At 32.8% G+C, this 72,089-nt stretch overlaps 1 protein-coding gene and 1 long non-coding RNA gene across 3 annotated transcripts in view; one reads left to right on the plus strand and one right to left on the minus strand.

Moving 5' to 3' along the window:
- The first annotated feature begins 33,415 nt into the window (after positions 1–33,415).
- Positions 33,416–45,177, plus strand: LOC134723660 (uncharacterized). Of its 2 annotated transcripts, none has more exons than XM_063587220.1 (5): positions 33,416–33,622; positions 38,970–39,071; positions 42,173–42,460; positions 43,749–43,781; positions 44,973–45,177. In XM_063587220.1, the coding sequence occupies exons 2-5, from the start codon at positions 39,017–39,019 to the stop codon at positions 45,122–45,124; spliced, it is 528 nt and encodes a 175-aa protein (XP_063443290.1). In that variant the 5' UTR covers positions 33,416–33,622; positions 38,970–39,016; the 3' UTR covers positions 45,125–45,177. The 2 variants fall into 2 exon arrangements, with proteins under 2 accessions (XP_063443290.1, XP_063443291.1); XM_063587221.1 differs by lacking the exon at positions 33,416–33,622 and adding an exon at positions 37,427–37,473.
- Positions 45,178–64,684: 19,507 nt separating this feature from the next.
- Positions 64,685–72,089, minus strand: part of LOC134723661 (uncharacterized) — a 9,141-nt gene continuing 1,736 nt past the window's right edge. Inside the window, exons 2-3 of the long non-coding RNA XR_010108143.1 lie at positions 67,967–68,165; positions 64,685–64,980 (exon numbers count right to left, since the gene is read on the minus strand). This is a non-coding gene — a long non-coding RNA (uncharacterized LOC134723661). The remainder of the gene's footprint in view (positions 64,981–67,966; positions 68,166–72,089) is intronic.

Raw genomic sequence — 72,089 nt, forward strand, 5'->3', positions numbered from 1 at the left:
TCGGCATGAACATATGATAGATGCATGTCATTTTATCAAATTTTGCAATTGTATAATGAAAGTATGATCGATATAACATCATTGACGATAACAATACAAATCTAATCACGAAAAAATACCTCTAAGAAAGATTTACCAAACGTAACGCTAAAATTCCTTTTCATAAAACAATTAATTTTGCGATGGTCGTACATTGCGTGCAAATCGCAAACGTTATTAGCGTGTACTTAACCTATCGCAGCGTGAAAGATGGCCGTCTCATTACTAATACTCGGACACAATGATAGCAGGGCTTTGCGGAAGGAAAGAGTCTACATGATAGGACCAATATTACGGACAATCTAAATGACATTGAAGTTATTTCCAGATACCGTTTAGACATAGACAAATGTAGTATTTTTGACTTAGTAGATGTGCTTGCCCCTCATTTAGAAACTTCGCCATCCCCCCTTTGCATCAAGTTTTGACTACTTCAAGGTTCTATGCAAAAGGGGGAAGAGGCTTCCAGCCCGAGAAAGGAAACATTCCATATAAGCCGTTCTTCGGTTTATAGCAGAATAATATCCCCAGTTACAATTTCTTTGGTTACCACACTTATGCACAAAATCAAATTCTTTCTTGACCAGCCTTCTTTGGGAGAAATTAAGCATGATTTTTATGCTATGTCTGGAACCAAATGTTGTTGGAGCAGTTGACGGTACGTTGATTCCCATAATCAGAGCAAGAGAAGATGAGCAGATTTTTGTATGCAGAAAATAATTCCACAGCTTGAATGTGCAAGCCATTTGTGATGGCAAGATGAAGTAAGTATACAAGTCCTGTGTTTTTATAAAAAATCAATCCTTTAGCATATATCTTCTTTATTATATGGAGACATAAAGTAAAAAAAAGATTGTAAATTAACGTGTATCTTCCGTAAAACAACCATATGATATGACGGAAGATTGTGTCTTTCAGCAATAATATGCTGTCTTTCTTCAAGGCTGAGAGTACTATGTACTTAAATTGAGAATAATCTAGTATAGAAAAAATAATATATATCTGGACTCGAACCATAATTTCATATCAAGTAATGTTTAAAAAAATAGTTGGCAAACTATTTTATACAGAATGTAAATATTCTATGAAAATATAGATTATCGTATCATACGAATATGATTGCACCATTCCAAATTATTTCCCCCCGAACTATAACCCTTTATCAGGGGCGAGGCGAATCATATGAGGATGTGACAGGGATGTCTGTTAACTTAGCTTGTACCACTATGACTGTCTTAAGCGAGATGATCAGCCTACGATAGACACGGGTTTATTATTTTCTGAAGTCTAGTGGAAGTGTCCTGTATGTGTGGGAGAAGAATGATATTTCTTAACCATTTGATTATATTGGCTCTTGAAATTAATGTATCAACAACAATTATTTACCGAACAGTTCTTGTTTACATCGTATAAAATGTCTTACTAAATAATATATTATCTTTACTTCTTTTCCTTGTACCGCTTTCCGGTATTATTTTGATATGGTTCCATACATTTAGAAAATGTTTACTGACCAATGAGAACTTACATGTCATCTGTATCATCACCGAGAAGAAAGAAACAAGTTTTATACATCAAAATAAGAAGGTGTGGTATGATTGCAAATGAAACAACTTGTCTAATAGTTCACGCGAAATGCATTAGAGGCAAGCAATTACAGACTAACATATCCTATAACAATGTACCACCGGTGTATAGTCGGATATGACGAAAAAGTCATGTCAATAGGCAAAATGGTGGCGGAAAACAATAAAGGTGAGCATTGTAATCATTTGATTTTAACGTCACTAGATTTGCATATAAAAGTTTCTTCTCTATATAATTGCAATATTTTATATGACTAACACTATTTAAAAATATAGAAAGACGGCTCATAAACTTTACTTCAACGTATAAAGGTTTGCTCAAAATCGTGTTTGTTTTGAAAACCAAACAAGCCATATTTCTCAGTCTTACAAAATGTCCCCTTATTCTACATTCAACGTTTCCTTACACATTTTCTTAGATTGTGTCATCTCAGTTCAGAACGCGAAGCTTTCACACTTTGTACTTTATGCTTATCAGATTGCTCATGGATTAAGCTTTAAAATGGTACCCATTGTATTGGTAAAGCCGTTTAATAAATTAATTATATTTCTAACTTTCTGAGACTTACAAAATGTCCCCTACGTCTTTTATCGTATTTCAACGTAAATTTATCTTTTTTTAACGTCACCTTTCTTATGCGTCAATTCGACGTATTTAATTTGCGATGTGTTTTAAATTAAAGATATTTTTGCAACTGTAGGTTCCATCATGAATGCAAAAGGTAAAATTGACAAAATGAAAACGTATAGAGAAAGGAAAAAACATAAAAAAGTGAGAGAAATAAATTATACTACGAAATGAAACAAAATGAGAGAATAAAAGAATACAAAAATTCCATAGCTGCTGTAAAAAAGAGAAGACAAAGGGAAATTAAAAACAACTCACTTAAGCAAAAAGCTGAAGCTAAGAGATTAAAAAACTTGAATAATGTCAGAAGGTTTAGGGAAAAAAGAAAAGGTGAAGAAAATCTTGAAATTGTAGAAATTGAAGATGTTGCGAATTTTACAAATAGAATGCCAAAATACTTTTGATAAACCTTTTGACGGGGAAAAATCTAAGCAGTCACCTACAATGGCAAAATTAAGGCAAATGAACATTGTTAAATCCCCTGACGAAATTGAAAATGATGAAATAGCAAAACATGTCTTAGTTGATGTTAAAAAAGTCCTGACTCATACACAAGCTCAAAGATCAAAAGATTCCTTAGTGACCAAACACATAATTTTAGCAGCTGTAAGTGGTGAAAGCGTGACGGAAAACAGATGTAAGAAAAAAACTCGCTTCTAAACTTGAAGTACCGATAAGGCGATTGTCGGGGGGGGGGGGGGGGGGGGGGGGGGGGGGTTAGCGGATACGGACAAACGTTCTCCGTTCAGAGCAGTCCTGCTGGTCAATAACAAAACGAAAAGTGCGATCAGACGCAATATTCGATGAGGACAAGCGATTAGCTTACAATTGTTGGCTGTCGACGGAAATATCTAGACCAACAGGAAATAAAAAAGACGTTAAAAGAGAATGGTAAGAGCCCCTTGTATATGCGAGTCACATGATTCATATCTTAGAAAAAACACAAACTGAAGTGTATACTGCTTTCTTGGCCGAGTATCCTGATATAAAAATGTCCAAAAGGTTTTTCGAGAAATGCAAACATTTTTTTGTACGCCCTGTTAGAGAACAGGATCGCACAACATGCTGCTGTCGGTACCATATTGAGTTCAGAACTATTTTTTCAGAATGTATGAAACAAGGAAAACTGATTCTCGAATCTACACACGATCGCGCTATTGTAGAGACACGCTATCCCATTTTCAAAAGTCAAGCAGATATGTTTGCTGAAACTTTATGTCCTAAAGGTACAAATAAAGAGCATTATAAAACAGAATGTTTGAACAGAAAATGCCTAAACTGTGGTGTTGCAAATCTCCTTTTAATGCCAGAGGAAAATGACACAACTGATGAAGCTATTGAAGTGACATGGGAAAAGTTTGAATATGTTAATGTTTGCACAAAGGGGAATCTGGAAAGAAAAAAACTTGTGCCAGTAAAAAAAACCCAACAAAAATAGGAACACTTTTCAAATTTCTACTGGAGCCTTTCCCTCACACCAATTCCGAGCAGCATGGCAAAACCAGCAACTCAAGGCTATTATATCGAACCTTTCTGTCAACGATTGTATTTGTATACACGACTGTTCAGAAAACTTTAGGTAAGTTTTCAATATAGGTATATGACATTAATCCTTTCAATATATCTGTCGGTAATTGAATCAAGCAATTTTATTATATTAGACATACAAGTACATGTAATCACAAAACTGGCATACTTGGCCAATATGTAATGTTTCTCAAAGCTTGAGGGAACAGACACACTTCGCCAATTCAAAAATTAAAATCGAGAACACCCTTTGCATTTTTCACAGCCTCGTTGTCAAATCATAGATAAGATTACTATTTTAAATTGTCGGCTTAGTAAAAAATATACAAACAGAAAAGGAACGCGGGTGTGCAATTGTTGAAGATATCTCCCCAGATGACGATTTCGAGGTAGTTGATATGATCCGAAAAGGAAGTTTAGTTGCCTTATATACAGACGATGAAGGAGAAGACTTTTATCTAATGAAGGCAGGATCATGTCAAGAAAAACTGAAAAGTTCGGAAACTGACGATTGGCAGGGTCAGTACCCAGAAGGAACTACCGTTATTCGTGGATTGTATTACAGAAAAACAGGACCTTTATCGTACAGTTTAATTAAAGGTAAAAATGTAATTGTGAGTGTCAAATCTGTCTTATATGTAACAAATGATATTTTGACGGACTCCGTAATTGATTTGATCTTGGCCATTCACGAAGAAATATTTGGACTGGCAGAGCAAAGCAGTTTATAACAGACTATTCGAAATAAAATTGAACGAGTTATTTTGTCTTTGAATTGCTCTGATATTTTGTATATTTCTTAAACAGTAAACAAACAAACATTAAAAAAAGACAAACTAAAGAAACAATTAACGTAAACTGAAAGGGAAATAAACAAAACAAACATACAATCGAATTAAAAAACATCAAATTCAGTCTTTCAATGCCGTCGTTTTTCAACGTTACATTTTTCATTGTAGAAAACGTCGTAATTCGACGTTACGTTTGGTGACACCAGTATCGTGCGTAACGTCTAAACAAACAAAACGTATTAGTGTTTTAAGAAGCGGCATACGTTGGGCTTGCAAAAAGGCTGTTTAATGTGGCGAATATGGGCGACCAACTCTACCGAGTCAGGGGTATGATAGTTCGTTTTTAATGTTTTTTGTTATTTGATTGTGCCATGTGCATAAGGGACTTTCCAATTTGATCTTCCTCGGAGTTCAGTAATTTTTATCTATTGTTATTGATGTTATTCGAACACTGTATAACTCCTATTTAAAAAATAAAACCACAAAACTGATTAAAGGAAGTGACACTGTGTATGAAATTCTGAGAAAGTTTTTTTTCCAATAATAGTTCGGGAAAATGGTTGTTTGCTTTTTAAGCTAAATGTTATGCGAGCAGTGTCTTTCAGCAATTGATTTACCAATGACACTACAGAACAAGAAATTCAATACCAACAACATACCCCATCAGCAGATGGCAAATGGACCTTGAAAAAAACCCCTCTTACATACGGATTTTTGTCCATATGTAAATATTTAGATGTATGGCAGGTTTGCATTTGGTGGAAGCATCAACCCAGTGAGCGCCGAGACGCTGATTATCAAGCATAATTTTTATTGCAAAACATGAAACCCTGGTGGGTTAACATGCAGACCTACATGTAGTACATGGTATACACAAGTGACATGAAACATAATGCATGATAAATGTTTTAACAAGTAAAGTTGATATTAATAATATATAACTGACCAATGTGGACCCTATTTTCGCAATTCCATAGATTAGAGTTTAGAGTTAGAGTCAAGCTGGTTAAAATAAGGAGAATGGGTTTTAATTGCATTTAAGGGAATTTCTGACATTACTGTTCATTTGGCAATGAAGGAAAAAGTGTTTCTAATCATCTAAAATTTTACAACCTTTGCACAGTGCACGTGTGTGTGTTCTGTTTGATTTTTTTTAAACGTCCTATTTTAATTTCCAAATGATGATCACTTACACGTAATTTTGTTAACTGTTACAAAAAAAATGTAACGACTAGCACAAGAAATGAATATTAATATACAAAAAATAAAATCCTGTCAAAATATGGAACAGACTTGGATTTAGAATAGTACAAGCAACTTTTGTTTAGAACTACTGAAAAATAAAATGAACAGTTTGAACGAAAATAACAAATATATTCTTTAAAAAAAACTTTAGAGTCAATGCAGTAACGGCCCCGTTAAAAATAATGAATTTATGAAGAATCTGGTGCCATCTCGTACCTTCGATTAGACCTGCTGAGATATTTATTTACAATACAATGCCAGTCAGGTAATTTATTTTCAAACTACCACAGAACAAACCATTTATTTTTGTGGTTATCAAGGCCGAGTTATTTATTTTCAAAATCCTCCTCCCCCCAAAAAAAATATCAAATGATCTTCCCTTAGTGAATATAATTTTTTTTATAAATACTTAATATAACATATTTTGCAGCTTCTTCTATAAGCTAACCCTCCCCCTTTCCCCAAAGGGTGTCTTGGGTATAGAACTATTGTCACTTGGTATCTTGCGACCGGCAGTAAAACCCTTGCCGAAGTGGGGCGTCCCTTTGTCTGAGCGGAATGTATCCAGTTCGCAGTCACGTCTAGTAAGAATGGAAACGTTAAATCTGATGCCTTGTGTTAAGAGAGTGCAATGCTCTTTGAACGTTAAGATCCCTTGCAAGAATTCTTTGAGGGGTCCGTAGATGGCCTGTTGTAAGGCAAAATTTCTGTCCCTATCCCATATACCCTCATTTTCCAGTGGCAGTCCAAATTTCCCCGACCATCATCTCGAATGGCCTCTATTATTACAAGATTTACCTAGTTTTTTTTTTTATTAACTTGTTCACGTCCTAAACATGCATGAAATATTTGCCACTTGAAGTTAAGGATGTATTCTTCTGACATTTCAGTCTCGTTCAGTCTCGTTGAAATCTCGTTCTGGAATTATGTCTAAAACATGTGATACAAGTGGAAAATATGAATGAATTTAAAAAATGTTATAATCAAACTCAACTCTGTGAAAAAATTGGGTATTTTTATTGAGTAGTTTTTGAGTAATACATTTTTCAAATTTTATTACCAATCAAGTCAGTCTTTTTAGCCAAAATTTCGAGAAAATGGGTGAGGGATACAAAAAGTTATTTTACCAGAAACATGTGCATCCCACATCCCTTTTTTCTTTTCAAATTTCTTAGATATGTATGTTTTCAATCATTTATAACAAAGAAGTTGAAAAAATATGCAATTTGTACTTATAACGGAGAAAAATCACAAATTTACAAAATTGACAACATGGTAAATTTGACATAAAAAAGCATCAAAATATGATAAAACTTTCTTATATTAACACTTACCTATAGTTTTTGTAATTCAAATTCATTCAGATTGGTCCCCTTCATCTTTATTGAAAGTATGACAAAAAGTTTAATTGTGGAAATGTGATATTTTTCATGATTATAGCCCAAAAATAGGTAAAAACTGATGAAAAATTGGAAAATCATCAAAATTGGGTACTTTCAAAGGGCCGTAGCAAAAAAAGAAGTGCACCACCATATGATTTTTTCTTCACCAATTATTTTTTTACAGTCATATGAACCCAAAAAACAGGTTTAGAAAAAAAGTTTAATTCTAGAAATTTTTGGCTCCTCAGAGGTGTACATCCTTAAGCAACCAACTGTCAGTCTATATAAGCTTTTGTTTGCTTTAATATCTAATTAATTGTAGTAACAAATTAAAAAAAAATAGAACAATGCGTGTTTCTACTGAGTGCATATACACATGGAAAAAAAGCATTGCAAAACCATATTGAAATTGGAATTAAGTAAACACTCTTTATTTTTTTCCTGATATAATTGTTAAAATAGAACTAGTTAAACATCATTTAAAGATCACCTGAGTTTGATCAATACTTATCGACTCGATAATTTCTTATCTGCACATGCAACAACTGTATCCGTAGACAGCAAAACAGGTGTTTTTATCCTTATTGTTTTCAACACTATAGATAACCAAGTTTATAAATTTATGTGATAAACACCTTGTAATGGGTCCTCCACAAGACTTTTTACCGCAGCAAGATGGCAGATTATCAGCATGAGAGAAGCAGGAATGTCGCTGTGACAACTGCACGTAATTTCGGTCATCACTATTCCACTATTAATCGTTTTGATAATTAAATCAGGCAATAAACGATGTTAAAGACTATCCGAGATCAAAAAGACCCCCTATGCCATCTGCTAGGGAAAATCAAGCATAATAAATTTTGGTCAGAAAGAAACCCATTGCATACAATCCAATCCTAAAAAGAGAGTGGTGGGTGTACAGGAGCCTTTTTACACAAATTGTTCGAGTTTGACTCAACTCTACTGGTTATTTTGCGATAAGACCATTTCGGGGACCTTTGCTTACGAGAAGACACACAGTTATCTGTATCAATTATAATGCAGAGACCCCCCAAGGGTGGCTGGGGTATAGAAATGAGGTCACTTGGTCTTCTCCCGACCAGCAGTAAAACGCTTATCGAAGTGGGGCGTCCGTTTGGCTGTGCGGGATGTATCAAGTTCGCAGTCACGTCCGGTCAGAAGGGGGACGTTAAATCCGATGCCTCGTATTAATATAAGAGAGTGCCAACAACTCTTTTTTTTTGGGGGGGTCCATAGGTGGCCTGTTGCGAGGCAAAATTTCTGTCCCTATCCAAGATACCCTCATTTTCCAGGGGCAGTCCAAATTTTCCCGACCATCATCCCAGATGGCCTCTATTGTATCAAATTTACCTACCTTTTATATTTATTGTGAACTTGTTCTCGTCCTGAATATGCATGACACATTTGCCACTGGACGTTAAGCAACCAACAATAAATCAATATAATGCAGAGCACGCCAAAATTGGAAATAAGCATCGTGGAGGAAGATGCATTGCTCCAGTGGAGTTCTGTTTATCTTCCTTGGCCCTGTCATAGCCCGGATTTGAACCATAACGAGCATATATGGGACACTATTGGGCGTAATGTGCGCGAAAGGACACCCCAGTCCAAACAATTGAGGAAATAAACAATGCCCTTCATCAGAAATTGTTGCTCCTACCTTAGCAACAAATTTTTCTATTAATGGCAGGAATCATAAGACTTTAAGTGGTGGTTGACCGTTTGAATGGAGGCTGCGCAGAAAGTACTAATTCTTTGGCGTATAACGATCAACCATGATGTGAACAATCATCTTAAAATTAATTTTGAAATGTCTGACATTGTAAAGTTCGACTACAGTAAAAGTTGTAAAATACAGTTTTTCGTACAAATTTATTTGTACATATAACACTTCATTTTGTTTTTAAAATTGTGGTTAGATATATTATTTTTTTTTCAAACATGTTTTGTTCGTTAAAATGCCAATGTAATCATAAACTATGTTTCAATTTATTTTAAATATATCTTATCATATTCCATCCAAAATAAAAGGCCGATTTTTCAAGTTATAAAAAATCATGCATGGTGTTGCAATACTTTTTCCATGTGTATATATACACATATTTTTATGTAGGTCCATGTAGAAGTAGTAACGTTTAAAATGCAACAAAATTAGCAGATAGTTTGGAATGCTTTGTACTTTTGTGTACTCTGTTGGTGTAGCTTTTCTGACAATTTTGAAGGCCAGTTTTTTTCCAATTTCATCTTTTTTTTTTTTTTTAAATATTTTGTTATTATTCTATAGAAGCGTTCTATGCATCTTTGGCTCTGTGAGTGAAAAGAACATCAATGTAACTGCGGGGCAGGGTTCGAAATAAGCGCTATCCCGCTTGCCCGAGGCAAGTAAAATCTGCAGCGGGCATGTTGAAATATTGTGTTTCATTCTACCATCATGATGTCAATTAATATAATTATATATGCCATAGGTCTTAATCATTTATTGTTTATGAATATGTGCCAATAAAATATTTGTATTTGTACAACTATGTCAGACGTAATTTCTACGATGTACAGTGTGTATTATTGTATTACTATTTTCGTCGTTCGTCTTTATTTATTTCATATGTGCATGCCAGGAAAATCGTAAACATCGTAGTTTATCCCGAATAATTCTATTGGTCAATTCCTATGCGTAAGCCAATGAGCGCCGGCGTTTTAGAATGATCAGTCGCACCTGCTCGGGGATTTCCGCTACTAATCGTGAAAGGAAGTCGATACAACGATCCAATCAGAACGCGTTCTGCAAACTACTTTTATGTTGATTTAAAAATGAAAGTAGAAAAAAAAACCAATGACCTTAGTGTGAAACCCTAGGTAAAATGGAACATTTTTTAGTAAATTATGTCCCCCTTTAAAAAAAAACGTAAAGAAACCAACGTCAACAGGGTTGAGCAACAAAAAAAATATGAAGAGGGAAATAGAAAACGCAAATTTTTAACAAAATGGCTGGATCAGATACACCTTATTCCCTAGGAACAACAGCAGCAAACATTTAGAGGTCACCACAAGGTCTTCAACAGGCTGACTCTCTTTACCAAATTAAAGGTTTCATATTCATTCAATGTAGAAACAAGCTCTTATAGTATTGCTGTAAAATGTAAAATAAATTATATTTGCATTGTTTAGAATGAAGCATATTTTTTACAGGAAATTTGACAATTGGGTCAGTTTCTACATGTACATCTGAAATTTTTTTGTCACTTTTTTTGTAAAAGTACAGTTTGTTTAAAAAAGGGTGTATTGGAACTTGAAATCCTCTGCTAGGAGAGGTCTAGAATGCAGGATTTGGCACCATTTATCCCCGGAGCTTCTGGGAGCCTTAGTCGGCCCACAAGAACCCCCGTCCCATCGGACAAATTTCTACCACATTTTCAGGTGAGAAAAAAATGTAAGTCACCAAATCCGACAATTCAAGTTACAGAGAGAAACGGTATCTGTGTTTCTATAACAGTGTCGTGTAGAAATTGTACATTTAAATCGTCACAAATTGAAATGTTCAAAAGAATTGTAAACATATCGCTCCCGGTCCGAATCCTGGTGAGGTAAATGAAGCCCTTGTAATACCAGTGATGAAAACCAAATGTGGGCCAGGTGATGTTGTATTTCTGCTGTCATGTTTGAATATTAGGCCACCATCTCTTAGCCTTATTAATCGAAAAGTTAATAAAACATGCGATAAAATGGTGTCATTAAATGCAAACTCCATGATAGAAAACCAGAAGTATGTTAAAAAGGTCAATAATTTGCTTGGACACGACAACTTTATCGACGTGGAAACAGATACGTCTTGCAATAACAGACCAAAGCAGGTGGTGAATCAGCTACCCAGTCCTTTACACCATTAGTGGAGTTGAAGACTACAAAAAAATTAACAATTGCATTGGACGTAAAAAATAAACTATGTAAATAAAGGAAATGTTCTCATGATAATGATTATTGTAAAAAAAAATATGCTACCGAGGAGTCTATTTCTTCAAGTGAAGCTAAATCTGCAAAAATAAATCTTCAAAATGTAAATTCTGGGGGTATTCTAAAAATTAAGTCTGTCACCTGTGATGCTAGCGCTCAACTTGCAAAAACAATTCGCGAAACATCTGAAAACTTTGGTTACACAATACGGCACTATACATGTTTTATTCACAAGATGCGCACAATTCAAAAAAATGTAAAAAAATTAAAATTGAGTCGCACTCCTGCAAACACTAACAGTGACATATTTTTGCAACGTTTGGCTACTTGCGTTCGAGAAAGAGTGCGATAAGAAATAGTGCGCATCAAGAGCGTTCGAGAAAGAGTGCGATAAGAAATAGTGCGCATCAAGAAAAACTTTCCTATCGAGGACACTTTTTGCGATAAAGCGATGGCAGCAATCGAAAATATAGTTTCATGTTTTAGCAGTAGGCATACAAATTGTAAAAAAATTTAAATAGTCTGCATCGCACATTTGGCTTTGTACAATACAAATTTCTTGCCGTATGGGAGACATTTAGAATTATGCACAGAAGACGAGCTGAAATTAAAAAAATGCTATACAAAAGTCTCTGTCTTTGGAAACCATGCAGAAAATTTCTCGTTTTCTGAATACAAATAAATCAGAGAGCCTACATCACAGGGTTTTCACTTATGCACCAAAAAATACAGTATGGAGCAGAAATTTTTCGGCACTTTGTCACTCTGCAGTACATTCGACTTCTTTTGGCAGGGAAATCTGCTCTATTAATTGCAAAGCAAACGGGAATTAAATATACTTAATTAAATACATTTTTTCGGTACATGGTAAAACGGGTGACAGTGACCGTTATCACCTTGAAAAGAAACAGACTCCTTGGTACAAAAAAAAATCGTTTCATAAACAAAAAAGGAAAATTCATGCGCACACCTTTGGCAAATGAAATTAACATTTAATACACTATAACATAGAAAATGTATGTCTTACCACATGTAAGTATAAAATGCAATTCCTATAGATTCCATGACCAGTACATTCACCATTATTTTTACAATTTTTTCGTGAATCATTTATATATTTAGGCTCATATGATAAATGTTCAAATTTAAGACAAAGATGGGATACATGAAAAGTTTGACATATATCATGATTAACGTTCATGAAAAACGACAAACGGAGAACAGAGAAACGTTTCCTTTTCCCTCTAAAAGCAATTCTAAAAGTTCCATATCCATCAGCCGTTACATTTCCACCTGTCCATATATGACAGTTTGATTTTATTTCAAAATTTGTTAATTTTTTTTCTATTTTCAACCGTTCACGAACTGTTAACTTACATGAATATCTTTCTAACATACTGATTTAAAGAAGCTATATTAAGTACAGTTTATATTATATCTAAAAGAAATTGTGGAATATTATTGTCAATAAATTTAAATATATAGTTCACATGCTTTCTTTTCTTTGTACGGAATTGAACGGGATTGACCATTGCATTAAAAATTGTATTGCTTTCACCTTCACATCTGACAACGTCAAAAAACACCATGGCAAAGTCAAGCAACTATGAGACTTAAAAAGTCATTTGAAAAGGAAAATAATGGATTGTTAGACAAAATGTCAAGAAATTTAAAGGATTTCATATCACATACAATGTCTTTAACTAGATTAGCCAATATTCTTGGCCAAAATTAACCATTTTTCCTTTTATGATGTGTATATTAACTTATTTCACATTACCATAAGGTAGCAATAAACAGTTAGCAAATGAAGCTGAAATTTGGTCTTTAAGTTCAAGAACATGTGCATGCAATTTGAAATGGATATAGCCAATGCTACAAGAATACCCAAACATGTATACATATTTAGAATCCTATTTCTCAGCAGATTTCAAATCTGTTAACAAACACTTAAAACAAAATTGAACAAGTTCAGTATCCCTGGAAACATTTGGTGTTTGTTTTCTATTTTTTTCTTCAAAAACCCCGTACAGGCTTGAAAATATCCATTTTATAAAATTTCAAGGAATATCAGACATACATTGTATTAACACTGAATGATGGCCCTTTTAAAAAAAAAAAAAAATTGGGGGTCTTCCTGCTCCTTTTTCTGCAAATTACCTTTCAAAAGATCGAGGCCAATTTTCACCTTTGAAAAACAGTCAACAAATGCTGATATAGTTTTAGAGTCATTGGTGGACTGGATATGAATTTAGACCCGAAAACTACATTTCTACTGAGCAAACCTCTTTTCTGAAATCATACCTTTCAATTGAAACCACTCTCAAAGCATCAAATTTTATTTTTCTTCATTTTCAGATACTTATAACATGTCTTTCTCTTTTATCTTAAAAATTCAAAGGGGCCAAAATGCGAAACTAACTGACTTCTAACTGTGTATTGCTACCATAAATCCATGGACAATAAAACAAAATCGGGATAAGGAACTAAAACCGAGAGAAACGCATTAAATATAAGAGGAGAACAACGACACAACACTAAAATGTAACACACACAGAAACGGACCAAGCATCAGACAAAATCCCACGAGAATAACAAATATAACATCAAAACCAAATACATGAATTTTGGATAGACAAGTACCGTGACACGTCTTATCGACAAACGACACAACCTTAAAATGTAACACACACACAGAAACGAACTATACTATATCAATGGCCATATTCTTGACTTGGAGCATTTTTAAAGGAAAAATGGTGGGTTGAACCTGGTTTTGTGGCATGCCAATCCTACTTTTTTATGGCCATTTGAAATATAACATCAAAATGACAACACCACAAGACCACCATATAAATGAATGACAAAGAAACACACGAACAACAGCCAACAAGTTCAAAACTTCAATACGCCAGAAGTGCATTTGATTCCTTTACACGGATTTGGCCATACTTTTTGGACCTTTTCGATTATAGCTCTTCATCTTTTATATAAGCTTATAATAAGATAGAAAGGAGACGATTTTAATTTTGAATAATAGCATTTCCCCCCACCTTAGTAGCAACATACAAACTTCTGCATATGGGATATGCATTTCCCCATTTATTAACCCTCTTGCTGCTAAAGGGACATTTATGGCTTCTACACACAAATCTTGTTGATTGTGTAGAACGTCAAAGGTCCATTCTAATGCAATTTGGATGTAACATTTTTTTTCATTCGCTCAAATCCACAGTTGAGCAGGCGTAACTAAGGAGAGACCCGCCATTTTGAATTGTTGAATCAACAAATGTTCGATTACTACTATATAATCGAAAATAAAACAACACCTACCTCGAATTCGCCGTTTTAATGTAATTTTATCCGAATTTGAAGCGTACAGGAAACGTAATTACCTCCAGGTTGTAAGTTTTCATTTCTTGATTTTATCGATTGTGACTGTTTATTTAACGCATCATGTAAATGTAGTTTAGAGAGGGTTAGCGCTATAGAACCAGGTTTAATCCACCATTTTCTACATTTGAAAATGCCTGTACCAAGTCAGGAATATGACAGTTCTTGTCCATTCGTTTTTGATGCGTTTTGTTTTTTGATTTTGCCATGTGATTATGGACTTTCCAAATTGATTTTCCTCTGAGTTCAGTATTTTTGTGATTTAACTTTTTTCTATGACGTCACGTTTAGCCATGACGTCTTTGTGCCAAAATCATTCATGAAGTTTCGCGGATTTTTTTTTATTTGACAAATTTAGAATTTTATTTCAAGTTTTATCGTATTTTTTCTTTTTGTAATGCATAAGAATCGGAATAACAGTACTGTAGTTGAAGAGTTGCCACCGTCCATTTTGATTTGACGGTCGCAAATCTCCGTTTTACTGTCTCCGCTACGCGTCGCCAGTAAAACTGCATTTGCGACGGTCAAATCTACAATTGACGGTGGCAACTCTTCAACTACAGTACTGTTATTCCTTAATTGTAACGTCACAATACTCAGGGGCACCGACAACGTCAAAAGACGCCATCAAAAGGGCGATTTTGGCGGGAATGAAGCAAACTGAATAAAGTGCTTTAAAAGTATACTCAAAACGGATATCAAGAGATGATACAGGATCAGCTTGTTAGTACTATGATACCAACTTATTTAACGTGTTAACTAATTATTTAGTTCGTCGTTTTCATGTAAAATGTTGCATTCTTTCAAGTTTGTTTTACCTTTTTTTCGTACATCTATCAATCAGAATGGCAGAATATCTCATATAAATCAAAAATCTTATCACTGTTAAATAATCATAAAAAAGTAACTGTTATACATGATTACACTAAATATTAATATTCATTCAAAATACACTAATATACACGCTTTATTTAAAAGAACTAGATATTTTATTAAGGGCTCAATTACAACGAATGAAATCTCATTTGGATTTGTTTGTGTAAAAGTACAAACATGTTAACCGATATACTTGTATATATATATAGTCCCTTTTATAATATTGCCATACGATATTTCAATACATTTTAAACCCGTCTCATCATGAAAGCACTGACTTATTTTTTTTTTAATTTTCATTCGAAATCGGGATGTACAATTAGTAGCAGACAAAATGATTTCTATTCCTATCATAGATATTCTTTCCCAGTGGCAACCACTTTTTTCTGACATTCACCACATACCTTTTACTTTGTAGGACCCACTGAGCAATATATTTATTGTATATTGAAATTCAGACGTCCTTAATATTGCATGAAATACTTGCCACTGAACGTTGAGAAGAGAACAATTTATCAATTTACAGATTTTAAAGATATTTCGTGTATGTCATTTACAATGTGTACTTATCATAGTAAATGAAAATGAATTATTATCTTTTCGTTCACTTGTAGACAATAGAAATTCATTTTCGAGATTTTCTTCCCTCGTTTTTACTATAAAATTTTATTCGTATTCTCTAAAATTTTAAGCAATAATAGTAGTCAACAAAAGAATAATAAACATGCTTAACAAATAAGCAAAATGAATATCGATAATAAATTTTATATAAAAAATATATCCTCGCCTATCGAAACAAGTATTGTAATCATGATAATTTTAATCTGACACGTTTGATACTTTATAAACAAGAAGTAGTTTATAGAATCATAGAGCAGCTGCTCGGATATTTTATTTATTAATTTGTACACGCTTTGTTTTTATTTTCACTTTCATTGGGTGCCGTTGTTTTGCCGTTTATATAATGATTTGAGAGTTTTTTTGGTTTTTTTACAGTATTTACCAATTTCCTAATAAAAAACCAAGAATAAATATTTTAGTATTTTATAGGTGGTTAAGAATCGTTTATGTATTTCACTTGACAAAGATAAAAAAAAAAAAGTCGCCTTCAAAGCTGGTATAGCAGTTGGTATATTATTTTCAATTTATTTTAAGACAAGAAGGATAAAAAATATATATTCCAAGGTTGAAATTTAAAAAGTTGTATTTTTAAATAATGTTTTATTAAAACATCGTTTATGACAATCTTAGAGCAATAACTTCCGTAAAATTACTTATACATCGCTTTTCATAATTACGGCTACATTGACGGCGGGAAAGAGCAGTTTTACAGAGAGGCACAAGTTTTGCAACGTCAAGATGCTTTTGGCGCGACAAAGCAAGAAAAAAACTCGGCAGCAAGAGGGTTAAAGAGCTTGCAACTTCTACTCAAGACTTTGTAAAACGTTACCAGTGTCTGAACAGAAAGTTGATCAACCAAGGGTATGTCAAATAAACTCATCATAGGTACCAGGAGTAAATTTTGTTGATACGCCAGACACGCGTTTCGACTACAAAAGACTCATCAGTGACGCTCGAATCCAAAAAGTTAAAAAAGACAAATAAAGTACGAAGATTAAAAGCATTGAGGACCAAAATTCCTAAAAGTTTTGCCAAATCCAGCTAAGGTAATCTATACCTGAGTTAGAGAAACCTCAGTATTTCAAAATTTCTAAAATTTGTAAACACTAAAACCATGTCAATGATAATTCATGTCAGCACAAAAGTGTCGTTTTTTTTCTACAAAAGATCATCGGAAGGTACCAAGACCTTGTTGATAAATATTCCGTACAAAGGCACAATTAGTACAGGTTCTGCGTATTGAAATTGTTTATATACTTAACTACCAGTTTTATTGTTCTTTTATTTGTCTTTATTCTATTAATAATATTGCTTTTACTGTTTAGTCTGTTTAATGTGATATCCATTTGACGTAGCTCGGTACTTATACATCTCGTCAATGTGTTTTTATTATCTTTAATATTTGATAGTGTGTTTCGTATATGCGACTCTTTGTGTTTCCCTGTTACATGACTATGTACTATAAAAAAAAATCACGTCTGTGACATCTTTATGTCAAAGCATAAGGTCATTCGATATATGACGTCATGCCATATTCACGATGACAGTTCTTTTTTTTGTCTTTATAATTAAAAAAGATACGGCAATGAGAAGCTTACTAAATTATAACATGGATAAATGTATCCCTCCGTCAATATATATTAAAACAGGAATGTTCTGTGGTCCTTACCCCAATGTGTACTTTTCGAATCATATCAATCAGTTCCTTTTTATCCAAACATTTCCTATGATTGCTATTTTATCAATATTTGATCTTTTCCTCAATATTGACGTAGATGGACGACTTTACACAAAAATCTATGATAAACGGGACGATTTCAACTTCCCAATTATCAATTTCCCATTTCTCAGCAGTAACATACCCTCTTCCCCTTCGTATGGTGTTTACATATCACAATTGATCCGTTATTCACGTGCTTGTTCACACTATACGGACTTCATATACAGGAGTGTGCTCCTTCCGCAAAAACTGCTCCAACAAAGTTATGAGGAGGACAGATTAAAATTGACACTCCGTAAATTTTATGGACACCATCACGAATTGGTGGATCCATATGATGTCTCTTTAACCAAACTAGCTAAGGACATTTTTACCACATGGTAGATTGTGGTTTGTCATTATGTCGTCTAATCTTTTAATTACCAAACGTGACTTATTCCCGATTGTGACTGTTTTGCTGAATGTGAATTCGCATTACTATAAGACGTGTTTCTGTACTTGTTTATCCCAAATGCATGTATTTAGTTTACATGTTTAATATTATATTTGTAATTCTCATTAGATTTTGTCAAATGTGTTGACGTCTTCTTATTATATATTTAGGTGTGACGTATAGAAAAATTTATCACCTCCTCTTTATTAATTATATTAAATTTTGTACGTTCATTTACGTTTGAAGTTGGATTCATAACAAACTGGACATATATATATATATTACAGTTAATTGCTATTAATAAGTATTGTAATATGCATTTTGTTTAAATGAATTATCAGTATTTAGTTCTAAATCAATCCTAATTCTATCTCATTTTTGAATGATAGTTTTTCATATGTGACGTCATGCTCTTTCTAAATTTCATAAATTCAAATGTGGCATAACGTTTCTGCCTTTTCGCCATCGTATGTGACGTCATATATCTTTTTTTTAATTACGTTGACGCCTGAACTGATTCGGATGTGTGTCTATTTTGTGATAAACTTGGGTTTAGTTTTCTGTAAATAGTTAATATTTCAGTTTCATTATGTATATCGCTTTCATATTCATTTGTTAAAATTTACTGGTTGCAAAAGCATTATTATTAAAGTGTTCTATATTATAAGGATGTTCTTATCCCATACATAAAAACAATGCCGTGTTTGTCAAAACCTTTTCAACTTCAGTGCTGTACAACTTTGTACCTTTTTCACGTTCGATCTTTTATATCTAGGCGTTATGTATTCAGGTTTAGTTTTCTGTAATTTTTAATACTTCAGTTTCTTTATGTATATCTCTTTCATATTCATTTGATAAAATTACTGTTTGCAATAGCATGAATTGTTTTATATAATAAGAATGTTCTTATCCCGGGCATAAAAACAATGCCGTATTTGGCGAGACCTTTTCAACTTTTGATCTTCAGTGCTGTACAATTTTGTACTTTTTTCACTTTCGATCTTTTATATCTGGGCGTCACTGGTGAGTCTTGTGTGGACAAGGCGCGTTTTTGGCGTATTGAATTTTAAACCTGATGCTTTTTGTTATCTATTAATCATGTTTTTCTTTGTCTAATATGTTCTCCTATTTATTTGTATTGTAATCCTGTAATATTATGTTGTCATTTCAATTTTATATTTAACTTTGCCTTTAAGTGCGAGGTTTGGCATGCCATAAAACCAGGTTTAACCCACCACTTTTATTCCCCTTTAAAAGTGTCCTGTACCAAGTCAGGAAGATGGTCATTGTTATATTATTGTTCGTTTCTCTGTGTGTTGCATTTTAACGTTGAGTCGTGTGTGTTTTCTCTTATTTTTGAGATATTGAGATAAGACGTGGCACGGTACTTGTCTATCCCAAATTCATGTATTTGGTTTTCATGTTATATTTGTTATTCTCGTGGTGTTTTGTCTGATGATTGGTCAGTTTCTGTGTGTGTTGCGTTTCGGTATTGTGTCGTTGTTCTCCTCTTATATTTAATGCGTTTCGCTCGGTTTTGGTTTGTTACCCCGATTTTGTTTTTTGTCCATGGATTTATGAGTTTTGAACAGCGGTATACTACTGTTGCCTTTATTTACCCTCTTGCTGCCGATTTTTGTCTTGTTAGAACAGCTCTTTTCCACTTCCCATTTTTTCCGCGTCAATGAAGCAAGAATTATGAAAATCATTGAAAGAAAAAAAAGATTATACATTTATAGGACAAACACCAAATTTCATCCTAAAATTTTGGACATGTCAAATTGCACAATGTATTGATGTAACTAATCCATGATAGAGAAAAATAGATTAAAGCAGGAACAATATATATTAGTGTATATAAAATCAGTCGTAAAAGGCTTCACTAATCAGATGGATACCAAATATATACATGTAACAAAAAACACATTGACGTGACCTAGTACTTGTACATCCCAACAACAAAGAGACGCGAAGTACAGATCTATAAGTATTCGCCGTTATTGATAGCTTGTTGAAAACCATTAACAACTAATATAACAACAACCATGCATCTAAAGACGCAATTATTTATCAGTATACATCAAACATCCAATGGATTTTGTATATAGACGTCTTAAACAGCCAAAGAGAAACATGACCTGATGACTCAGGTACTGCGGTAACATTTGCTGCTGTCGTTACCTTGTATAGTGCACCAACTATTTCATTAATCTTTAGTGACTGCAGGTGATTTCTTACGGAGTTAAATCTGTCAAAAAATGTAAACCTAAAAATACGCTTCATTCAAATTTCGAAATTTCAATCCGAAATTTAAGATATTGATCTTAAAACCCTATAATATTGGAGCGTAGATATCATTCGTAGTCGTAAATTGCCTTAGACAAAGTACAGGGTTTAGATTTGAATGCTATTTTACTTTTTTTTTTCTTTTTTCAATCCAATTGTTTTGCTTCGTGTGCTATTGTTTAGTCTAAATCAGCATTCAAAATGATGAGTCAACATCTGTTCTACAAGGATAACCAGTACAATATGTATCTTTTTGTACCAATTTGGTTAGGTTACATATAACAAAGTCTTTCCAAATTAATTTTGCAAATAATTCAGCTCAAACAGATGCTAGTTGCCGTCTCAAACTTAAGTGGGATGTAACTTGTAAGGTTTTTTTGTTCCGTGTTTAAGGCCGCACTGTGACTTTGAAATGAAGAACAACACTAAACATTGCTAAAAGCGCTGTTCCTTTGCTTTTTGAATATGTTTTGTAGTATACGTACTGATTTTGTGTCATTGATGGGTCCTATTACCCTCAGATCTTCTGTTAATAGACGAAACACATTCCTAACTATTTAGATTATAAGCCTAGTAACTTTGAGGATATTAATACTTTTATATGAACATAAACATACCCATGGTGGTCCTTGATCCATAACCTGGTCCAGTTCTTCATGTGTAATGTTCATACTCGATTTCATTCTGGTTATATTAAAGTGTAGTTGTAATAGAAGCTCCCAACCTTTATCAATTTGAAATAGACAATTATAATTAATTCACTTTTTTTAATTTCACGAGTTTTATCATCATTTTTTCATACATACATGATTGTAAAGAAAATCTGATGATAGCTCGAAAATCTTGAATGTTATTGATAGTGTAGCTTATATTTGAAAACAAAACTATGATTCCTGTGGTGGCAATATGAAAAATTTTGTGCCAGACTTGTAACTGCGAAACATACAGCTAAACTCTGGACTACTAGCGGAAATTGCAAACGGTGTGGACACTGTTCTAAATATACTGAACCACCAAATATGTATGTGCACAGATCTTAAATCACAGACACTTTCAGTATATAACAGATTAACTGAATTAACTAGTTTCAATTTCGTGTACAAAACGGTTTCAAAATCGGACGAGAGCTTCTCATATCTTTGACTTGGCAATCATGAAGATCTCTGTGACATTTTAATACCAGAACATCGTTTGGAAGACCTTCCCATAGGGTTTTCCTTCCGAAAATACTGTAAACTGTAAATACTTTTCCATTCAATATATTTTAAAAGCGATTGACATTTCTAATTTTGTGTTTTCAAAACTTTATAATTGTACATAATGTTTGCATTTTGTCTTCTGTCAATCTCCTATAGGAGGAAATAAAGTATGATGATTTATCCAACTTTGCAAAACTGAATTGTATCACCACTGCCCTTTAATTAGGGGACTAACCCTTTTAAATGGCCTCCTCTTTTGTATGCAAATTTGGTTATTAAAGCATAGATGGCGATCTAGTTTCAGAATTTTAAATTATCTGCCCTTGTTTCATAAAGATATCTGGATTTCAGTCGTCATCTATAAACGATTTGTTTTACAGCAGTGTTTGAGGGTGTAGGTAAAGGAAGAATCTTTGGATACTTAATAGCTTGCTTGTTAGCTAAACGTGAAGTCGTTGATTATTAGGTCTGGCGTACACATTTATAATCCTGGTACCTTTGATAACTATATATTCTACACTCCTTTCGGAGAAGTCCTACAGACATGTCACCGGACATATTTATCCATTTTGTTTCATTATTAAGCATTTTATATTGATTGTGTTTTCAGTGTTATATGTTTTACATTCACATCATATTCATATTTTTTATATTCATGTTTCCTGCCGATTGACGACACTAGTTTTGAGCTGCGTATTTTGAAATAAACTATAGCTTTGTACGCTTTGTTTTGCTTTACGTACTGAATTAATACAATAGAAAGTTAAAGTGATTCGTTACTATTATTTAAATGATATACATTTTATATTCAAATGGCATGAGTTATGCATGAACTCAAAGCTCGGCAGTATTAACTTATATAACTTTACTATTCGAGTTAGTCACTGGTCATTATTACACTTAAAAGGGCAAATGACTAAAGTCACCGCTGCAGGTACTTGCAACTTTATTTTATTCTTTTAGCAATGTTTAAAATGTTTCAACTGAAGAAAAGTTACTTAATTATTTCAAATATATAGAATTTAGTGTGGCTTGAAAGCCGCATTTTGGTATGTACGTTAAGGTCAGAATAAAGCTCGGTTGCATGCAAATATTTCAGTCAAATATATTGTTCATATTTATTGGAACACAATTGTTAACTAAGTTTACAATTTGTATACTTGCAGATTATATAATAACGTATATTAAAATTGGACGAATCAGTTCATGCAGAAATGGCACACACGTATTACCACGACTAGTCTTTGGGATTATGGTGACTTATTGTTCACCCCAAGTCGACGTTATATTGGTGTCTCATTTTTCCTGCGACAGACATAGATTGAATTATTTGTCGGACTAGTCTAGTCTCAAAGGAGGATAGTTTACCAGACCTAATTATGACTTGACAGTTCAGCTAGCAAGGAAGCTAACCAATACTATAAACTTTAACTCAATGCATTATGCTGTAGTCACCTCATCTCTACAAGCTCTTCTCTCAGGGCTTTCTCATTGTTGAGATTATGTTTGAAAATAGTGAAAGCAGTTGTATATTTTTCTTCAGCCTTTGACTGTTTATTTCCTTCTCTTTAAGTTTGCATTCAAACTTTTTGGGAACATTTCCTTCTATTCTATTAATTCTTAAAAAGGTTTCCAATTTCCAGTGTTTTTTCAAGGACCACCATTCCACCAATCAGTTTTAGCTACATAATAAATAAAGTTGCAAGTCTTAGTGGCAATATGCAATAGTCAAACTTTTACAAAAATACAGAAAGAATAGAAAATAATTGACAATTTTGGTGTTAATATAAAAAGATTATAAAAGAATATAACGAGAAAACAATAGAAATAGAGAATAACGGAAAAACTATAAAAAAAAGAAGAGAAAATGGCTCACTTATGAGAGAAAATGATATTTGAGGAACCCCATTCAGACCCTCATAAAGGTATAAGGAAACTTTTGAGCCCTAGAGAAGACAGAGGTTACAGTATGTTTAAAATTACCTAAATTGTCTGTTTCTTGAACATAAGCCATCCTTTTTGCTTCATACACAGGAGCTAGTATTCAATGTACGGTAAACCCTTCTATAGCGTGCTCCTTTATGCTATTACAATACCACTTGTAATTGTCAATCCTTCAAATAAAATAGCATGAACTAGTTTTTGTGGTCTTGGACACAAAGATATCCTTACAATTTAATATACTCGTATGCAGATCAAGCAGTCATTTAATAGCTTTAAATCTGAATGCTTAACGAGCTGGTTTTTGTTCTACGATTTTATGATGTTGGTCATTTTTTTATTTTTTTTTCCTCATTTTTTTTCAAATAAGAGTTTAAAGATACATGGAACATAGCTATTTGGCATTTTACAATTCATTCTTCTTTAAGTTTCCGCACTCCATCACAATATTGATGATGATGTGCCGCGAAGTTTGTGTGATTTGCTCCTCTTTTTCTGTGGAATCCTATTGAGATTAATCATTAAAGATGCTTTTAACACACATTGTTTATATCAGACCTACTGCAGGTAGTATGAGGGAATTTCTAAAAATTATTTGCTGACAAAATGCCAAAATTTAGTTTTCTAAATTTTATAAAACTATAAATAAAGAGCTTATTTTTATTTTTTTAATTCAATACGTGCAGTTTGTGCTTTGCTCATTGTTGAAGTCTGTACATTGGCCTATTTTAAACTTTAAATAAAATGTAGTCTTCAAAGGTAATTGTCTTGATAAATTTGAGAAAAAATATATACTGAATGTTTATTTCTTCTTTGTTCAGATATTTGTCTTATTTACATCTTTAATGGAATAAATATTAACATTACTTATTGCATTAATGCATCAAATTTAGTTTTTCTTAAAGTTAACAGCCGTCAGCAAATCAAAATTACATTGGTCTCATACCACCTTGAATACAAATCTAAATAAACACAATGTATCTGTACAGTCATATGTAGATGCTTTCTACTCTGGATTTAATTTTTGAAATGTTAAAAAAATAACTATGCTTTAAATCTGGGAAGTCCTCTGGTACTACCCCAGGGTCTGCATAACTCTTATTTACAAAAAATGTTTTAGAGCAAGATTTTCTGACAAACCTGTATAAATTTGTGGCAAAACAGAATGTTGAATACAATGTGCATTTCTTGTCTTATCCACTTCTGCCTCCAAGTCGTTACGTAATACTTGTCTGCGGCATATTGATGTGTTTTTCACATACATTTTCATTTTTTCATTCAGATTTGTTGAACATAAATCTGTATTGTCTTAGAGTTGCACTCACCATCTCTTCCACATCTTCCTATTTCCCATTGTGATTTCCTGAACAAAAGCTGTAAGTAAAATATCAGTTGATCAAATATTACAGCAGAAGAGCATACACAGCCACTCTATACTTGTACATATCCGACATAGAAATTAACTTAATTGTACTTATCAGAATTGCAGTGGCAAAAATAATTACAAGTATAATGCCTACCCATGTTAAAATACAATAAAGTATGGCTTACATCAGTTATTTCTTAAACGTCCGGTTCTTAGTTACCGTTATAGGTTGGATTAACTCAATCAAATGGTTGAAATAATTGAAAGTCTGTCTTGCAGGATTCATCTGACCTTGAGTTTTTTTATTTCATTTCATGGTTAATTGATTAAACTTAATGTTTAATAGAAAATCAGTTGGATTTCAACATTATTTTCATGTAACATACTTTACATGGTACTTGGAGGCCCAATATGTACCACATACATCACATCAGGCACATCGATTCCATATGCCTCAGTTGCATACAGTAGTCTTATTCCTTTTTTCCAAATCATTAATGTATTGGTTGTTCCAAGCTTTTAGCTATGAAGGAGATATGGTTTCAAAACTTTCTCAAGAACAGATCTTAATCATTGTTTAACCAAGGTTTTTAAATTTCAAAATAATGACAAATGTTATTTGCTCGTTGAGTGCAACACAAATTTAGCGCAACATTAATCATGCAACTTAAAACATAGAATACAATCTTGTTTCCTTGACATTGAGAAATGGAACCAAGAAAATTCCAAAAATGTTAAAAAAAAAAAAAAAAAAGTTTTTAAAAAATACAAAGGATGACATAAATAGATGGCTTATTTTTACATAGAACTATTGTCCAGAAAAATAAATAGTAAAAAATCAAGCGGGTTAATAAATGAAATTGGAATTTTGGTATATTTATGTGTACCTGCTGTGACTGTGGTGAGTGATATTGAGAAACTACAGGAGAAAAACTCTCTGCCTCAGTATCTCAAGTAACATTTCCAATAGATGTCACAATTCTCTGGTAAAGCACCCCACACCATTTTAAGGGAACATATACTATTGTTTTTCTGCAGTTTCCCATTTTTGTTTTAAGTTCTTGGATTATGGAATAACTTATCTTGAATTTATTTCTCCTAGGTAATTTAACATTCTGGGAAACCTAACACTTACATAAATATATTCCTTTCATTATTTGCTCGTTGAGTGCAACACAAATTTAGCGCAACATTAATAATGCAACTTAAAACATAGAATACAATCTTGTTTCCTTGATTTTGAAAAATTGTATCTCTGTGATATGCATTATCTGATAAATAAAGCTGTCACTATAGACTGGTGTCCCGGTGTTTTCTCTCGGTTTGTTTTTAATTATGCGATCATTTTATGGTGTAATTCCTTTGGAACATCCTTTTGCAAATAAATGGTTGGATCTACTTCTACTGTAGAAGATTTTGGTGGACAAAGACTATTATCGAGATTATAAATATTTGTTGGTTGGTTGGATGCGGTTTACAAATAATAGATACTAATTATGGGCAAACATGCAGAATAAAATGATAAAAATACCGAAGTACAAGGAAAACTTAAATCGGAAAGTTCTTGTCCTTAGAAAAAAACCAGACCAAATATATCAAACGGATGGAAGTATTTTGGCTTGACTGGCATTTTCTGATGTATAAAATGGTGCCTTAAACCTGATTGTATATCTAGCTTGAGTACAGAATATGGCAAAATAAGCCAAACACAGAAAGAATAGAAAATAATGTGGCGTTAAATTATTTAAAATTTTGGTGTTTATATATAAAGATTAATAAAATTAACGGTACCAATTTTCTTGCACCAGATGCGCATTTCGACAATACATGTCTCTTCCGTGATGCTCGTAGCCAAAATATTTGAAATCCAAAGCTTATATAAAAGATGAAGAGCTATAATCCAAAAGGTTCAAAAAGTTTAGCCAAATCCGTGAAAGTAATTAGAGCTTTGCATGAGGGAGAAATAGAAAATAACGGGAAAACAATAGAAATAGAGAAAAACGGAAAAACTAAGAAAATAGAGAAAATGGCTCACAAATGAGAGAAAATAAATTTGAAGGACCCTATTCAGACCCTCATATATGTATAAGTAAACTTTTGAGCCCTAAAAAAGACAGAGGTTACAGTATGTTTAAAAGTGACCAAAATTGTCTGTTTCCTGAACATAAGCCATCCTTCTAGCTACAAACATAGGCGATGGTACTCCATGTACGGTAAACCCTCTCTAGCTTGTTCCTTTCGGATATTACAATACCACTTGTAATTGTTTATCCTTCAAATAAAACAGAATGAACTAGTTTTTGTGGTCTTGGACACAAATATATCCTGACAATGCAATATACTTGTATGCAGATCAAGCGGTCTTTTAATAGCATTGAATCTGAATGCTTTACGAGCTAGCTTTTGTTTTACGATTTTATGATGTTGGTCATTTCTTTTGTTTCTTTCTCTTTTATTTTCAAATAAGAGTTTAAAGATACATGGGACATAGCTATATGGCATTTTACAACTCTTCAGTTTCCGCACTCCATCACAATATTGGTGATTATGTGCCGCGATGATTGTGTGATTTGCTCATTGTTGAAGGCCGTCCGGTTACAATTGTTAATTTCTGTGTCATTTTGGTCTTTTGTGGAGTTTTCTCAATAACAATCGTACCATTTTTTTTTTTTATATTTATTTATATAAATCATATACTCAAATGTCACAAAATGAATTTCATCCACTACCTGTGTAGTACTTATTTTTTTTATTTTAGATAACAGGCCTATCCGAATGCTTAGATAATTGGAAATTGAAAAAAAATGCAATAAACATAGAAACCGATTTATACGCCAACAAGTTTATAACTGATTCATGAATAAATAAACAAAAAAAAAGTATATTTTTCAAAGGCACTTACTTCAAGAATTGCTTCAAAATAAATCCAAGCTTGGACAATGGAAAGTTCTCCATTTTTTCAAAATATACTAAGAATCGTTGACAGAATTTTGCGTGCGATATTGTATATACAATAGTTGCGGCAAGCAATGTTGCTATGAACTATACAGTAACGTCACAGTGGGGTGACATTGACGTTGCTCTCAACTTCCGAAGAAAGCCGTGCTTCATCGTATCAGTTGGAAAGCAAGTCCTTAGAAACGTCCGTTGTCATCAAGCTCTATCAGCAACAATCGCAAGGGGAATTAATTAGGTGGCGCTACAGTCGTCCGTAATGTCAAAAAGTCCGCCAAATCAATTGGTTAGAAGATTGATGATTAAAGTATATTTTTGAAAGTGTCATACTTTTATTATAATTGAATTATAAAATTTGAAGGTTTTTCGACCAATATAGTTTAGATACTACATACAAATATTATCATAAATAGATTGTCTTTGCTATTTCTTTATCCTTTTCGTTCAAAACAAAATCAGCCATCTTTTTTGTTCGCCGAAAACATCGACTTTCCATAATTTGACGTTTGTGTATCCAAATGTAGAAATTTCTACACAATTTTGAAGCCATCATTTTTTACTGTGATACATCAATTTTAGTGACCACCAGTCATGTCAATCTGTACCTGGTTTTGGCTGCGTTTTTACTTCATACAGTAAAGTAAAAGTTCTTATCATTATAGTCCTACCTGTTTCCAAAATGCTCTGAAATACTGATTTACTTATAGATCTGCCGAAAATTTTGATTAAAAATTGTCGTTTTTCACAATTCCATACTATACCTCCATTTTTAAAGTAATTAAAACCCTTTCTGATCCCCTACACAAATTGACGGTGACATTGATTTCTTTTTCTACATAACGTCATAAAACGGAAACAAAATATATGTCAGGGTCAAGTGCATAGCTGGAAAAGTGAAACACAAACAAAGTTCTTCTTTATCTTATCGCGTTTGCAACCTATAACTACGTGTTAGAAAATTTCTTTATACTGGAAATTCATAAGACATTAATGCTATCCTATGGATGGACAAAAGCACAAAAAATAGCAGTAGAATATGCATTACAAAGAAAATTTGTGGTGGAAAAAACATGAGAAAAGGATATAAAGGGTCGGGTAATTATGTTGTAGTTATTGACCAAGCAAGTCGGTATATGGGATTTAATTTGCACAGCTCGAGTGACCCTGTTTAACCCGAACGACGAAGGAGTTCGGGTTATTTGGTCATCTCGTGCTGTGCAAATTAAAAAATATACCGATTTGATTGGCCAATAACTGTTTTAACACATGACGTCAACAATTTTCCCGCATAAATCACATCCGCCCAACAAGACGTTGAAATGGATGGATTTCATCATGAATTATCGGAGGATGATATGATCTTATCACAAGTATTAGAAACATTGGAGGATGAAATGGAACTGAAAAATGTAAAAACAGAGAACTTTTTTGGAGAGTGTCCAAGTAATGTGATGGATGAGAATGCATCTGCAGATTTTATCAACACCTCAGCTGTTTCATTTGACCAAGGACTAGACTAACATCTATGGTTGCAAGTTCCTTCGGAAAACGGAAAGATCCAAAATGTCGAGGTACGTCTTTTTTTAGAATTATCTGCCACGCGCAGACCCATTATTGCATGATTTGAGGTGTGGACCCATAGACGGATCCAAGGGATGGAGTCCCGGTCCCTCTTTTATGGAAAAAAAATGGTTAATTATATAGGGAATCACTGAAGCATGACGCGCACCCCCTCCTTTTAGGTCAGTCATCCCTCCCCCTTTAATAAGAGTTCCCATTATTTTATGATTTGAGGTGTGGACACATAGACAGACACAAAGGATGGAGTCACGGGTCCCTCTTTTTGTGGAAAAAATGGTTAATAACATAGGGAATCACTGAAGCATGGCGCGCGCCCCCTCCTTTTAGGTCCTTCAGTCCTCCCCCTTTATTAAAAAGTTCTGGATCCGCTACTTAGACCCTTGATATAATCATTTGCGGAAACTTCCGACTAGTTTTATTGTTTAATTGTTCTCATCCGGAACATTCATGAAATATTTGCCACTGCCGGATTTTGCCTCTGCCTTGTGTTAAATTATGTGATATTATCTTATTTTAGAATGAAGAACCTAAAGATCTGGAACAAGGAGTCGAATCAAGGTTTGCAAAAATGACAGACAATGAAATTGATACACTTATTGAAGATGCTGAGAACAAAAACACAAAGAAAGCCACAAAATGGGCAGTTTATGTCTATGAAGACTGGAAGAATTCTAAAATTGATAGTGGTTTAATTATACCAAACTTGAAGGATATGTCTGTTCCAAGATATTAACAGCATTTTAGGAAAATTTGTAGTAGAAGTTCGAAAAAAGAATGGAGAGAAATATCCAGCGAAAACACTTTATCTTCTTGTAACCGGACTTCTTAGAGGAATGCGTTCACAAGGTGTTTCTAATCTTAACTTTTTGAACGAGTCTGATGACAGATTTCTGAAGTTTAGACAAATACTTGACGCTTATATGAATAAATTAAATCCTTCCTGAACAAGTTGATATTGAAAATACAGAAAATGCATTTAATGTTTCAAAACCAGAAGGAAAATATCAAGGACTGCCAAGTAACAGCTCTTTTCAAAACTGCGTGTTCAATTTTGTAACGAAGATGTGAATCTCACAGATTTGTTTTTCAATTTTTAACACTGAATTGTTAATTTAAGTTGTTTTTAAGCCGTACATAGAAATATATGAACAGCGGGTAATTTTCACTGTGTCAGGTTGTGACACTGATAACTTACATATCAAGACTACAATTAGGAAGATGTCGATGATAATTTATTTTAATTTTTTTTTAATGACAATTTTATTTTACTGATGGAAAAATAATTAGTAGTAAATCAAACTGTGTTCTTTATCTTATTTAGATTTGTATTTTGTTGATTGTAAAGCTACTACATTTGTTTTGTGTTTTCTATTCTGATGTTTTATCAAGTGACTAATTTTTATGTCCGAGTATAGACACATGTATCCACTTGATAATCCTTACACAATGGAGAAAAACAAATATCTGTAGTAGCAATGGAATCAATAAACGTAAAGTACTGTACAATAAACATCTGTCAAGGACGTGACCTGTGCAATAATTGAAGTAGTTAATGCACACCTGACCCGTGCATTATCCAGGTTATACCACAGTAAGATCAAAGGGATTTTGCCTCTGGCATGTGTTAAAGTTATATAAGTTACAAACCTTGCTTGTTTAATTATCTATTTACTAAGTAAGCTAAATTAACAAGAGCAAAATCTATCTTAGTTATTTAGATTGTGTTCTAACAAATTGAATAAAATGCAAAAGATTTTTCCCAACAACATTCATTTCATTACTAAGATTTATATCAAATTATTTAGGCAAAATATACAACACTTGGTTTATAAATTTGTAAAGCAGCTGAAGCCCCATTTTTCTCTCTCAAAAAGTTTACTTTCAACATTTAAAAGTGCTACTAGCTATGCTATTTTTATGATAAAAATGATTTTAAAAGTTAAAATTATGTCACTTTCACTTAAATTACAGTATTATTTTTGATAGAAATTTCTGTAAAAATTTTTGATAAACCTATCTTTTTTCTGTAATATTAGGATATTTATTAGGCACTACACTAAACTGTAATGTTTATCTAAAAGTAAAAGGCTTGCATGAGTTAAAAGGCTTTTTTTACTTTGAAGAAACTATTTTTTGACTCTTGGTCCCATTTTATAGAATATAATAATACTGATCAGTATAATTTATTATTTTCATGATAGAAATTTTCAGAAAGATTTTTCTAATTGTATAAAGTATGTTTAAATTGCATTACACATTATAAGAAATGTTTTAAAACAAAATTAATTGCTGACTCACAAATGATATAATAACGGGTTATCAATTTTGACAAGATTTGTCTCTTAGCAGCTCAAATTATTCCCAAAACTTAATAACTTTTATGGCGTTGAATTGATAACCTGAAAGTACAGTTCTTATGGCCTGTATATTTCTACAGTTTCACTCTGTATCACCGACGCCAGCAGGAATGTCTTGCCAAACATATCGTCTTCCTCTCCATTCGTTCGTAGCAGGTGATAGTAAGCACTTTATAGAACTATATCTATGTCTTTCCTGAATATAAACCTGGCAACTATTGGCCTTGTTCCATCAAATCCCTGTTTACCAAACCGATGGGCGGTTCCGAACTCTATATGCTGGGTGATTTTAGCTCATTGTGTAAAAAGTGTCGGAGTTTGTCTTTAACAAGCTCTTCCTTCTGTTATTGTAAACCACTGAGAATATAAGATTATGTTTCATTGAGCAGCACTTTAAGTCTATCAAATTTTCTTCCATTTTCTTTATTACGTTCGATTGATCGGTGAAAATTGTGGTGTTTGATTTCTTTAATTCAGTCATATTTTTCCCATTTTAGTTCTTTGATTTCTTGTTTATTTCCGGTACATTTGTCGATCTCCTTTCATCCATCGCGGTGCTTAAGCTCTCGCAACTGTTCTCAATCTGGTCGGTTTTTTTTTTATTAAATACTTTGACAGTGTGTTCAACCTCTCTTAACTTTAACGTTATTCGTTTTACCTCTTCGAACTTACTATCAATTTTCCCTATTCTTTCCTCCATTTAATTTTGTGTCTTTATAAAAAAAATTATGTTGTATCTTTATTAAATTTCTTTAAGAATGGTAGATTTTGAAATTGTAAGATCTTCCTTTGAACTATCGGAATTCATAATTTTGTTCTCAGTATAAAAAAAAAACAAAAAATAAGTTGCCCGTAGTAACGGGCCCATTTTGTAGGCCAATATTTTAATTAAAATCGTCTCGTTTGTTTTAGATTCTGGTCCGCTTATGTCAAATTTAAGCTAGAAGTCTATACAAAAAAGGTAGAGAAGTCCTTGCTAATGACATTAAATTTGGAGTTCTTGACTTTCTTTTGTTTAGTTCTGGATGATATTTATGTACTCAATCAGATAAGTTTGGATTGTAAATAGAAAGAAAATCGTCCATATATCTTATTGTGAAAATTTAATGAGCTACCTTCTTACATATCCCAGTTTTTTTTATAAGTGTCCGAAGGAAATTCGAGTCATAAAATAAGAAGAAGTCGACCAGGTGAGGCACACAGTTGTTTTCCCCCTGGGAATGCCACCAATCTCCTGAAAAGTCTACATCTTATATCAACCAATATTTTGTCCAAAACTTCTTTAGGAAATAAACGTTATTTAATATCAAAACATTGCACCAAATATTGAACGTAGAAAAAACCTTTCATATCAATCAAAAGTTAAAACAAAGGTATGTCTCATCCTAAATTAACATCCTGATTTTTTTCTTTTTTCTTTACTGATACACTAATATGGTAATGATTTAAAAATAGGTACACGAGTACGTAATTTATTTCCAAAATATTTTACCTGGTTCGACTGATACATTGTGTATCTGTAAACACTAAATTTATCAAACAGATTTACAAATGAAATTCCTATTGATTTGTTATAAATCAATGACCAAATACACTTATAGTAAGGAATTTGACAGTGTCCATTTGTTTGATGTGTTTTATCATTTGATTTTGCCCTTTCCGTTTTAAATTTTCCTCGGAGTTCAGTATTTTTGTGTTTTTTCTCATTACAAGCGTACGTTATCAAGGTAGGTGAATTAAATATTGATTTATGACGATACTTGTTTATACGTGTAGGATACATCTTTTAATAAGTTTATGAGTAAGAACAAATTAACCTTCAAAGAATCAAAACTAACATGACTATTAAGGAGAACTTCCGAAACGTGCAAAATGTTTTTTAATTGTTTGCGGCAGAAGCGTTTTTTCTGGATTTACCTCTACTAGGAACGCTCCATGGTCACTTTTGTCATAAAGGGCAACAAATTTATTAAAAAAAATATGGCTGCATTTAGTCAAATAATCAAATTCCACCCAAAGAGCAGGGAAAAAAAATCTCAATGTGTCGTCCGATTATAGACTATAGCATTCTTGATTTCATTAAATTAACTCATCGATGTTGCAATACGTGTACATGTATATACTGAAAGTTGTTTTAACTTAAGAGAACTGTTACACATTGATCTTACTTTTGGAGAACCAAATGCATAAAAAAGTGATGTTCCAATTCTAAATAATTGAAATGGCATATAAAATACGTATCGCATTCGAAAAAAATAAATATATCGAGAAAGAGATATTTAATTTCGTTTAAAAAGAGTACGTCGAGCAATTCTGACCTGGAACATCATGATGATTGTCGAGCGACTTTTTGATCTGACATCTCATTTAAATGAGCCTGAGCTAAAATATTCCATATTTCATCTTTAAAAAAAAAAAAAAAACACTGCTATTTTGTTTATAAAAAAGAATGTTGGCTGTTATAAATATGTTCAATACAGGCCTAGACTTCGATGACCGTCAGTAAAACATTGCCAAAAAAGGCGTTCATTTTGCAGTTTGGGATTTATAAGTACACAAACACGTCCTGTCGAAATAAAGAAGTTAAATCCGATGCCTCGTGCAGGGAGGGTGCAAGGCCAATCATTGCAACAACACTTTGATATGTTAGTAGGTGGCATGTTGTAAAGCGGTATTTCTGTCCTTAGATACACCATTATTTTTCAGTGGCAATATTAGTGTCCTCGGAATATTGCCACTATTACAGTGCATTTTATTTTTTGTTGTCCTGGACATGATTGGACTATTTGCCACAGGACGTTAATCAACATAAATCAATCCATCTTTTTTTTTTTAAACACAATGAAATGTAAGATCGGTAGGTCTGCTAAAACTAATAAACTTACACTCATAATCATTGAACATACATTCCGTAAGTGTGTTCAAACAGTGTATATAAAGTGCGAATCCAGCTAGTTCATTTTTACTGTTATATGCGGGTATGTCTATTGTAGAATAAAGAATCATGGGAAAACTGTATTTGTTTACGTTTTGAAAATATCAAGTTAAAGGATTTTAAGTTAAGTTTTAACATATTTTCATTGTGATATGTCTTTATAATATACAAACATAGCATTAAAGTTCAAATAAGTGTTATAAAAGCATCATAATATAGCATATCGATTATTGAAAGCGATCCATTTTAACTATAGATGCGATGAATTATTACTGTTAGTGCAGTCATTATTAATGTAGAATTTTCAAAGATGCGAGGAATTTTCATTGTAGAATTATGTGATAAATGCACTTGCAACAAATGAAAAAAACCTTAGTTGATGACTTTAGGATTTATGAAACATGTATTTTCAAATTGAAATACAAACTGCTCATTCATTCTTCATCAAATATATAGCTTTTCAAACTTGTAACAAAAGCGATTCTCAAAATGTCATATTGTATTCTTCAGATTACGTTTCTCCTTGATTTTAACTTATATAGGGAATCACTGGAAGGTGACAGCAGCGGGCCCTCTTAGGCAGTCAGTGGGCCCCTACTTATGAAAAATTGTAGATCCGCGAATGGATACTACCGCAGAGGTAAAACCATGCACATTTGGGTTATTGTACGCGAAATGCATGCTACAATTTATTTTTGTTGATTTTACACCCTTTGGAACTCTATGTGGGCTATTTCAGCAACTTGGCAAAAGAAATCCCCAAACTAGATACACGGTTAGATTCAGCATGTCAACGAATTCCAAATATCTATATTAAAGGACTTTTGTCTATAAATTTGGACCCCACAAAATTGAAAAAGGGACCAAAAATATAAAAAAAAAATGCAAGCATCGGATACATTTGTTCTTCAAGGCATGACTGCAACAATGGGATGAATATACAAAAATATCTTATTCTTGGGTCTCATTGGGGGGTTCTGATCCCGGATCCCGTTTACTGTTTTGTCAGATTCCCGTATTCAGCTTATTGTTTTGTCAGATTCCTGTATCCCGCTTATACTATGCAGTTCTAATTTTTATCCGTGTCCCGCTAGACTTCATTTCCCGTTTTTCACTACACAATCATTTGACTTTCACCTGTCACGCTTGCAAAAAATCCCTTTTTATCCCGTCTCGTTTCGTTTTTGAGCCATATATAGATGTCGTATGTGACAATGAGACAACTCTTCATCCGAGTCACAATTTATAAAAGTAGACCAGTATACGTCAAAATACGGTCTTCAACATGGAGTCTTGGCTCACACCGAACAGCAAGTTATAAAGGGCTCCAGTGTAAAACCTTTTAAACGGGAAAACAAAGGTGCAATCTATATCAAGATGTACGTAATTAGTGGTGAAATGTCATGGAAATGGATAAAAAATAAGGATAAAGATCCCTATACGCTTTATAAGAAACTAAATGGAATACATTTGAAATTAAAGTTATTTCTATTGAATTTATTAGAGTGTTTTAAAACCAAACTTTCCTCCGTAAGTTAAATTTGATCAAATCTTTCTCTTACTTTATCTATTGTTTGAGCAAGTCGGCTAAATTAAGGCTTTACAGCTAATTTCCTAATGCATGTAAAGCAAAACTTTGGTTGGCTTGCTTTGTTTGTATTATTATTTATACAAACTATGTAAATAAGATTGACATTTTAAAACAATATGAATAGGCATAGTTTAACCTGTATTTTTAATATTTGAATTAAATTGGGTGTTATCATAATGATTATCAAATATAAAAAAAGCAAGCAAATCAACTAAAGTCTTGCTCTACATGCTTAAAGAAATGAGCTGTAATAGATAAAATAAAATAAAATTATACAGTGAAAATGCACCGCATATACAATAATAATGATTCGCTCGACAGTGAAAATGAAAGAATAGTATCATTATTCGACAGTAAACATGACTAGCATTACGAAATCATCATAGTGGAATTTAGTTAAATATGAAGAAACTGAATGACAAAACATATTCTACGTTATACAACTTTAATAATTGTATTAAAATTAATAGTTTTTACTGCAACAACATCTAGCCTGTTAGTTATAAAGCACTTGCACGATCTGTTCGTGAAATGTCCTAAATATTCACCTATTTTGGTATATATTTAACAACTGGATGGCTTTAGGCGCGATAAAACCCCGCTCGCATCTCTTACTTTGTTTTATTAGTATTCTGTATTTCTGAACATATACATTTTAACTAATTTTCTTGATTTTCTTCAAAAATTAAAAAAAGTTCGTCTGTTTATTTATCATTCTACAGTAGACATTTATGGCATATACAGTAAAAATGATATTTTAGGATCCGCACTTTACATACACTGTTCAAACACTGTTCAAAAGTAAGTAAACAAGTAGTATTGATTTAAAAGCCAAAATCTCCTTTCTATTGTATTATTTATTCTATATAAAATTTAACATTCTTTAAAGTTTTATAAGAATCATCTATGGCGATTGTCGATACGATTCACTAATTTAATAGCTTATAATAAAATATAGTAAAAGCCATACTATCGAGATCATTTATTAAAATTTCATGTTTCATTCACAAGTATTTTGTGAATTGGGATATTTTCTATAAATATATTACCTGGTAAGACATATACTTAACGACGCAGTTCGTATCTTTTTTTTCAGACATTTTTATATTTTCATAAATGTTTTAGGTTGTAGATTGATTTTCAATACATTCAAATGAATACATATTTGGTAATAAAACAGCAACAAGTAATAATACTGAACGAGGTCAATTTTAAGTTAACTTTGAATATTTGCTTATTTTTTTTATTCTACTTTAAATTTGTCGATATTATGTTAACAATTTCAAATGATTATAATAGTGAATTTCGAAAAATCGTTACTTGCATATCTAAAATCAATAGTTTGTATAACATGTCACATTTTCGCCAGTTTTGAAAGCTTGCCTAGTAAGTCATTATGGTATCCACACAATTTGAATAGCTTGTTGATATCAGGTCTTGATGAAATGTTGAAATGTTCGTTGTGATGATAAACTTGGGAGAAATATGAACGCGACACTTACATATAAATGATCTATCAGTCAGAGAAACAATAAAGCTGTCATTATAGTCATTATTATATATACGTGATTTTATCAACGTTTTAGGAGGTGCTGCCTATTTTTCTATAATTCTTTTAGACATCGTCATTTCAAATTCTAATAAATTGCATTGGTTTACGTACGCACATTCAAAACTCTTATTTTCATAATTTTGAAAGATGTCGAGTATATGTATGTTAAATAATCGGTACGATGCAGTCCACGCATATTGAAACCCAATTTCAATGGGATATGAAGCTTTGCCTTGAATTGTATATCCATCAATTGATTCGTTCTCGTAATTTCTTAAAATAAAAAAAAATATGTGAGCGATATCTTATAAAAAAAACAGCATTTTAAAATATACGATAGGATACTTACAAAATTATTCAAATACAAAAACATCTGAAAAAAAAAATATAGTAGGCTTAGCAGACTACAATATCGTTTTTAATTTGCTTAAATAATGGTAAGGAACATGCAGAACGTCATGAATAATTTCGTTTGTATTGATTTTTTTTGTTATTGTTCTTTGATTACTGCAAAGACATTTGTTTGAAAATACACTAAAATACTGTACTTTGTGAGAAAAATTCTAAACGGAATGTACAAAAATGTACCTAATCAAATAACAAAACAAAAATCTCAACCGCATCTAACAAGTGGACTATATGCGGTATGGGCTTTGCTCATTGTTGAAGGCCGTACGGTGACCTATAATTGTTAATGTCTGTGTCATTTTGTTTTTTTGTGGATAGTTGTCTCATTGGCAATCATACCACATCTTTTTTTATATACTCTGTAATTCCTGACTTGGTACAGGCCTAGCATTTTGTTCTGTAGAAAAAGGTCGATTTGACCTTGTTTTAAAGTTAGCTAAACCTTGCACTTTTATGACAGTCGTATAAAATTCCATTATATTGACAACGATGTGTGAATAAAACAAACAGACATCATAGGCAAGTTCAACACAAACAAGCAAAATATGTTAGCAAGTTTTATTATTAAGAATGTATGTATTATTTCAGAGAATTACACAAATGGTAAACAAGTTTCTGCCTAATAGGAAAAGCCAATGGACTATTTCCATGTTTGGTTATTTACTTTCTTGACTTTGAAATCAATAGACGGTGAGTTGATAAGCAAAACAGCACAAATAACCACATGCATAAACTCATCATAGATACCAGTACTAATTTTGAATATACGCTAGTCGCGCGTTTCGTCTATAAAAGACTCATCAGTGACGCTCGAATCCAAAAAAGTTAAAAAGATGAAAAAAAGTACGAAATTGGAGAGCATTGAGGACCAAAATTCCTTAAAGTTTTGCCAAATACAGCTAAGGTAATCTATGCCAGAGGTAGAAAAGCCTTAGTATTTCAAAAAATTCAAAATTTTTGTAAACAGTTAATTTATAAATATAACCATATCAATAATACTTCTTTATAACTGACAATGCGGTATGGACTTTACTCATTGTTGAAGGCCGTACGGTTACCTATAATTGTTAATTTCTGTGTCATTTTGGTTTCTTGTGGAGGGGTGTCTCATTAGAAATAATACCAAATCTTCTTTTTTTTATTTGACCGAAACTAACCCCTCATTTTTAGCCACACTGACACAACAGATCATTTGTGGGGTCCATAAGAGACACATGGTCACATTTTAAAACTGCTTCAAGTCGCATATTTTAGTAAAGCAAATTTAACTCGCGGTTTGCTTAAGGCAAAATTTTTAATGCTGTTTGACAGTAACTCTGACATTTGCTCCAAGTGAAAATCAAAATTAAAAGATATTTGGGTCATTCAGTGTATTTCAACTTAATTGCACCAAAAGGGTATCTTTTCCTACAAAGTTAATACTTGATTCTTTAAAGTTTAGGAAAGTCATAATAACAGCAATATAAAGTCATAAACAGTGCAGAATGAGACACATTTCAGGCAAAATTTATACTGGTGAGAAAGTATAAAATTATATTATCCTGGTACTTTTGATAACTATCAAGACAGCTTTAAGACTGTCAAGAATGTGTCAAGACATATTCAGACAATATGTCAAGAATATATTAAGCCTGGTCGACAAAAATTTAAGACGGTCAAGAATTGTTCGAGACTAATCAAGACTTTTATTAGATGATACAAGAGGGTATTTTACAGAAATTATCGAGAGAAATTTTAGGACAATGCTCATACTATCAAGATACATGTCGAGAAAGATCAAGAATTATTTTATACATAATTATACTTTACAAAAAAGGGGTAAGTGTAAAAGTCAAAAGAAACCTTAAATTAAACAAAAATCATGCATATGTTTTTTATAACTTAATGGATAGTTTTCATTATACAACTTGTTTTCTGAGGAAAATTCTTTAATTTGTCCACATTTAGAAGAAGTTTATTTATTTTTAATTGCTTTCTTCCAGGAAGCAATTCGACGACATATTTTCCGTATGCAAAGTGACCAGAGCGTAACCCTCCTCGTAAAAATCCGGCGATCGCAATACGCATGGATCTGTCATTAAAATAAACAATTATCTGATTGTACAATCATGTTAAACACGTGCTCAATACCCATGCTTTTTGTTATTTGTTTACTTTTAGGTGACAATCGGAAAACTTTGGTTTTAAAACACGGTATTTAATGAGCAGCCATATTTGTTAAAATATTACAGAGAGAAAAAAAAATGACCATTATACGATATATTTGCGTAAAAAATTACAAAATCGTGGACACAGTTTTAAGTTTATGATATATATACATGCATTGGTTCAAGAACTTTTCACCACGCACTGGTTTCATATGACTTTAAGGATAAGTATATGTATCATGTGTATGTAAAGCTATGATTATTCTTTTTCTTATTATCCAGACTGCAATTTCTCGTGTTTTACTTTGTTGGCTATCATTTGTTAATTCTAACCGTCAATCGTCCAATTTTCCGGTATTGTCCTATACTTCTACGTGTACTGGAGGCCAACATTTATTACCTTGATTACTCATGTGTTTGCCGTGGGAATAGAAGACGACTAACGACCTATAACCCCGCGGGCAATCAACCAATGCAGTAACGTAGAATTGCCCACCGATACCATACGGATGCGAGTTGAATGCGCTAAGTATAAAACGGGAATCTTTCGTGCGCTCTGGTTCTAACGTTGCAACCTGATACTACGAACCTTTATTAGTTTACCCTGTAAGCTTTACTAGAGAATATACCACCAGCAACTGTTCTACCATCGCTACTAGATTATTTTGAGTATGTGTCCTCATATATAAAGATAGACTGGCCTCTGACCTAGTTTGTAACACTACGGAATTTACAATCGAAATTCCAAATATCATGACGATTTGACCTACTAACAAGGTTTTCCTAAACGATAGATTGTGGCTTAAAACAGTTTGTGGTCCACAGACCGGAACAGCATACATGCAAATTCAGACAAAAACTAGTCTTTTCAGACTTTTTGACTTATTTGTGTAACGCTTCAATTAAAAAAAAAAACGTTAAGAAGCAAAAATGAAGAACGAATTAGAAGAATAGTGTGAACCACAAATTCCTAAAATGTCACCCACATACAGCTAATGTAGTCTCTTCGTGAGGTAGAAAAGCCCAAGTATTTCATAAATTCAAAGTTTTGTTTGAACAGTTACTCTTTAACTTTTAATATATCTATGATAACTCAAGTTAACACAGAAGTGCTGACTATTCGGCTAGTGATATCCTTGGGATTTTAAAAATGCTCCAGCAGTGGCATCAAATGTTTTCAAAATTTAGTCCTGGTATCTATGATGAGTTTATTTATCGACCCAGTGGTTGTAAATAAACTCATCATAGATACCATGATTCAAATATTTGCGCCAGACGTGCGTTTCGTCTACAAAAGACTCATCAGTGACATTTAATAAAAGAAATTAAAAGGCCAAATAAAGTACGAATTTGAAGAGAATCGTTGACCAAAAAATTATAAAAGTTATGCCAAATACATCTAAGATTATTTATTCCTGAGGTAGAAATGGCTAAGCATTTAAAAAATAATCAAGTTTTGTGAACAGGTAATTTATATTTATACATGTAGATATGAATGACCCAGTAGTTGTGAATAAATTCATCCTAGTAGTTCCAGGATTCAAAATCTTATATTTGCACCAGACACGCGTTTCTACTTAAAAAAGATCCGTCAGCATAAAACGATACAACTGTGCTTTAAACTTAAAATCTTTTGTTTTTCAGGTTTCATTTCTATCAAAGGATATGGCACGCTTGAATTGAATTCGCAATTTGAACTGGGATGTCAAATCGTCTCATTTCAAGGGCAAGCATCATGGAGTAATACTAATATTGGGTCTATCACATGTATGAGTGATGGTTCTTGCACAACACTTGTTAAGGACAACTTTAATTTCTCTGGAAATTCATCAGGCATTTTTGTAATAATAAACCCACTACTTGAGAAAGATGACCAAATGGAATGGACATGTATTCATGATAATATGACCACATCTTATACAGTTGAAATACGTGAGATTTAATAGAGTACATATATATTATGTCACATAGGTTTCACAATATAACCAGCATCTCGGAATAATTCTGTAAATCCTCTTACAACGTGTCCGGTGATCCAGCAAACCAACAAAGATGGGCGTCATGCCCAAAAAAAAACATAGGTGTAAATGTAGATTTTGGCTTGTATCTCTGAAACCATGGCATTTATAGCAAATCTACCATGGGGTTTAATTGTTTTTCAGATCTATCTGCCCTGAAATTTTCAGATGAATCGGACAGTCCGTTGTTGGGTTGCTGTCCCTGAATTGGTAATTTTTAAGGAGTTTTTGCCGTTTTTGGTTATTATCTTGAATTTTATTATAGATGGAGATACATTTTAAACAGTTTTAATGTTCAGCAAAGTAAGATCTAAAAATAAATCAACATGACCAAAATGATCCAAACTTTTCCACAGTCATCATTAGGGTATTTTGTATTGAAATTGTGTCAGATGATCCTGGCCGCGAACCAAGATGGCCGACATGGCTAAAAAAAGGACATAGGGTAAAACGCAGGTTTTAGCGCATATCTCTAAAATCACAGCATTTAGATCAAATTTGGCATCATAATACTGTTCATTAGGTTTAGATCTATCTTCCCTTAAATATTCAGACCATTCTGGCAACCTATTTTTCGGTTGATTTCCCTAAACTGGTATGTTCAAGAAAATTTTGCAGCTTTTGGTTATTATGTTGAATATTATAAAATATAGAATTAAAATGTAAACATGAATTATTACAGCAAAGTAAGACTTAACACATGATCAAAATGGTTCAATGATCCCTTGAAGAGTTATTGCCCTTTATAGTAATTTTTTTAACTTTTTTTATAAATTTTGTAAATTTTAACAAAAAAATGTCCACTGAAACTACAGTGCAAAGTTAATTAAAGATAAAGATGGTTGTAAGCAGCAAGAATATTCAGTAAAAATAAGATCTACAAACACAACCATCACTGAACAGTTTTGTCATTAATCCATCTGTGTTGTTTTTTTTAATATGCACATAGACCAAGGTGAGCGACAAAGCATCTAGCTTTTAGACATAATCAAAAGTTATTTCAAAGGTCTGAGCAATATTTCGAAGGAGTTCGACAAATAAGCGGCACATCAAAATTACTTTATGGAGTTTTACACATTGAAAATGTACACAATATGGAAATCATTCTTCAAAGATCACCGGACGTTTATGAAATATATACTCAAGAGAAGAAGTACTTGTTTTACATGTAAATGTTGAGATCCGCCTGTAATGCATTTCAGGTTCAGCAAATCCAACTGAGCAGACAAAGTCAGGTAAGACACATAAAAATAGAACGCATATTACGAACTATATATTATCATAGCAAATAGAAAAACAATAACTTTATGTTGTTTGAAAATTGTATATTATTTAAGAAAAAGATACTAACTTTCTGAAAATGTACATAACACTAATTCAGTAATTGAGTCTGTCCAAAGCCTAGAGCATGTACGTAATAGTTGTCGTTTTTTAATGTGAATCACATGTTTTACGTTCATTATTCTGTCAATAGTCATGTCGTTAGAACCTTTTGACATTTGTCATTTACAGGCCTTTTCTAATTCACTGGGCGAAATAAGAAGTGTTTTTTTGTGGAGAGCCGTACGGTGACCTTGTGTTGTTTAAACTTTGTCAAATTTATTATTTGTTAGAGGTGTCTCATTAGTAATAGTACCACATCTTCTCATATATATAAGCTTAAAGGGGCACTAGCTACAAAATGAAGAAAAAAAACCCAATCATTAGATATAGGAAGATGTGGTGTGAGTGCCAATGAGACAACTCTCCATCCAAATACGTTCAATCATTAATGAATGTGAAATAGTGAATTAATAATAAAATTAAAAAAAAAAAAAAAAAAAAAAACGCTTTAAGTAGCATGTAGGAGTGTATAACTTGACCTCATAGAATCCGTAATTATGTGAACGTCAAATTAACTCAATTTAGAGATGGATAACACACGTTTTGTGAGTGATCAGTTATTTAAAGGAAAAGAATGTCAACATAGAAATTGAAACAAAGGTAAATCATTTGATTGACTGATTCGATCCACATACAATAATTCTTACAAAAGATGATTTACATGCATTTTTGATATATAATATGAAATTAAATATACCTAGAAAAAAAAAAAATTGCACGAGTTCGTTTAATCTTTTTATATCTATTATTGTATATATATCCCTTATATGGCCATCGGAGGCTTTCGGAGGTCAACTCGATAGTAAATGTGATGGCGTCTAGACTAAAAGAACAAACAAAACGAAGCTACATATTATGGAGAACATGTTATGTTAATTGTTTATTTTAGACTTTGAACAATTTGTTGAAATGTTTTACATTGTCATAAATCAAATCTGAGAATTTGAGTCAAATCGGTGAACAATAATATGACAGCTAGTGCCACTTTAAAAATGTATCCTTTTCGCTTGCATGTACTCATTATGGAGTTGCTTTTATTACAGGAGGTTTGAAATTTGGAGATATTATTGGGATCATAATTGGCTGTGTTACATATTTAGCACTAGGTGCAGTACTATGTTATTGCGGAATAAAAAAGAAATATGGTTTTTCTGATAACAAAGTAGCAACTAAATATGTAAAGAATGAGCATTGAAAAGCAATCGATACTGTCTAAAGGAATCTAAACATACTTATTCAATAGAGTGAACAGCAAAATATCGTTATAGACTCAAATAAGTACACTATACAGTTTTAATACTATAGAGTTCAGTAATTTTGTGATTAACAATTGTATTCATTAAAGATAAAAAAAAATTGTTCACAAAGATATTGAATTATAAAGTGAAATTTAAATATACCATGTAACTTTGTGTTTAACGCTCTCAACCAACATACTTGCTAACACCTATTTCATTTGGTGTGTTTTCTCATTGGCGTATATGTTGGATTGGTTGCGATTGTGTTGTTGTAGTCGAGGAAAAATCAGTATGTTTTTAGAGCTCATGAATGCTTTCATTTGCATAATGGCACAAATTTAGCAACCATCGAATATTAGCGCACTTAAAAGTCATGTTTATAATTTTGCTTAGTATTCTCTCGTTCTTTCTTGGATGTTTATGTTGTTCATAGTTGAAACGGCTTTCTGAATATATAGCTTTTTTCATCCATCCCTTTTATGTTTGTATCAATGGATGCGTGTTAAGCAAATCGTTGCCAAAGGATACGTAAAGTTCAACTCATCATATTCAGTAATGTTAGTTACATACATGTACTAGCACACTGTGTAACGAGTTTATGTTACCGAGTATCTTAACATGTGGCAAAATAATGCCTATCAAAGACCATCAAAGTGATCAAGTCCTCGATATTCATTAACTAATTATGTTGGTCTATGCAGAATTAAATGACAGAAATAACAAGGTGTTGTAAACTTTTAATGAGTTTAATGAAATCATTTCAATCTTTCTTCGCTTGTTGAAACGTGATTATGTTGATTTTACAATGCAAAGGGACGTAATATCATTATTAACCGTGTATTCAGTAAAGTAAACAATGTCTACTATAAACCATTTATAAAATATACAAGGCATCCACGCCGTTACTTTCAACCAATCGTACTGCCTGAATGGTATAGGATGTAAGATAATCAAGTAGCACAGTGCAAGATCATAACATTTAAGTATTTGTATTGTAACGTTTTCGCTAACCGGTGAGAGAAACTTTCTAACCAACCAAACCAACCAACAGACCAGACAGACACCAACAACAAACCAAAAGAAATAAACAGGAAATATGAAAGCTCAGAATTACTACTGCTGCCACTACTGCATACCGCATATCACACAAATATAGTTTCTAGGTCGGCAAAGTCTCCTTTTTATGTGGATGTGTAAAACGGATGATATTTTCATGTGTATTGTAATAAAGTATCAGATCAGTCTTTATAGTTTTATGTTCTGAATGTAAACACAAAGTCGCTTCAAATGTATAACAAGTTTTATTCACCAGACATAATATTAATAACAACAGGAACAAGAATGGACAGATATAAATCTCTTAAAGCAGCGATCAATAATTAACAATATTTCGTATAGATTAGACAAACAGAGAATTCTTTAAAACAGCTAGCCTACCCCAAAATCAACATTCAAGAAACACAGATTCTATCAGCAACTCTTCATATAAATACATGTAAAATACTACACAAATAAATAAGTCACAATTTTCCTAATACTCTATATGATAAAGATATATCAACAGCAATCCCGACTATTTAAAACAAACGGACACTATTACCGACTTTACGCACCTTTTTCCTATTTAAGGAGGCTCGCGGGTATAAGATTTTCAAAAAAAAATCAAACATTAATTTTCCTTTACAAATTTGATTAATTACCTTTAGTAGTTGCTACTTTATCTTATGGTACAAGAATTTTTCAAAAAAAATCAATACATATTGGCCCCAGGTGACTTTTAAAATTTAGATATCATTGAAAAGGCTCCAAATTATCTCCCTTTGGTGCAAAAATGCCATTTTTTGGCTCTAAAAATGAAATATCTTTTTTAACTCCTCGGTGACCTATATTTTTTATTGTTGTTTTCCAATAGGCTGTACATAAACTGAATAATTGTAAAATTTTACCAATTTCTGTAATTTAGTTCTTTTTTTTTTTTTCGATATTACCAATATTTCTCCTATTAGTTCAACAGAAAAAAAGGACATTAACAAAAATGTATGCTTTTTTCGAAAGCAGATTGTGAGCGTAAACGCACGGTGACCCCATTTTTTTATTTCATATTTCCATTAGGTATAAGATAAAGTTCATTTAAAGAAAAATATAGAGAAATCCTATATTAAATAAAAAAAAATGATTTAGACTCGCGAGCCCCCTTAAAGTTGAAATTCATTATCAAACTTTATTCTCAAAACTTATATGTAAGAAAACAAGAAAACTATTAAATGTCTGCATCCGTTAAAAAGAACTTGTTACAATAATCGAAATAAAGCTCTCTTCTAAATAAACTTTACATAAAATACTCTAACTTGTGTCCATAATTTGAAAAACATACAAAAATATAACTACAACATGTTCAGGACAGTCTACATATTATACGATTTCTAGGGTCACTATATTTATAATAATACTCGTGACTTTCGGTTACAGTGAAAGTAACGTACAATTAATCAAAAGCTGTCAGTAAGAAAACAGACGTTTTCTATCGTTCTGGAACATATAATATTAAAACGATTAAACAATATATAGGTAATAATGAAATAGAATACACACACATTTACTGCTTTAATAAAATAATACAAAGTACGTTTGGCAGAAATATAGAGAAAACTGTGTAGACAATATCAATAAAAATCTAGGCACTGCTATCTGTCAAAAACGTCACATTACCCCCTCCTTACAAAAAGAGATCGCCCCGACCGCGGGTTATACACCACCAAATACGGTAACTGTCGCTATTTTATTTAACATACATAATTGGTTACAAGTTATATATACATATAGTAGCTTACATTATGACAATATCCATAGATAATAAAACAACACTATTTGAGCTTTAAAGTTGTAATGGTTTCCAATATAAATTATATCCACACATTAACCCGTAATAATTTTAACAACCCATATACATGTAAACTACAATTGTCTTTCTTATTCCCTCCCTTGTTTTAAATTTAGTTTTACAATTCCGAACAATAAACAATAAGTATACATTAAGTCGAGAGTGGTTTCATGATAACATATCACTACTAGAGAGTCCACTAAATATCTTCTTCGTTGCCGGTCATCAGGATTATCTATGTAGACGAGATCTTGAAAGTTCTTGTGACTGACTAACATACATTAAACATGATGTACTAGTATACAAATAAAATATTACATGTACCTATACTGTTACACTTGCATATTTTCAAATTTGGATAAAGTTAATACTTGAACAATTATAATTTTATAATATGAACTATACTTAAAAGAAAAACATTTGAATTCTAAATTCTAAACTTTTATTTTAAAAAATACCATTTAAAAAAAACGTACTACCTATCGTTGCTATCTTACCAAATGTTACTAGATAATTGTAAGCTTGGCATACAACCAACACCAATCTCACACGTAAAGGTGAGCAAGATACAGACCAAACGGGAGACATGGCAGGAACTAAACAGGATACAGTCGGCACTAGAGATGACAGGAACTAAACAGGATACATACATGACAGGAACAAAACAAGATACAGTCGTCACGAGAGAAATGCAAGGAACTGAACAGGATACATAAATGACAGGAACTAAACAGGATACAGACGGAACATCGGCAAAATAACCAGTTTTATTTATTTCATCCTTGTGAGAGTAAATAGAACCTACATACTCGTAAACGGCTGCAAGCACATTGTTTTCTGTAAAACTTGCTAACTTATATATCAATAAGTCTTAGAGGAACAAAAACCTTTTTTTTTATTTAGCTATATAAAAATAGTACAAGCCAACAAGAGACCTTGTTCCATGAGAACGAGACAATTAATAAATGAATATGTCCCTTAAAAAGATTTAATTACAATCATGTTCAGAATCCGCTGGAACAAAAACATATTCAGCAACTCAGATTCTGCAAACTTACTGCCTTGCACTTTCGTAATTAGATTTAATTGACTTGCTGTCGATACGTAAAATTTCCCTTCACAAGTCTAAGCTTCATTTACGATTGGACAAAATAGTATAAAAATCTGGCAAATCTTAACATAACTTGAGAATCAATATCAGCCAGTCACCTCATCTTTTATAATTTAAAATCGATATCAAAAATAACTTCAGCCTTTCCCAGGGGCGGACAATACTGTCATCGGCCATTTTTCCACCGCCTTGTAAATTCAGGTCTATCTGTCTCAGGAATCTGATGAAATTTCCAAGAGTTAAAAACAGTTATAGTATAATCTGTATCGATCCCACAAGTAGGAGAATACTTGCCGCCCTAGCATATAAAAATAGAAAACATTATAAAATTTATTACTTTTCTTTAAAAAAAACATTGTTAAAGTTGTTATATTCATTAAAATGAGGAGGAGGTTCACAATTCGGCACTGATGTAAATTTCAATGCCACCAGCTGACAAAATCTGGTACCTGCCCCGTAGCCCCGCCGGCTCATGCAGAAGTCCGGTCGAAGTCTCACCCCTTTGATGCACAGGCCCAAGTACTCTCCCGGGTTACTGGAACTCCTCTGGGGACCCCTCAGCAGCATTAGCACAACCCTGATCTAAGTAGGGTCCAAAGATCAGTACTACTAATGTGGTGTAGGCCCTTGTTGTCCGATGCCGCCAGTGCGCAATTACTCCGCCCCTGCACCTGCCTAGGCTGTGAATGCGGATATAGAATATCCAGAGTCCGAACCATCTGTTTCTACCCTAAACTCCTCGCTCAGCATTTACATATCTGACGTAAGTCTGCATTGTCCCTTAATTGAATATCCCCTTAATCTCATGAGAGGGGTTGAGTTCCAGTCGTCCCTACCACCAGCACCGGTATTTCTTTAAAGCCGATGAGGTGTTCTGCTAGTCATCTCTCTACCGCACTGTCACTGCACTCTCACCAATTAAATCACAAAAATAAAAATAAAACAGCATATTTATAAAGGATCTTTTAATTCCACTTTGAAACTGTAGAATCCTGTCGACGACGCCAAATGTAACGTTTTCGCTAACCGGTGAGAGAACCTTTCTAACCAACCAAACCAACCAACAGACTAGACAGACACCAACAACAAACCAAAAGAAATAAACAGGAAATATGAACGCTTCAAATGTATAACAAGTTTTATTCACCAGACATAATATTAATAACAACAGGAACAAGAATGGACAGATATAATTCTCTTAAAGCAGCGATCAATAATTAACAATATTTCGTATAGATTAGACAAACAGAGAATTCTTTAAAACAGCTAGCCTACCCCAAAATCAACATTCAAGAAACACAGATTCTATCAGCAACTCTTCATATAAATACATGTAAAATACTACACAAATAAATAAGTCACAATTTTCCTAACACTATATATGATAAAGATATATCAACAGCAATCCCGACTATTTAAAACAAACGGACACTATTACCGACTTTACGTACCTTTTTCCTATTTAAAGTTGAAATTCATTATCAAACTTTATTCTCAAAACTTATATGTAAGAAAACAAGAAAACTATTAAATGTCTGCATCCGTTAAAAACTGGAAACTGGAACAATTAAATGAACTGTATAAATAATTATATTGCATAAATATTACAATATTCTGGAACTTAAAAGATATTAAAACTTCTGCCTTAGAAAGACAACTGTACCTTGAAATTTATGAGACAAGTAAAGAAAGCTGCTAGCCGGCGGTAGGGACAAGCTGGAACTGACGTAAAATACTATAAATCTTACGCTAGTGTTGTTATTTCGCGTGAGAAATATTCCAAATATGGGGAAAAATCAATGACCTAATAAGGAGACTTCCTTATAAGGTACATATCTTTGCACTACACGTCAGATCAAATGATGTCGATACAGCCCAATAACTACGAAAAGGTGCGCAACGTCGGTGCAAAAATAGTTCATAAGAACTTGTTTCAATAATCGAAATAAAGCTCTCTTCTAAATAAACTTCACATAAAATACCCTAACATGTGTCCATAATTTGAAAAACATACAAAAATATAACTACAACATGTTCAGGACAGTCTACATATTATACGATTCCTAGGGTCACTATAGAACAGAACAGAACATATTTTATTTCCAATTAAGGGCCCACAAGGGGCATACAGAGCATACATGAATAAGGAAAGAGAATATTAATTTGATAGATACATAGATACAAACATTATTTTACATACAGTAACAATACAATTACTAACTCATATTCACTTTAATAAATTTACCAACAGCATTAAGGACCTGATTGTCTTCACAGTTTAGTAAATAAATAAATTTATGCTGATCAGTGGCGGATGCAGGAATTTTCGAAAGGGGGGGTGCTAGCCCAGGGCAAAGGGGGGTGCAGGGGGGGGGGTGCAAAATTATCCCGATTCAAATGCATTGATCGGCCAAAATAAAGGGGGGGTGCGGACCCCCGGAACCCCCCCTCTGGATCCGCCACTGCTGATTATCCAGTATAGAAAAAATTGGAATTCTTTGGCAAACAAAGTCAAAGAGAGCATCTCTATCTGATTTAAAATTTTCACAGTTAGTTAAAAAATGGATTTCATCTTCAACACAGCCAGAGGAGCATTTTTTGCAAATTCTTTCATTTCGTGGAATATTTGAAATAATACTCGTGACTTCCGGTTACAGCGAAAGTGAAAGTAACGTACAATTAATCAAAAGCTGTCAGTAAGAAAACAGACGTTTTCTATCGTTCTGGAACATATAATATTAAAACGATTAAACAATATATAGGTAATAATGAAATAGAATACAGACACATTTACTGCTTTAATAAAATAATACAAAGTACGTTTGGCAGAAATATAGAAAACAATATCAATAAAAATCTAGGCACTGCTATCTGTCAAAAACGTCACAGTATGTTAAATTAAAACATATACGGAACTGTTGGAAAACGGATAAAATTTAGCGTAAAATTTGTTTGCAATTGGACATAAAGATCACAAGATTAACAAGTTAACATGAACAATGTGCTTCTTTTTGCGTGTGTGCGTAATGACTTTCGTTGCATTTCGTGAAGCCGACGTTGCTTTGCATTGCAAAGTTTTGCAGTAAAATCATTTGTTCGAATATCTCGATTATCTTGTAATCACAAAATGGATACATTTTGTACAAAATTTGAGTAGAGAAGACAAGAAAACACCAGAAGAAGAAATTTTTCAAGAATCGGGGATTACATTTCCGCAAAGTTGCAAAGACTGAGGGAAAATCGATGAAGCTACTAAGGAGTGAAATTATATGTCATAATTGAACTGAAAGGACGTGCATCTATTTGTAGTGCATTCCAAAACCACGAACAATAACTGGAATTAATAACACTAAAAATCAGCTGCACCCATAATTGCTGCTGAGGTGACTGTGATCCAGTTGTGTGTGTGTGTATTATTTTAATTTTCTTTAAATTTACAATTTGAAATTTTGTGTGTGACATATAATCAGTAAACATGATATGACGGCATCGCGTTCAATGTCTTCAATAGAAATTATTACAAAACTTTTCTATTCAACAGATTACATTAATATTTTAGAATCTTATTAGTATAACAAACAAACCTTAACGTATTTCTATATCTTTTATCAAGCCACAACCCAGATTTCATAATTCATCAGTTGACCATTTATTCAATTTTTCAACATGTCAAAGTACAGAATCTCAAATTGAATTAAACTTATTAAACATATTTTATATTTCTGTGGTTTAAAATTTCTTTAAACACGGGACATGCGGAACAAATATAATTTACTGATATAAACATTATTTTCACATTATTTTTTCAGAGATCACAAAGTCATTAACTTGCATTTTTTTTAATGAAAAATGTGCCCAAAAAACCTACCCACTACTCTTGGGTTTGTTACATGTCATGAGCTGAAAAGTATATTGTATAGTAAAATGCGAACTAATAACCCCATCTTAGTATCATATTTTATATGAATTTTATTCAAGGAATATATTAACTTAGTCGTATATTGCACAACCTTTTGGAATTTTTGTGTCCTCAATGCTCATCAACTTAGTACTTGTTTGACTTTATTACTTTTGTTTTATCTGAGCGTCACTGATGAGTCTATGTAGATGTAATACGCGTTTTGCGTATTAAATAAGCTTTGATAACTATTTAATAAAAATTAACCAAGATCTGACAAACAAGACTGATTTTTCCGGAGTTATTTCCCATATAAAATTTAAAAAAACAAGAGTTTTCTAAGTTTTTGATTTTTATAGGACTTTTTCTGATTCAATTAGTTTGAGGTTCAACCCCAACCTCCCAAAGTGTTGTAATAGCAAAACATAAAAAAAGAAATACATCGAACAAAAGCACAGTCTCGACGTGGCTTGTTTTACTTGTACATCCTAAAAAACCACCAAGTGCAGTTCTGCGACTACTCGCAGTTACTGATAGCTGGTCTGATAATTACTTTCTAAGGAAAAAAAGGATAAGACAATATGGAGATTCCGACGAGATTTTTAGGCGATTTGAATCATTTTAAGAAAACAAAATCAAAAGTTTTACAACCTTCCAGCATATTTAAGACAGAAAATAATATAAAACTGAACGCTTCAATTCTCATGTTCCAAATCAGACTGAACGCATTACTACAGAGGAAGAAACACACAATTTAGATAGCTTTGTTTTACAATTATGAGCATGATTCGACATACCTTTGTATGCTGTTTATTTTTACAACTGTAAATTATTTGGTTTGCAATCGATGTACATTCAGGCGGAGGAATATTTCAAAAAATTGTAAACCTTGCGGACTCATAGGCTTAAACAAGTGTCTCCAAAAATATGGATATTCACTGAATCGCAGTGGTTTGTGCAGCTATTTCAGTTTAACCTTGGTGTGATACAATCAGACGGGGACTTCAACAGACAGTCGATAGCAGGAGTGACGAATTTTTTTACGACAAAAGATAGGAATACACACAATACAAGGATACGTGAAAGACGTGTATAAATAGGCTGATGAAGGTGGCAGAAAAACGGGTCACTCGGGAAAAGTAATCTAATTTCTAATTTCTCACAGAAACCATTTATTGACAAGATGAAGTTATCCGTGGGTGTAACCAAAATTGTACAGAATTGTTTTGTGTTAGGCCAACATTTTGTATACTAGTATACTACTTTTTTTAACAAATTATGTTGAACAACCGGGTTAATATAAAGAATGAGAGAGAAAAAGAGAAAATAGTATTCAAAAATAAATGAATTATTCGCTAATACTTTTAGGTGATAGCTACAGCATTTATTCTTCCAAAAATTAAGAAGAAAATTAGTTCTACAAGTTACGTGACACACCCATTATAAGCTTAATCACTGACCCAATGTCACTTTTCCTCATGAATATTTAAAGAGTAGTTGCTATATTTATTATTCATGACGACCTCTAGGAACTGTACATGTCTTTGTTTCAACTGCAAACAACGAAGCGTGGATCAACTCGAGCTTATATAATTGTGAATAAATATTACTCCGCACAATTTGGGGCCTTTAGAAAGTGGGGTTTCCTCAATATTTACATCAATTAAATAACAAAAATATTTTGGTCATCAAAGCTCTTCCACTTTGTACACGTACTTGTTTGGCTTTCTTTACTATTTTGATCTGAGCTTCACTGGCGAGTCTACTGTAGACGAAACGCACTTACAACAATCGTATGTGCGTTTCTTCTTAGGTGACAGGCTAATAAGTTAATACATTGTAAAAGAGGGACGAAAGATACCAAAGGGACAGTAAAACTCATAAATCTAAAACAAACTGACAACGCCATGACTAAAACTGAAAAAGACAAACAGAAAAACAATAGTAAACATGACACAACATAGAAAACTAAAGAATAAACAACACAAACCCCACCAAAAACTAGGGGTGATCTCAGGTGCTCCAGAAGGGTAAGCAGATCCTACTCCACATGCGGCACCTGTCTTTTAACTTCTGAATATGTCCTGTACCAAGTGAGGAAAATTGTAGTTGTTATCTTATAGTTCGTTTGTGTGTGTGTGTTGCATTTTCGTTTAGTTTTTTGTTGCACCTCAGTGTTTCTGTTGTTTCGTAGTTTTCCTCAATTTTAGTTTGTAACCCGGATTTGTTTTCTCTCAATCGATTTATGACTTTCGAACACAGGTATACTACTGTTGCCTTTATGTGTCAAGTCAATACACCAGTATTGTCTATATATGTTCAAATATTATAAAAATGAACAAATACAAATGCTTTCATATTTTTGAATTATCATTTCATTTCTACATTTAACAAAAGTATGTTTATCGAAGAAAACATCAATTTGTCATGCATCTCCCATGATGACTGTGTTAGATAAATACAATTCCCACCTATGCATGTTTCAATTTGTTAAAGAAAATAATAATCAGATATGTTGCATTTTTGTTTTGTTTACTTAAGGCTATGATGGGTCACAGTACCTGCACAAATATGCTTTTCTTTTGTTGGTGTGAAAACCTGCCTAAGACTTGGTGGGATTAAGAGATGCTGTTGGCGTTTTATTGTTTCCATATAGAAAAAATGTAACCCAGAATTGATTTAAATTTGAAAAGCCCCACATCTTTAAATTTGTGAACCTTTCTTTCAGGTTACTACCGCAATAATGCTCTTCCGTGACAATTCCGACGAGCAGCTTATGAAAGAGCGACACAGTCAGATCGTACAAAAGAATCTGCGAAGATCAAGTAAAAGATTTCTGACGTACTTGAGCCTCCAGCAGACGTTAAGCAAATAAAACCTGACGACCAGAAAATATCCGAACCGCAGATGAAAATACCAGTTGTTGAATCAAACAATGAGGACAGCTATAACATTTTTTCCAAATGAGATGTGTATTTAGAATTTAAACTGTAAAAAGCTGATCATCAACAAGAGTGCATACTAATCTTTATTAAACCATTCGATTTCAGTGATTTTCTTGTAAATGATAATGCATGTTTTTTATGTTAAAACACAGAGTTCGTCAAGTCATTTAATTTTGGAGCATTTGAGTTTTATTGAATATAACTGTGAATTCTAGATTTTTGTTGGAGCGTGAATGAGTGGTCTTGTTTATTCGTTCGCTTGCAAGCACGCGTTGCTATTACAGTTTACCCAAATAGATAAGCTTTGATTTTGTCGTCCGCCAAATGTTAAGGACCAATTATATATGATATGTCCATTGTTCAACTACTAAATTGTCTATTCTTCTTACAAGCACACTTGGTACAATTAAAAACCTTATAATAAATGATTCAAATAAGGCCTTTGAAAATAGTGGAATAAATTACTTTTGGAGTGTCAGGAACTCGTTGGAAGTACTGGATAAATTGCATGCTTATATTGGTGATTTTAAATCTGTTCAAAGTTTTCATTTTTCTACCCTCTATACCACATTGCCTCGCATTCTCATTAAGAAAAAATTCACACACCTAATTAAATGGGCATTCAAAAAATCAAAATGTGAATATATATGTTCAAACTCTTTAAGGTCATTTTTTAGTAGCAATAAACAAAAAAAGTATGTTAATTTGGCATGCTTTGATACTATATATGCCCTTGAATTTTTACCAGATAACATTTCGCTCGTCCGTATATCGTCAGATTATCGGAATTCCAATGGGGACTAACTGTGCACCACTTATTGCGGACCTCTTTTTGTATTGTTATGAGTTACAATTTATGACAAAAATAAGCAAAGACCCATCAAAACAACATCTGATAAACAAATTTAATAATACTTTTAGATATTTGGATGATATTTTGGCTCTCAATAATGACGACTTCAGTATGTATATTTATGAAATTTATCCTGCTGAACTTACTTTAAATAAAGCTAATACTAACAATGACCACTGCCCTTTCCTCGATCTTGATATCTATATCACTAACGGAAAGCTGAATACTAAAATTTAGGATAAAAGGGATGATTTTTCATTTCCTATCGTTAATTATCCGTTTTTAGATGGTGACGTTCCCTTGTCACCATCTTACGGTGTTTATGTATCTCAACTTGTACGATTCGCTCGTGTATGTAACAATGTTTTAGATTTTAACGAGAGAAATTTATGTATACTGAAAAATTATTACACCAGGGTTTTCGATATCACAAACTAGTCAAAACATTTACTAAATTTTATCATCGGTATCAAGATATCATTCGTAAATATAGCTCAACATGCAGACTTCTTGTACGTTCAAGTATTTCACATCCAATATTTTATGGAAATATTCTTTATAAAGCACAAAGGTGTCAGTATTCACCTCAGAAACTTACAAAACCTTTGAATAGACTTATTAAGAAGGGATATGATTACGATACTGTTGTCATGTCATTAAAGATTGCATATTTTATCGTCAATATTGAGTCACTGATAAGGTCTTCGCGTCGGAACTAAACACATTTATTCTTAAAACAGTTGTTGGCATGACACGGGTTATGTTCTACTCATATATGTTATGAGGGTATGATACTAAACCCCTAACGGGAAGGATTGTGCCTGATGTTCATATGATGAAATCATAATCTTTCAGTCAGTTTAATTAAAGTCTGGAGCTGGCATGTCAGTTAACTGCTAGAAGTCTGTTGTTATTTATGTATTTTTGTCATTTGGTTTATTTTCTTTGGTTTCATCTTCTGACATCAGACTCGGACTTCTCTTGAACTGAATTTTAATGTGCGTATTGTTATGCGTTTACTTTTCTACATTGGTTAGAGGTATAGGGGGAGGGTTGAGATCTCACAAACATGTTTAACCCCGCCGCATTTTTTCTTGTGTACAATTTGGAAATTAGTATGGCGTCCATTATCACTGAACTAGTATATATTTGTTTAGGGGCCAGCTGAAGGACGCCTCCGGGTGCGGGAATTTCTCGCTACATTGAAGACCTGTTGGTGACCTTCTGCTGTTGTTTTTTTATTTGGTCGGGTTGTTGTCTCTTTGACACATTCCCCATTTCCATTCTCAATTTTATAATTTTTATAAAAGTATTGCTTAGTCGCATCGTTTGTTTGTAAATTATTACAATAAGCATTATAATATTGTGTATCAACCAGAAAGTGTAAATTACGGACCTGGATCTGGAAAACCAGATAAAACGTCAATTCGTAGTGACAGATTGTTGATTCGCAGCGCTAGGGATCATGCATTTACTCCTGCAACTCAGATACGACTGCAATGGCCACCAGGTGGAAAAATACTTGTTCGAAATGTTATCCATAGGCTCCATAACGTAGAGTTGAACGACATCAATATCTGTTACTTAGGCTTCGACAAATTCGTATACAATGCCATTTCTTTAGAACATCAGAAACATTGGGGGAAAATTTATTAGTCTGACGAAAGTCGAGTCTTTAACGATCCGTATGCGCGTTTGGTGAGAACGCAACACAGCCCATAACGAAAGAACTATTTTCCCAACTCATTGTTTTGGTTTGGTGCAGATGGTATAACGGCGTGGGGATGTTTTTCGTTGAATTGTAAACTTGCTATGAATGTCTTAGGAGGGCACATGAATGGTTAAATTTACAGACTTAGAGCTTATTGGCACTGTTGTTCCACATTTCGATGGCCATCCACTTGATGATCGTCCTCTGTACAAGGACGATCATGCTGGACCAAACAGAGCTAGAATTGTAACAGTTCATTTGCAACAAGAGTCTATTGACAGTATGTGTTGGCCGGCAATGTCTCCGAATATGAACCCAATTAAGCATGTGCGGTATAGGATTGAACGAAATCGTAACCTCCGGAACGTAGTTTTCCGTCAAAATCTCGATGCGGTGCGCGCAGCAAGTATTCATATGGCAGAGATTTCCAAAAGCAAATTTCGGACACCTTATCCAGAGTTTAAGACACAATAAAAAGAACTTTAGTTGAAGCTAGGGGGATAAACATCGTATTGATGCAAAATGTCATGTTAACATTACCAGATGCCTTTTACTTTATGCTATGATAATTGTGTGCAAATTAAATGTTGTTAAACAATACAATTCTTTTGTCACATGAAACTTTATATATTCTTGCCTTAACACTTAGTTTTAACAAAGTTTCAAATTTTTTTTATAAAACTTGACACAAATTTTGTTTATGATTCATACCCTAACAAAAGTACACCACTTTTTAGTTCACTTTTGAGTTTTCTTTTAGATTCAAGTGTGTTGAAAAAGATAGGGGGTGTCTTACTATTCGCGGACCGTACATATACATGATAAAGTTCCTGTCCTTCTTATTGAATATAAACGCCGATACTTTCATCATTGTCCACACTACTATTCATGTGAAGCGGAATTTAACTGATTAACTAAATTTTTCAAAATGGCACAAGCACAATTAAATGCAGTTAACTACAATATGAAGAAAAGAGATTTCTGGCCACCAGAGGGGATAAGATGTGAAGTAAAGGGTGTGAAACCCCTGTATATTTATAACTTTCCATCTAAATCAAGCATTGGAAGGAAAAACACCTCCCAGTTGTTCCAATATACTAGTGTTCGATTTGCAAGTCTAGATTCGACAGAAGGTGTGAATTAACTCATCATCTAAGATTTATCTATCATCTGACTGTCGAAAACACCAATAATATACTGTGTAAGGTTCAACCGGAGCAGCTTCCCAACATGAGCTACCGGGATCCAGTTGTTTTGCAACGACACGCAAAACCCCGAGTGAATGTTGAAGCACGAGAAGCGGCACGACATAAACGTGAAAGGTATGCCGCTGAGCATAAGATAGATTTTCCGAATTTGGAAGGTGTCATCACTGTGACCAGAGACTAAGTGGCTAACATTTTCGATGTACCAGGATTGGGACCAAGATTACAACTGAAGACCAAGCCTGGATGGTTCTCAGTATGCAAGTGACTATGGTTTGTCGTATTGTTTAATGTACCTGGGACTCTGATATTGTTATATGGACTATTGTGAACTTTGTTTGATTTTGCGTTTTATACATGTTTATTTTATAATTTGACATTTTAGTAATAGTTTTTTAATAAAAAAAATATTTGATATTCAAATAATTGCCATTTATTATTAGAAGCCGTAAACGGGCGTTTGCGCGTTTGGGGAGAACGCAATATACAGTCCATAACGGAACAAATATCTTCAGGTGGTATAACGGTGTAGGGATGTTTTTTCGTGGAATTGTAATCTTGATATGCATGTCTTAAGGAACTTGCTGATCGTCCCCTGAACATGGACGATAATACAAGACCACACAGAGCAAGAATTGTTCCTGCTAATAAGCAGCAAGACCCCATTGACAATATCTTTTGGACGGATATGAACCCAATTGAGCATGTGCGGGATAGAATTTGACAAAATCTTAACCGCCGGAACCCATATTGTCAAAATGTCGATTAGGTGCGCGCAGCAATAGTAATCGAATGGCAGAGATTTCAAAAGGAAATTTCATACACCTTATCCAGAGTATAAGACACCGTAAAGAGAACTTTAGCGGAAGCTGGGGGATATACATCGAATTGAAGCAAATTCTCGTGTTTTTATGATGCTTTTTTTTCCTATGATAATTGTGTGCAAATTAAATTTGGTTTAAACAATACAATTTTTTTTGTCAAAGTGAAACTTTATTCTTGCCTCAACACTTTGTGATTTTAACAGTATTCAATCATAAATTTTGAGAGTCAAAAATTTCAAAAAGGTGTTATAAAACTTGACACAAATGTTGATGATTCATACCTTAACAAAAGTGTACCACTTTTTAGGTCATTTTTGAGATTTTTTTTTAGATTCAAATATGTTGAAAAATATCATAGGTGTTAATCATAGGGTTTTGCTTAACAATTCGCGAACTGTATATGTAGTTCCTGTCTTTCTCATTGAAATATAAACGTCTATACTTTAACCATTGTCCACAATACTATTTATGTGTATCGGAATTGAACTGATTAATTATAGATATCTATAATACTAAAATTACGAGGTCCAATTTGTCAGCCTTCATCACGTAAAAACGACGAATCACAGAATTCAACTTTATATATAACTAATATAGGACAGGGTGTAGATTAAAAATTACACCACTCCAGGCCCTTTTGTTTTCCACGAAATTAAAATTGCCAATAATTAAGAAGTTCTGGGTCGAGTCCGATACCGATACCAATAGTATATTCACCTGTTACCTATTACCTTATCTGTACGTTCCGCATCTGACAGGCGCACCACCAAACGGTGTATTCAGGATTAATATGCTATATACACGGGTCATAATCACAGGGTTGACACTACTAAATTGTCAAATTGCTACCTATTGTAGTATTTTAATCAGTAAGACTTTCTAAGATAACAATACGAATACTAAAAATCTGGACTAAAAATTAGACGTATAGGTACAGTTTTCAAATTTTTAGTGGGCATGACGTAAAACAGCGAATCACAGAATTCAACTTTATTTATAACTTATATAGGACAATGCTGTTGACTCCATTCCAGGACCTTTTGTTTTCCAAATGATTAATATTACCAATAATGGTTCCAGTTAGACGGGTTCAAACGGAAAGATTTGAAAGCATAGAAAACTGTGATAACTATCTTATAATCGGCATGACTTTATCAGATGACAATACTAATACAAAAATAAGTCTTCCGCATAGTTATATACTTTAATTCAGACACGGACCCGCGATATCACGGGTGTGTTCTAGTCCTTTTAATATAAACCAACTGAAAAAAACAGGTTTCTTTATATAACCGTCTTTAGAGCTGAGGACAGGGGACTCTTAGTTAGTTTTACTTGTATATATATAGATATGTGTGTGTTCAACTCGGTTATTTTATTGTTGTTACTTTTGTTTATGTCACAAGTATAATGCTACTTATATGACAAAAACAGATTATTATCAGGGTTATTTCTATATAAAGTATCTGAACTTAATAAAATTAATCTTGAGTCTTCTCTACCATAACACAATCTCCCAGAAAAACGAACGAGAAACCTGAATTGCTAACACAGAAGTTTGTGGTATATATTTGCCATTGAGACCAATATTAAAGGCATCCGTCGTTTACTGCATTTTAGGTTAGCGAATTGAATAAAAGTATTTTAACACTGGTCAAGGTCGACGTTTGTTGGTGTTTGATTTTGTAGGCGATTCTAGGTTCACATAAGTACTCCCGAGGGAACGGTGACGTATAGACACCCGACCCCGTCCTCCTGTTACACATGTACACAAAAATTCATTTAAGGACTGACCTTTCAGCTTCAAAAGATGGGTATGTTTTTTTATAGTGTTTACTAAGAATAATTTTATTAAACGATATATCCTCAAAATATTGTTTTTCGAAATAAGCATTATGATATCTGGTATTCGGAAAATCAGGAATCCGAACATTATTTTTTCAGCTGCTTAATTGACCACAATACATGTGTATATATGTTTTATGAAGAAAAAAACCATTACAGCAACACCGTTTTTAAGGTAAACGGTCAATCCCTTAGTGAACTGAAATAAATAGTAATAATACTTGAATTATTTTTGTATTCCTCTGCCCGGGGCGAAGTCGTACAAGTCTTTAAACTATTTTCAACACACTTGTGAATAATTATCGGCATAAGAGAAATAAATGTTCGTGTATTGACACTAAATTTCTGCGTTTCCCGTGATGCATGAAAAGGGATACATTGTCTTGAAAACTACTTGCATGTAATCACCTGATTATCTTTATGTCTGCATTTTTCTGGAGTGTGGGATAAAAACAAATGTCATGAAAGAAACACTTACATGCAAACAAAACAGAGGAAAAGAATGGCCCATCACATATATATTCAATGTATACGAGCTCTATCTCAGAGTCTGTAATTGATTTTTATTTCCTGAACATGTTGTAGTAACTCGCTAAAATGAAACCTCCCTCAATAAAGTAAACAGAAAAAAGATTTCAACCTATATAGATATAAGAAGATGTGGTATGAGTGCCAATGAGACACATCCATCCTAGTCACAATTTGTAAAAGTAAACCATAATGGGTCAAAGTACGGTCTTCAACACGGAGCCTTGTCTCACACCGAACATCAAGCTATAAAGGGCCCAAACAATTACTAGACGTGTAAAACCATTCAAATGCACGAATCAGTAGGGGAAATAAAATCCACTATTATCAGTCAACCTATAAATAATTTTTAACAACAAATCATTCAAATGACTCCTACTATTTTTTTTTTTAAATAAAGATTTTGTCACCGGCATACTTTCAATTATTTCAAGCACAAGTTTAATATTTTTTCGCGTCCCGCATTACTTTAAACTTGTATACACAAAAGTACAAGTGCAAGATTCATCGTATGACATGCAGTCAAGCGTTTTCTATGAGCGTGATTTGAATAAAACGAACGTGTATATAACATCATGCACTCAATGAAATGCGTAAACGAGGTTGTCTCTCTTGGGTTTGACGTGATTGATCGAGAAGACGATAGCATAAATAATGTGTGTTGAATTAATAATACTAAATACAAAGTATTGTCTCATATATTTTTTTACAGCAAAGGTCAGGTTACTGTGATAAATTTTACACCTTTGGATATATAATCATTCATCATAACACTTAACAAGATCAACATTTATTGTTTATGTATATTCAAATAGTTAACATGGAGTAAAACCTGTCACCGAAACATGGTTAGAAATAGATTGAGAACACAATTTTGTACTTTCTTAGTTACAAAGAAAAATTGATGGATCGGTATATGATTCATATCAAAATTTGTATTACGCACATTTTATGGGTAAATAATTAGAATAACAACCATTAATATTAATTGTGGTTTTAAACATTTTAAAATATAATAAACACTGGACACTTTTAATTTGCAAAACACTCATTTGCAAATCCGCCGCCGCCTCAAACAAAAGCTACAATATCATGTATATGACCAAAATGTGCGGAATTACATGGGATTCAATAATTTCATTGGTTTTCTACTGTTTCTTTCATATTTATTTTGCAATTTGAATTATAAAAACATGGGATTTTCAATATCCCATGGGACAGGGCAAAATCCCATGGGATTGACCATTATCCCATGGGATTTTGGTTAAATCCCATGGGATTTTGGTTAAATCCCATGGGATTTTTTTTGGTCCCATGGGATAATTGTAGTCCCATGGGATATTTGTTGTCCCATGGGACAAAAAAAATCCCATGGGATTTTTATTATCCCATGGGATTTTTAATATCCCATGGGACAAATTAAAATCCTATGGGATTCTAATTGTAAATATATAGATATAAACATACAGTAATGTGTATGTTACAATGTATTCTATTTGGTAGTAAATTATTATAATATGAATCTTTTTAATTGAATATCTTTTTTTCTTGGGAAATGTTAATTTAGCATATTGTTCTATAACTGTTCAAAACTAAAGTTTTAAACAACAAAGCAGATAATGTAAGTATCAATATATGTTTATTCATGAATTATAGAATACTTTCTTAAAACACAAATATTTCCCATTTGAAATCAATAAAAACTCTATTGTTAGGCTTAAAATACTAGTAGCTATTTAAGTAAATCTCATTTTTTTTCACAATTTCCCTCAACACAAAACATTAATAGTTTCTTATCATCCAGCATTGTTTGATGGTATAGTCCACTTTTTGGTCATTCAGCACAGAACTTTGACATTATTTTGGTTTCAATATTTTTTTGTATTTAAAAGAACTTCAAATCATTGACTGAGTGATGTAAATAATAACTGATCCAACTTGTGTCTTTATATTTATTCTGGTCTTGTTTTTATGTTTTCTCCATTTATTCTAGGTGGTGAATTTCAATCCTTCTGAAAAAGAACCAATAAAATCTAAAGTAATGTATTATACTGTTAAAATCATATTATTGCTACATGTATGCAAACAATTTTGTATTATTATAATACAAAATTGTTTGCATACATGTAGCAATAATATGATTTTCAATAAAAATAGCTATGCGGTATGGATTTTACTGATTGTTAAAGGTTGTCCACGTGTCATCAGTTGCTAACGGCCTACATCCTTTGGTCTCTGATGGAGGGTTGTCAAATTAGCAATATATACCACATCTTCCTATTCTAATACCATATAACAATCAATTAATTTGTTCTTCTTGATAACATTTGGGTATTTTCCCAAGTTATATACATAATATATATACTGTGAATTCAGAATTAATGTGAGTTTTTTTTTATTGCGAAAAATGCAACGGAGTTGTAAACGCAATAATTTAAACTCGCATTATGAAATATTTTTATATATGGATTAAACAAGATTTTTCTCAAATCGTCAAATTTAAAATCGCATTTAAGTCTAAAATGACAGAATCGCAATAATAAATGCACGCAATATTTATAAATATACAGTATAAAGATCAATGTTAAAACTGACAACTATAATAACATTCCATTATTCATAATCTTCACAAGAATTTGCAATATTTTATACAAAATGTAGACAACAGAAACAATATTTCTTTAAGCTTTTGAAGTTCTGACAGATTACAATTTGTGTTTTATTTCAATGAAAAAATACCTTGAACTCTTTGAACATATTGGAAACTAGATATCATTGAGATGGAAGCCATCTCTGTGGGCCCCGCTGTCAATAACGTGGGGTAATAGTGATAGTACTATTTCATAGTATAATAGTGATATGACTGCATGATGTGAACTAATTGTTGACTACTCTAAGGAGTCTCATGTGTGATTTCAATCTAAGATTTTAAGTTAAAACTGATAAATATTCTCATCTTACTTTCATAGTATAATAGTGATATGACTGCATGATGTGAACTAATTGTTGACTACTCTAAGGTGACTTCTGGATGTATGGATTGATGTTTGAACAATATGTTTAAAGGTGCTGCCCAATTGATATTTGTCACATATTTTTAGAATTATGCCTTCAATATATTATGACCCACCAAGTATAAAGTATGAAATATTAACAGTTCTCGAGAGGTAGAGCGGACACAATTTGTTAAGAACAACAAACGGATGGACAGACTGACAGACTGACCTTAGACCTAGGATGCATACATTATGACACATTCTGTGGTGTTGGTTTATATATATGTTAAGTTGAAAATGTTTGTCAGGTATAAAGTATGAAATAATAACAGCTGTCCTCTCAAAATATAGTGTGGATCAAATTTGTTAGCGATGGACAGACCAACAGACAGACAGACAGACCTTTGACCTAGGAAGTGGTACATACATCATGACACACCCTCTGGTGTTGGTTAAAATGGATGTCAAGTATAATATTTGAAATCATAATGGTTCTCAAGATATAGAGTGGACACAATCTTCACCACAGGACACAGGATTGTCAACTGAAACCAAAGTTTTTTTGACGTTGACCTTTGACCTAGGAAGTTGTACATACATCATGACACGCCCTCTGGTGGTGGTTAAAATGGATGTCAAGTATAAACTTTGAAATCATAACGGTTATCTAGATTTGGAGCGGACACAATCCCACAGGACACGGGGTTGTCAACTCTAAACCAAAGTTTTTGACCTTGACCTTTGACCTAGGAAGTTGAACATACATCATGACACGCCCTCTGGTGGTTGTTAAAATGGATGTCAAGAATAAACTTTGAAATCATAACCGTTATCTAGATTTGGAGCGGACACAATCCCACAGGACATGGGGTTGTCAACTCTAAACCAAAGTTTTTGACCTTGACCTTTGACCTAGGAAGTTGTACATACATCATGACACGCCCTCTGGTGGTTGTTGAAATGGATGTCAAGTATAAACTTTGAAATCATAACGGTTATCTAGATATGGAGCGGACACGATCTTCACCACAGGACAGGGGGTTGTCAACTAAAACCAAATTTTTTGACCTTGACCTTTGACCTAGAAAGTTGTACATACAACATGACACACCCTCTGGTGTTGGTTGATAATCATGTTAAGTATTAAGTATGAAATCATAATGGTTCTCTAGATATGGAGCGGACACGAAAGTGTTACGGACGGACGGACGGACGGACGGACAGACTGATCACTATAGGGCGACCCGCCTTAGTCGGCGGGGCCCTAATTATAATATTGATACAAAAAAATTATGTATGTTTCATCCTTATTTTTTGTGTTGTTGGCTTGCTGTCTCATTTTAATATACATTTATACATACATCAATAATCTTCTTCTTTATAAAAAGTAAAAATGGGATATTTTTGATTTTGATATCCCATAACATTATAGTTCTATCAAATAACTTATTACCAAGTTCAAAAACACCAATGTGTTTGATATTAATTTTAAGACATGTATCAATGTTCCAGACCATATCAGTATTTGGATCTTACGTTTACGGTCCAGAACTTACAGTCCCACCATATTTGTACAGTCAGACCATTTAAGTATACTTGTACTGTCTGGTACCAGCTCGACCAAACATGTGTTTTTATTTTAATTGCAATTAAACTTTTTGTATTAATCTATTAAAGTCAAAGATTTCAGTTATGTTGATCTGTACTGTACATTTGTTTCTAATAAACTTGACCAACTTCTTAAATTTGGGCAGACTGTATGCGTACAGTCCAAATACTTGTATGTTCTGGAACATAAACATGATTAACAAGCATTTGGCAGGATGTCATGCTAAAATCCCATTAATATTAGTACTCAATTTTGAGTATATACATGAAAATCCACAAGTTACTTACTGAAATTCATGGCGAACACTCACCAAAAACTTAAGAGGATACAATTTAGAGGAAAGACTGGACAGATGAATGCGCTAACACTATCAAAACAGAGAATAAAACTTACCGAAAAACAAGATGTTTTGCATTTATCCAGGAGCAGGATAATTGAAAAGTTTTTTTTTTCTTTCTCTGCCATCCATCATATAACCTTTGAATTCATTCATGCAAAATATGAAAATCTGCAAAGGTAAGACCTTGAACCTCAGCTTATCCACATTTTGAATTTTGAACTGCATACTTGTCCTTTTCGTCTTGCTGACAACCTAAACATAAAAAAAATGATAAAAACATAATTCTAGATTGACTTTGCGTTTTTATTTTTGTTGGTACAAACAATTTTCTCAACTTTAAAACGAAAATATCATCACCAAAAAGGAGGTCATACTAACCTCCAAAATATTTAAACAAACCGAAATTATTACTTGATTGAAAATCTTGTCGTAAATTAATGGCATAGATACTCTTATTTTTGAAAACTTGATGTCTATTGCATACTTATATTCCTTTGTACGAGAGTATGCATATTTAGATGGACTCCATGGACTTTAATGTTAAATAAGCATGATTAATTTTACAGTTTTTCAGCTCTGTGTGTACATTTTGAGAGAATCTTGCAATACTGTATATTCTGATATTCAGAACTTATTGTGAGGTTTTTATTAATACAACTGAAAGCTGTATCTCATTTTCATTTCTGATACATATTTATGAGCTGAAGATCAGTGCTGAAATCTTCTCACTGCATTGAAGACCCATAGGTTACCTTCGGTCGTTGTCTGCTCTTTGATTGGGTTGCTGTCTCTTTGTCAAATTCCTAGTTTCCACTTCCCATTTTATAACATGTATGCTGATTTTTCTTAAATTACAATATTGAATCAAGCAATTTTGTCCATTATTGAAAATACGGTAAGCAAAAATAAATGCACAAAAAATTTAACATTGTTATATGGTCCGTGTAACACTTATCAATTCAAAGTTTTAAAAAGTTTTGAAATTTTAGATTTTTGGAATTTTAATCAAAGTTTTAAAATATCAAAATTTCAAATTGTGTTAAAGTTTTGAAATTTTGAAATTTTAACCAAATTATTAAAATATCAAAATTCTAAATATCGTTTATAAATTTGATATTTTAAAAACTTGATCAAACTTTTAAAATACTAAACCTAATGTGCAATTTTGATTATTTCACTTTTTGAAAGTTTAATTTTTTAAATGTTTGCCTAAAATATCAAAAATATAAAGGGGCGACAAGAGGGGTACCTGTAATCACTGATGTTAAGACGGCTCTGATAAGAACTATTTTCAGTTATAAATAAATAGCATGAAATATATCAAATCATTCTTAATAACAAAATAAATAATGAAAAGAAGAAGTCGGTGTTTTTTTATGAAACATATTAGACATCACATGGGATAACAGTATCCGGAAATTTTAGGGTTGTGCATCTATCAAAAAAAATAATTAATTAAACCTATTTAAACCGGAATCAACTACGTTGATTTAAATCTCTTATATAAGGTTAGCGTTTGAGATAAATAATTCAAAGCTATTTTGTGTTTCCAGTGCCCAACATTTAGAAGTATATCAGTGAAAAATGACCAACTCGCAGTAAACCATATAGTATTATTCGCATTTTTGACGTTCCTAGTAAAGGTAGATCCAGAAAAAGCGCTTCGATGGGCTGGCATACAACTTAAAACGTTTTCCTTTCTTGTTTATCGATTGCATGATGATAATATATTGCCTTTTATGATGTATTTCAGTTCCAAGAAATGATACGGAAGGAATACTTAAATACAGCGTCGCAATTAAAGTTGTGCTAGGCGTATTTCAACTGGCCCCTAGACATAAAACTGTACTGGTTCAGCGATTATAGACGTAATACTAAACTCCAATACATAACAATGAACTTAAATCAAAATCATACAAGACTTAGAAGGACAGAGGCTCCTGGATTGGCACAGGCGCACAAATGCGGCGGGGTTTAACATGTTTCGTGAGATAACAACCCTCCCCTATACTTCTAGCCAATAAAGAATGAAAAACACACAGTAATACGAACAGTAAAACGCACTTCAATAGGAAATACAAGTCATATGTCAGAATAGGAAACAAACTAAGAAACTAATTACCATGCATGACAATGATAATAAAATAACAAAGGACTACTATACATAAGGCTAGCAGTTACTGTCATACGCCAGCTACAGACCTCAATTAAACTAATTGAAGGGTTTTATATGTCCTCATTATGCACACTCTCTGTTGCATTTATTGCTAATTTGTTCCGGAACATTCATGAAATATTTGTCACTGGCAACAACAAAAAATCGATAATTTAAAATAGGTTGTTTACATACAAATTACGAAGAAACGTAAGATTCAACTTTCGAGGACAAAGTTGCCCTTATAAATGGATTTAAATATGTTTTAACTTCACTTTGGTCAAACACCTCTTTAATTGTTTCGTTCCTTATTTTGCTTGAATTTCAAATTTCAGTTTCAGCGTTCCGTATGTGAATTCTTTACTTCAAATTCAGCATTTATCATTGTACTGATTTTTCGAGAGCGACATTGGTGTACGGCCAAAAATGGAAAAAAAATTATCATGTAACTGACATTGTGGCTTCTCTTTGCACGCCCCATTCTGACTGGGTGTACATGTGAATTTTTAGTTTGCTATAAGTCGATTGTCGTACGATAACTTCAAAATACCCAAATAACAAAATGCAAATACGGGACAGTAATATCCTTTAATACAAAAAAAAATCTATTCCTTTTGTTTACTATAATAAAACAGTGGTTGATTTAGAACCTATAAGGGAGCTACGTGTATAATAACCTGTCCAAACATTGTCTTTAAGGTAGCAACCATGTAACTTTAAAAGTGGGGTGATGTTGTTTTGTCGAAGAGCTAACAATTTTATTAACTTTTTCATCGCCATTAATCAACTTGTCTGGTTCAAAATTTAACACTAAAAGGCATGGATAATTTTTCTTTTGTCCTCTTCTGGCACAGAATATTATATCATCAAATTAGGGATCAGAATATTTTAATGTACCATTATCGAAGCCCCTAGTGGTAGTATCAAGTAAAACACAGGGACTATCTAAATATTGGTTCCCCAGAAGATAACCATTTATCGCTGATAAAAACTTTTAACACAATTTTCAACTTTCAAAATGCCGACACCTACAACTTGATATATGGGTGCTTAATGTAGTACAGCGGCAACTATTACATAAACATGAATGCAAGTTGGGTGCTTAATGTAGTACAGCGTTAATTATTACATAAATATGAATGCTCGTGAAAATAATGTTTATGGTATACGTTTATATATGATATGTAAGGTTTCAACTTTTACAAAACCAGAGCTATACGTTGGATTTAAAAGTTTACTTTATTTGCCCTTTTCAATTTTATTTGACTTTATTTGCCTTTTTAACTTAATTTGTTTCGAGTGTCAATGATAAGTCTTTTGTAAACGAAACGCGCGTCTGGCGCAAAAGCCGGCAAAATTTATATTCCGGTATCCATCTATGATGAGTTTTTGTAGATACCTTGTAACAGTATCTTGGCTCCAATTTTGCTGATATTGGATCCTATTACCGTCTTAATTTCAGCGTAAAAAAGATTATATTAAAAAGCTCCCACACTGTGGACTAGCACAACCTTAAACCATGCATTCAGTATCATGAAGCGCTTTTCTTGATCGACCTCCTTACGGAACGCTTAAAGCTGAATATTTAGGGCAAACAACTTACAAAGAACAGATGAAAACGTTTAAGATGATTTTTCATTCTGTACATGAAATGATATATTCTTTAGCCAAGTAAGAAGTCAAAAAGCAAAACAGAAAAAAAAAATGAAATCAAAAGAGATAATACATCGTGTATTGGGCCTTTTTATGGCTTAGAGTTTAGTAGAAAATGTATATACATGGTCAACATAACCATACTATTTGACCTACTGCGAAGTTGTTCAGTTTTTACTGTTACTCCTGTTTCTCCTAAAATATGGGTGCTAGAAAAACCAGCAGGTAAAAAGGTCAATATCAGAGCCGTACGTCTGGTTTTTAAATGAATTATCTTCTTTTAAGAAATATTAATTTTGTCATCCAATTTTTCACCGCTTTCAACTGTCCGTTTTATTTCATACATAAACTTTTAAGTATCAGTATGT

This window comes from Mytilus trossulus, chromosome 6 (genome assembly GCF_036588685.1).
Source record: "Mytilus trossulus isolate FHL-02 chromosome 6, PNRI_Mtr1.1.1.hap1, whole genome shotgun sequence".
Lineage (NCBI taxonomy): Eukaryota > Metazoa > Mollusca > Bivalvia > Mytilida > Mytilidae > Mytilus > Mytilus trossulus.

Bases quoted from the DNA above. Each gene is read 5' to 3' on its own strand.
- LOC134723660 (XM_063587220.1), top strand. From the start codon at position 39,017: ATGGACTATTTCCATGTTTGGTTATTTACTTTCTTGACTTTGAAATCA. The intron at 39,072-42,172 runs GTGAGTTGATAA...TTTGTTTTTCAG, and splicing joins GACTTTGAAATCAATAGACG to GTTTCATTTCTATCAAAGGA. The intron at 43,782-44,972 runs GTAAGACACATA...CTTTTATTACAG, and splicing joins AACTGAGCAGACAAAGTCAG to GAGGTTTGAAATTTGGAGAT.